The following is a 71,427-nucleotide window of genomic DNA, read 5'->3' as shown; positions in this document are numbered from 1 at the left end:
TCATTTTAGTTAGTAATAGAATTTTTCCAATTCGATTTACCACGCTTAAATACTTAAACATTTCTTGTTATTGAGCAGTGAAACTTCTGCATAATTTACTTAACCTCATTAAAGCTTAAATCCACAAAACCTGGGTTAGGGTTAAACTGCCTAATAGTCTTTAAGATAGAGTGTACGGGTTCCATCTCAACTAACAACAGCAAAGACTATGTAAGCATTATTGAATCAGGAATATGTATCCAAACGTCATCTATAACAGCATAGCAGAGCTAATAATTGTTATTCATTTTGTGTGCAGACTTGTGATGGTATTTTGTTAGGTTTTGGTATTTACTTAAATAAAGACTTCATCAAAATTGAAGTTGATATTAGGAATAATAGTTGGAGTAACACTGTGATGCGCACTCACAGATCACTTTATCCAGAGATGTCAGTGAAGTGCACAACAGCTCCGCCTGAAATCTGACTTTTACATCTCTCTCATGTATTTTGTGTTCTGTACACTAACAACAACAAGAGGAGCATCTTTCTCAGCATTTAACAATGACAATGTTCAATGCTGGTAAAAGTATAAGTCACAGCAGAGGTGTACTAAATACTTGTAATAAACAGAACAAATACCACATAGCAACAGTAACCAGTTTTGTAACAGAAAGACAGGTCCTTGTATGTTGTCCTGTGACAATAATACTCATGTGTGATTGGTTGATTTACTCCTTATGAGTTGGAAGATTTGAGCAGTTATATTTTTATGATTACCAGAAAGACAGACAAGCTGTTCATAAGTATAAAAGTCTGTTTACTCATTGTCAGACAGCAATTAAATTATTTTGCATTATGAGCCCCAAGCAATGAAGTGAATAATTACAATTTTTAAATAACAGCTTTTTGCAAGAACAATAAAGAGCGCAGCCAAAACAAAAACAAACTGCTGTGCTCTTCTGCCTGAGCTCTCCCTTAGTGAGTTCAGGGCTCTGTGATTTTACCTTCATGGCCCCGCAGGGAGTTAGGTACGAAGTCTTGGCTTTGCCTGTTGATTGCACTTTGACCGATCATTTCCTTGAAGTGCTCCAGAATGTCACATACAAAAAGCATTCTTCATTCAGTGCAGGGAAGCCAACGTCCACTGAGATCAAAGAGACATGAATGTATCTGGCACTCTCCCACAGAACCATAAGTCCTGAGTGTTTAGATTTCAGTGTCTATAACTATATTTGGCTGCATGTGTCAGAGAAAACACACAAGCTCTCTCAAACTAATGTTTTCTTTGTGAAGGAAAAAAAAATGTATAAAGTTTATTTCCCAAAATACAGCAAAAAATAAAATAAAATCTTTGAAGCTTTTTTACCTTTTGAAAACATGTTTGACATTTCACACAATGGTAAGGAACAACAGCTAAAATCAGCAGAGATTTAGCGCAGTGCACCCGAGTCAAGAACAAAAAGAGAACCTGATGTATCCTGCCCGAGGAGAAAATCAGACCCAGAGCTGTGTTTGCGAGGATTAAGATGTTTGACGACCAGGGCCCCCTGACCGAGGCGGTTTCTGACCACAAATAAACATCAGCCTCGGCGGGTCCCCGTGCTCTGGCCTCTGCACGGTCAGCAACAGGAGCGCATCAATCACAGCTGGAGTGGGGGCTCCCCAAGGCGGGTGCATTGAAAAAAAGCCTCAGCCAGCTGCCGCCCCAACCCTTCACTCATACAGTCATGCACACGCAAACACACAGAAGCTTATTCTCCCAGCACAACACAAGTGTGATAGACACCCCATAGTGTGGCTGGAGCACACGCGAGGCTGAACAAAAAATGAAAAGAAAGAACAGAACTGTGATGTTTTTATTTAATAAAATACTTCATCTCTTTTGTTTACTTAAACTATCCAATAATTAAATGCAATTAAATTCATACTTTTCTGGTATTTAGCAAACAGTTTATTAAAAGTTGCTTTTAAATAGGTTTAAAAGCAATGGTAGTGGAAGTCCCATATTAAAAATCTTACTACTTTATGTGAAAAGCACAGTACTAACAGCTAAACAGGCTTAATGAATCAAAGCATAGGCTTAAATGTTATATACTATTGGGATATTATTGTCAATGCTTTAGAACTTAGATGACATTTAATATCTAAGTTCAGTCTTTATTTGGATTATTCAAAGTGTAAGAGACAACAGCACAGTCCAAATTCTGAAGAGGCAGAAAAATACACATATACATAACAAATGCATTTACATCTAATTGAATATATTTAAAGTCACATTTAATCATGTCTGAACTAGAGGACATGATATGGTGCTATGAATGATCTACTAAAAATGCTCCATATTAAATAATTGCTGTGTTGTAAGATAAAATCTACTTTGCAAACTCTCGGTTATAGCAACGTTACATTGAATTTAGCAATTTTAATTTAAATTGAAAGAAAATGCCTCAATATTGCACTGAAGTCCCTCTAATTGGTTACTGTTCTCAGTTACACTGTTGAGAGACAAAAGTGAACTCGGCAACATATCAGTAAGTTATTTCTATGTCAGCAGCCTGTATTATGTCCTTCATCTGCAGGTAATTATGTGGAATGATTTTGAATTTCTGCTGCTAACAATTCTGAATAACTGCACAACACTTTCACCAAGGTGAAAATACATTATGCAGTGGTAATAATCCACTGCTCATGTGGAAGCAGAACGAAATTATGCAGCTTGTAGTATTTACATGTGTATGTGATGTGTGTACCTGTGCGTGTGTTTGTGCGTATTAGTGCATTGTATTTAAAACAAATCCTCAAGCTAGCGACTAAATGTGTAATAAAGCTGGTTTGTGTGAAACATCAGTGTGTTTATCTGATATCAAAGTGCCTCTTGTGAATCAGGCGTTCGTTTATTTTGTGCGTTTTACAAAAAGGGATCTCATCATTTCGAGCAGCCGTTGCTCTTCTGCAGCAGCTGTACAATTGAGTTGGATTTCCAACAACATTTTATCACATTAGGTTGAACACTTCCGCATGTTGGGATCAGGGAGCCGGTGTGTTTGTAGGCCATCAGCTCAGAAGATCATACTTAATCTGTTTCTTTTCCTGGAAAACAGTTGATATGATATGCTTTGATTTTGTCTCCCAGTTTTGTTTTTCAGTAACAAATCTTCACCTTAATTTCAGTCAGCGTTGGCTTGTCCTCCCTCCTTGGTTAACATTGCCCCCTGCTGGAAGACAGCAGACTGAGCTTTAATTTTTAGCAAACTGAGCTGCAACTCAACATATCAACATATTTTTTTTTTTCTGACAGATGTTCAAAGTCCAGAAAATGTAAGAAAATCACCAGTCACTATTCTTCAAAGCTGAATGTGACATATTAAGTTGTCTCAGGTTTTTAAGCGTTGCATAGAAAAGAAAAGGAAGAAATTCATACACTAAAGAACCTGGGAGATTTGTCTTTCTTTCTTTCTTTTTGGCTGTAAGAATGAACAGTTAACTGATAACATATAGATAATAAAGCCATTGTCAAAAACACTAAGGAAAGAAAACATTTTACAAGCAACAATGACATTTTTCTTTCTTTCTTTCTTTCTTTCTTTCTTTCTTTCTTTCTTTCTTTCTTTCTTTCTTTCTTTCTTTCTTTCTTTCTTTCTTTCTTTCTTTCTTTCTTTCTTTCTTCAAATTTCCAAAATAGGAAAAACCATTGAACAGAATAAGAACATTGGTAATATTTAAACATTAAAGACACAATATTGTGTGTGTTGTGTTTGTGAGGGAGTACTTGCACAGTTATTTACAATTCAGAAATGGCAGGGAAAGGAAAACAACAACAACAACAACAAAACCCCCGGAACGTATACAAGAGAAACAGGGAAAGTACTTGGAATCACTCACACTATTTAAAAAAATAGAATTAAGTGTCCACAAAAGGGCCCATATAGCATAACAGCAGGGTGAGGTTGGCCAGTCCTGTTTCATCATGTCCTAACCAAGTCCTAATTTACGATGATTGATGTTATTTAGTTGTTATTTTCTTCATTTCAGAAATGTTTTCTTACATCAATGCTGTGGTCTTATGCATTATAGTAAAGACTCCTAATTGTATTAATAGCTTTGCTTTTTTCTACATCAAAGTAATACCACATGTAAAAATTTCTGAATTCAACATCCCTGCAAAGGATTATTAGCAAAGTGTCAAAAGTAAAAGCACTCGTGCAGAAAAACGGCTGCTTAAAAGACTGAGGTCACTGTGACCTCAGAATTGTATGCCACGGAACAAAGCCCAATGTTAGGAAATATGTTTAATAGGTAAAATATAAGGAATTATGTGTTTGGATTGTTATTTCTGCTGTTTAGCTGAAGCTGAGCCACCAACCTTGACCTCTTTGTTTTTGTGTTTATTGAAAGTGCAAGACTAGGTCTTAACAGAAAGACAAAGGAGAATGCAAAGATAAAAGGGAGATAACAAGCTTAAGTTAAGGACAGAAGGTGTCTGGCTGAAAGAGCATAATTATGTATCTTACATTGCATGAAGGTCAGTGCGAAGCTTTGTGTAATGATAAAGGGGGAAAAGAAAGTCAGGTCACCAGCGTTTGAGTCTGAGCGCAAATGAGGAAGTTGGTCCTGCTTTTGTTTTAAGATAAATGGGATTAATTAAAATGACAAAATGTGGCGTGAAATGTAACACATAATGAAGTAAAGTTCCTTCTTTGGATACTCAGGTATATAATTTAGATTTGTTGCCAGGGCCACAAGTCAGTCTTTAGATTAGCAATGAATGTTACATTTTATTACTGGACTATTTCTTACCCATAAGATTTTAACTTGTTAGTGATCATGCACCTCCTCGATTTGTTGCACCAAACTGAATATGAACCAGGGCACTGGTGGAAAAAGCAAACCGATGTGGGTAAACAAGGAAAATGTATGCGAGGCATCACTAAATATTCATATTTTCTGCTTTTTAAAAAAAATGTTCTCAGCACAACTTTTTCCTGTTACGGCCTGCATATTATAAAAACGCCGAGGGAAAAAAAAAAGAGCAGTGGTGCCAGCAAATTAATGTGTGCTTCAATGTGCATAAACAGCAAAGCTCTATCATCGAAGTGCTGAATATTCATTTCCCAGGACGCAGCGTGAGCAAATTAAAACAGCTGACCTCATCTGTTGGATTGATTGATATCTGTCAAAAGTGGAAAAGCAGCCAGACGGAGCAAAGATTCACCTGACAGTGTTCAAAGCACCACTCGAGTCTTACAAGTACACACGGTACTGTAACTTTAAACGATAAATTTCAATAAAACTGTGCTGGATGTTGGCTTTGGTTTGGAAAAGACAAATTTTCTGTACTAAAACTCCACATTGAACAAAGGCTCAGAATCCTGACCTACATGTGTGTTAGTGCATGATTTGTGTTATAATTGAAAGCTGGTTAGGGATGCATTAATTAGTCAAGGGTTCTCTCCTCCTCTGCCATTTGCAGCCATTATGAACACTGCCTTCACAAAGCTCTCCATGTAATTGATATTGTGAACAAAGATCATAAAATCTACCTAAATCAAATAAAAAATAGTTAATTGGTCGACATATTACATTCCAGAGTCCATTATGAAGAATTATATTATATTCCTTTTCTCTGGGAGGTAATTGAATTTCTAATAGAACATTTAGTTTTTGAAATGACCTTTTTCAATTAAGCCTCTTTTAATTGAAACTATATCTTTTTCAATCACTGGATGTCATTTAATTAAACTATATCAGAAATATATAGGACATGCTGGTTCTCAAATTGTTTCAATTTTTTTGACACTTAACTCTTTCTGGATTTTTGTGCCTTTGGCAAACTGCCATCTGATAAAATAATATTCACATCATCTTGTCATTAATATTAATTGCAGTAAAATGGGGATGTTACATTAAATCTCTAGTTACATTATAATATATTTATACTGTGATACAACTGTAGACTTATTACAATTTTAGACCAAAACGGTTAAAGGTGAAAAGAACAGATTGGACAAAGAAAGAGATTATACTAATGTAATAACAGGGTTATTAAATAAATAAGAGAAAGACAAATCTAGAGCAGCAAGTATTTAAACACAAAAAGTGAATTTCTAAAGAAATTACTTAAAGTACAACCATCAACTGGAAGATCCGCATTAGCACACGCATCAATACCTTCTTGTCAAATGGTGTCAAATACAGTCAAACCTGAATGTGTCTAAAATGGGTATGAATGGGTGAATGCTGCATGTAGCAAAAACACTTTGAGTGCTCAGTTAGAGAAGAAAAGTGCTGTATAAGCACCGGTCCATTCATTCCATTACACTGGATAGACAACAATGTTGTTATTGCACAGTAACTGTGATACAATAGTATATCATCAGCATACACGTGAAATTTTATAGAATTGTTTATAAAATGTGGTCCAGAAGCAGCCAAGGCAGATCTCATATCCTGAAGGCCCAATGGCTGAAATATTTTACTAAGAAACAAGTTGCAGTTTCATTATTTCCACAGATACCAGCATACCATCCCATTCGCTTAGTGCTGTAAAGCTTAGCTTATTAAGCAAAGTAACTGGCAGCACATTCCTTAATTGATATCTCTCAAGCAAAAACACAAAAGCATTGATTTACCAGCTTCTTAAATATGAATATTTGTTTGTTTCTCAGGTCTCTCTGAGGGTATGCTCATTATCTGGATTCCTTAGAGTCCAAAAGCACTGGTGGTCAAGGTTTTGAAATAAAAATCCAATATATTATGCCGCATTATTGTAGATAAGGCTACACAACAGTACATAAGTAATATCTGTGCTTGAGCACTTGAGCCTAGAAATAGTGCCCAATCTACATTTCTGCTATATTTATTTCAACAACCCTGCAAACTCTGGGCATCTTGCATGGTTGTCCTTTGTCATCTTTCGTGTCCCTCAAGTATCAGCTTTGGGTGCTCTTTTATTCTAACTTTATTCACTATAATGGGCTCTGGAGACAGACAAGTCCCAGGTTTCCCCTTAACATCTTGGTCTGTTTAATTAAAACAATACAATAAAACAACTGAACTAACACTTCTAACAGCTAAATTTTCACTTTTGCACATAAAAAAATCTAAAATCCAATATCAGGTCTTAAATCCTGTGGGTTGACTGACAGAAAACTCTTCTGTCAAAATCTACTTTTAATACCTCAGTTGTTTGGTCTTAAGTTGTTAAGTTCTCTGATCATAAAAACAAAAAATATATATATTATTTGAATAATTTTTTCTTTATCAGTTAATTAATACTAAACAGACCTTTGACAAGATAATGTTACTTCACCAATGAAAGCAGCAAACAACAAATTTTCATTTTGATCTGTGAATTATTCGTTAATTTATTGGTAACTTTTATTGTTTAATGTATAAAACTAAAATAGGAATCTATCCATCTACATCTTATGCCAACACCTTAAAAAGGACAAACATTTATACATTTTTCTTAATATTGTTTAACTATTCAATAGTTAACCTTTAAGCTGCTTTTTAGTTTTCTAGATGAGCAGTGAGCGGCAAGCTTTCCACTTTGTTGAATCTGTGAGGGGAGCACATATATTTAATGAAGTGTGTATTTTTTTTCTTCTTTAAAAGAGAAAAACAAGACAGCACAATGAGAAATCCATCAGCCATAATAAGATTTGACAAACAATGTGCACACCTTGCCCATTGCTGTTGTTGCCCTGGAATATTTTTGTCTTTTACTCTCACCTTTCGGCGTTGCATCGTAATGCTCCACTGCTGTCTGCTTGCTTTCTTGCAGCAGCTGTCGTTGTCCCCCGCGCACCCACCTCCCTCCTCCCTTTTTCCCCCAACCCCCTCAAAATCACCTTTTCTTTTCGAATCAAATTCAACATCTGGAGGAGAAAAAAGTCCCCCGAACCGCTTTTGTTCTCTGCGTCAGAACAGATTTCAGGCTAGCTGAGGCACAATGTAGGACCGCTGTAATGATTTGTCCTAAATATGTTATATTTTAGCAGCAATGACCAACTAAGGAGAATTTTTTTTAACACCTTCTGTTTTTATTTACATGTTTAAAACAGAATTTATTTTTAAATAAATCACATTCAGTCTGCAAACAGAATCTTCATCATCTTGTTAAACATTTTCATCCACATTCTCCTGACAGACGAGAAAATTTGAATATATATAAAATCTGTAATGATATCAGCATAAATACTTTGGTGTTTTCAGGCTCTGTTCAATAAAGGGACCAAACATTACAGTCGACACTGGATTATGTCAACTTGAGGCCAAACCTCAACTGCAAGCGGTGCAGATCTGTGACAGTATCTGACCAAAAGGGACTAATAAGTAGGGGAAAGAGACAAACATCAGGGCTGCACAGCCGAGCGGCGGTTGTTTGTTTCCAGGGTGTATCACCCCTCAGAACATGGGATGCCTTTACATCCAATGTGACAAGACTTCCTCTATTCTTGACTTCTGCTTCTGTGGCTGCTGGGTTGGAGGAGAGCAGGGTTAGGGTGTGTGGGGGGATTGGAGGGATAGAGTCGGTGGGCTCCTGGCAGTGGCCTTACAGAGGATTGTCTGACACAGCTTCCGCCTCTTCGCTCCACGAATGTGTGCCTGCAAGACAGCACGCAGCCATCTGCTGGATCCCCCACCATCACAACCATTGCCACCACCACACCCCAGACCCTCCATTCACCCACCCCCCGCCATCCGGATGCTGCTATAACCACTGACAACGCAACAAGCTAATTAGGAGATTTACTGCGCTAATTACACATGCACAGAAGTGTTGCTGGAGATTTCTATTTGGGGCTCAGCTCTGCGCACGATTTCCCCTCAATTAAAGGCAAATGTAGCATGTAAAACTGTGTGATTGTCTTTTACACCCCTGCGTGATGCTGATTCACAATGACACTCGACAGACAGCTGGAATGGCTGAGGGCCACCTGACTTCTGAGGGCTGTAAGAAAGAGATGCGCTCCAAGCCCCTGCAACCAAAGTGAGAAATGAGTTGTGCAGTGTGCCGAGGGAATGCCAGACTGGAGATAACACCCACAATCCATAACATTGTGGTCTACTTTCTCTGTCAATTAAGAGACAAGCAACAAGATGACTACAAAGGCAACAACAAGCCTACAGAATGGAACAGCAGCCCAACGCACCCAGCAGTTTCCTTTGATATCAAAGTCAGGTTTACTGCAAAGCTTTTCAAAAGTTGCATTGAGCCCCAAAGGAGGAAAAGAACAGTTATCAAATTTATTCTCTGTAACTGAAAAGGCAATGTTATTTTGAGCAATCCTCCCCAGAAAAACTATGAAAAATATTTCACCCAAATACTAAATAAAGTTTTTTATATTGCTATATTCCACCGTGAACTTGCTCAAGGTAAAGCGATCCTCTTAAAATATCCTCCGATAAGCAGAGAATGTCATGTACGGTTGCTACATCTGCAGAGTTGTCTCGAAACTTGTTATCAGAGAGGTGCCTATTAGCACTCTCAGCAGATAGAGAGCCTTATTAGCATTCAGTCAGAGCTGCGTCTGTCCTGATTAATTTAAGACTAATTTTCACTCTCAAAATTAAAGTTTTCTTGCTGAGAGATAGATTAAAAGATTAAAATATTCTTAAACTCTCTCACATCTGTTTATTTAGTATGGAGCTCAAGAAAGTTAGCTTAGCTTAGCACAAATACTGAAAGCAGGGATAAAATGCAAAAATCCCCCTGTCAGCAACAATAACTGTAACTGACACATTCAATATTTTGTTAATGCTGGACCAAAAACAAATGTATTCTACTAGTGTTTTTGCATGTTGGATATGTATCTTATACACTGATTCCAGGAAATATGCATGCATTGTTAAGTCTCATGTCAAAAGCAATTGTCTTACTGATCCTTTTTTAATAATGTACAGCCACAGAAATGAAAGTGTACACAGCTGTGTTTCAAATTTTGTCAGGTACAAAGTTTAGTTTGCTTTAGGCAGTTTGGGCTCGCTGCCTGACACTTTCTGTTGATACAAAACGTCTGTCTGTATATGCCAAAGACTACAGTAGAGATAATAAGCATTCTAGAGCCAACCAGATTTGTTTTACCAGTCATACTGCATATATGTTATATGTGCTACATGTAGACTTTGCTCATTCAGTTTATTATTACTTTTGCAACTTTTTGCTTGCATTTTAATTTTAAAATTTTTGGCTCAAAGTTTCGTTTGGTTTATTTTTAAAATTATTACACATCCATAGCATCAGCACAAATATCACTTGCATTAATTTTTTACCTATTAAAGCCATTTTTTACAGCAATTTGTAGAGGCCCAAATAATTGGACAAACCAACAGCGTTTTAATATATGGATAGTTTGATGAAGATCATCTATCTATCTATCTATCTATCTATCTATCTATCTATCTATCTATCTATCTATCTATCTATCTATCTATCTATCTATCTATCTATCTATCTATCTATCTATCTATCTATCTATCTATCTATCTATCTATCTATCTATCTAGCCAGTAGACCTATAAATGGTGTATGGTGTCCTATAAATGCCCTTAAAAGCACCAAGATGATGAACACATTCAAGAAGTCCAGTTCAGTGACTCAGATTTGCAAAAATGAAGCCTAGGTGACACTGATGGGCATCCCATAATTTCAGTATTTACATGGATGAGTTATATCAAAGGTTTTGGATCCTGTTAAATGGCCACTAGAGGAAATGTCTTTAAAAAAATCTGTACAACACATTTTCACCTGTGTTCACAGTGTGCAAACAACTATCATAGTTATGATGTTTGTTTATTCCTTAATCTCCACGTAACCTGATTACGGTCTTATTCTGATTTTCAAGAGTCCATCCTGTCCTCTCTGGAGTACTCCAGTAAAATCCAGGATATTGAGACATATGATCATCTGATTCAGGTTTCTGGACATTTAGTCTGCTGCTAAAAAAAAAACCCCAGACTGGTTTACTTGACGGTTTACAAAATGAAACACAAATGGCAGGCAGCACGATGATACAGCGGTTAGCAAAAACATTTCTGTTTTGAGCCTTTCTGTGTGTGAAATGTGAATTTCTCTCTGTGCCTGTGCTGATCTCCTCTGGGTAGTCTAGCTTTGTCCAGCAGGTACAAGTCTATGGAAGATGGAACTTGTTACCAATACAGATGACAGAGAACCCAGTAAAACTGAATTAAAACAACTTTTAAAACAATATTTATTTGGTCTGGTTTTTGAGCATGGTTAGAAATTCCAACATGAATTTGAAATTTTGTGTGTGTGCTGTAGTAATGATTGTAAATCAAATGTTATGTTATGTTATGTTATGTTATGTTATGTTATCGTATCGTATCGTATCTTATCTTATCTTATCTTATCTTATCTTATCTTATCTTATCTTATCTTATCTTATCTTATCTTATCTTATCTTATCTTATCTTATCTTATCTTATCTTATCTTATCTTATCTTATCTTATCTTATCTTATCTTATCTTATCTTATCTTATCTTATCTTATCTTATCTTATCTTATCTTACCCTGATATGATGCCAGATTTGTGACCCCAGGAAGTATGCTTAGTTGCTGTAAAAAAACCTAAAGGTCACAGACATGCATGTTAGATTAACAGTTGATTCTAAATAAGCCATGGATGTGAAGAAGAGGAAATGTGTGTTCAACAAAATGAAGTATGAATAAACTTGTATTGTCACGTGTTTTCAGTTGATTTTAAAATGTTATTGTTTACTTATAAAATCCTAAATAATATGGCACCTGATTACTTAGCTGATCTCCTCTGTCTGTAAGAGAGCACTAAGATCATCAGGCCAGCCGCTCTTAGTGCAACCTAGGTCTCGGCTTAAGACCAGAGGAGACCGTGCCTTTGCACCCAAATTATGGAATAATCTTCCTCTTGATAGTCGCGCATCAGATTCTATTCAATCTTTTAAATCACGTCTAAAAACGTACTTGTTTAACCTGGCATTCAAGGCTAATTAGGGTAATTTATATCTGGCTCTGCATTTAGATTATGCAATTATTTTATATTTTATATCTGTAATTTATATTTTATATTGTGATTTTGATTGATGATTGTGATATTGTGATCTGTATCATGGTTTTACTGGAAAGCACTTTGGTGTACTTCGGTCTTTAAATGTGCTATATAAATAAATTTGATTTGATTTGGTCAGTACAACTAGAAATGCACATGATGAGATACCTAAACATCGCAGGCAGCAATGAATAGAGTCCATTTTCAGGTAAAAGCTCAAAGATGGTGCCAGGATGAAACTCTGGGAGATCCTGTCTCTTATAATAAATGCCAGTTTCAAAACCTTTCCAGAAATCCTGAATTGGTTATTGAGAAAAAATCCACAAATCATGTTGTGATAAGTTTTGTGTAGAAACTATTTTGTCGTTTGCTGAACAGACGGATGATGAGGGGACCATGCTCATAAGGCTATGACAGTATGCAAACATTAAAGGTGTCCCCCTAAGCCGAACTGTAATTTCAGCTAGCTGTGTGCTGCATTCAGTTGGATGTAGACAGTGGAAATAAAGTAGTTTCAACATGACAAATGTTCACGACAAGTTCTATGAAATCTGAGTAACCAGGTCATGATTTATGGAAGTTTGGGATTTTTTTGTTTTGTTTTGCTTTGCTTTATTTTGATTTTTTGGAGTGAAACCAGACAGGTACCATCTTCCTTCGTTATACTCAGGAGAAGGCAGACATCTCTGCAGCTTATATCTCCTAAACGGTGCAATCAAATCAACTGAGGCCAAATGAGTAATTTGTGAACTCAGTTTTGGGGTGAATTGTCTCTTTAATGTCAGTGCTACCGATTTCCTCTTTTAACTGTTGGACAAAAAATAAATAACAAAGCAAATAACGCTAATCACAGTAGTCCAGACTATACTTGTGTCATCATGTAGTAATTTCACCTCTAACCAGGCCTGGTTAGAGAGTGGTCATTTAAACAATGCTGTACAAACATGCTGCCTGCACTTTTCCACCTTACTGAAGGCCAAGCAGAGCAGCAGATAATGCCTGGGAGCCCACAGGCTCTCTAAATATTAATGAACCTCTGTCTCACACGGGAATAGCAGGAGCATCTTTTCTTTTTCCTCTCCTTTAGTGTGCTTGTTTGTTTAATTAAAAGAGTGTGTTTTAGGGAAATGAGCTGCTGTCAACCACCTCTGGGGTGGTTCTCACCAGGAAGTGCATTGCTGGCATTTCGATGGAGTAGCCCGACACTGTCGTGAGACCTGGTGGAAAATTACTTTGTTTTTAGCCACGTCTCGCTATTATTTGTCTTATTTAACAATCTAATCATTTAAATATGTAAATGTAGGTAATAAAGATAGTTATTTGTAACGAAATAATCCTAAATAATAAAAAGTAACCAATAAAATCATGCACTTTTTTAACAATGTGCTATAAAACAGCCGGAGAATGTGTGGCTGATGTGTGGATGTGGCCTGGCTGCATAAAAACATGGCCTGAGGCAGCTTTTAAATTCAAGCTGCACAGTCCTTCATCATTAATAAGAGTGAGGTATCAGATAGGCTCATCTCTTCCATAACAATAACACGAGTAAACAGGACCTCCTTTGGCAAGAATGATCCAGGGCTCTGTTAGAGCTTCCAATTTCTCCATACTTTATCCTTTCAGAATCCAATTCACTCAAAAAGACGACATAAATGAGGCTGAGCTATAGTTTGAACAGATAGCAGACAGAGAGCTTTTTTTTTTTTTTGGATTTCCAGTATAACAGTGACAGGTTTGCAGAGAATACGACCACACTCGAATCCCTGTTTTAATTGCTTTTCAACTGTGGTAACAAAGGAGTAATTTAGACCACATACAATAGCATTCTCAGCTGGCCTGCCCCAGTTATTCCAGAAAGAAACTTTTAATTCAAAGTGCTGTGTAGATTAATTTTCTGATATGTTAAACATTGTTCTGCATACTAATTGACACCGTTTTTTATTGTGCAAAGTAAGTCTTTTCATGGAGGCGTAATTAAAAGGGCTGCTGAGGCTTTTATAGCACACGTTAGAACGGAAATTAGCCAATTACCATTTCTGTTTGAGGGGTGAAATGACCATCACACTGCCTGGCACTCTTTTATGTGTCCCACTTAATGGTTTTCACCCCCCTCACACTCACATCTCTCCACCCAAATATTTAGTATTCCAAGCCAAAAGAGAGATTGGAGAGCAAATTACCCAGCCAATATATCACTCCCTGGACTGCAATCACTTTGAAACACAACACACTGGAACGGAACATGCGCTAATTTCCAAAATAAGTATGTTTTAAATTATGAGTGATGATTTATAATCCTTTTGATTTCCATCCCATAATGAGTGAGTCTCTAATTTTCACACGTGCTATAGGGTGTATTGTTACTCAAAAATGCCTCTGCATGTTTATAGTCGCAACAGGGATGCAAAAGTAATCTTCAGATTAAAATGCTCTTTGCCTTTGACCTTAAACTGTGTTATATAGAGTAATGCAAAAAGTGACGCTTTCAGGTTCCAGTCGTGGTTAAGAGTGAAAATAGAGTATGTGGAGTTATTGCGCCACCCTGTGGTTAAAGCAAGTGTAGAATATATAGACACCAAATGCAGTGGTTCCATGTGAGACCGGACTCACCACATCACTCGCCACATCAGGGGCAGTCATCATGTCAAGGCAGATTTACTGATAAAGTGCAATATCACAAACTGATGGGCTTCACAATCTGGACTACAGATAATCTACTGTTCTTTAATCACAGGTAGGCATGCAATACATGTTGTGTATATAAAATAGAAGATTTACAGCAGAGGTGTTAAACTCCAGGCCTCGAGGGCCGATGTCCTTCAGGTTTTAGATCTCACCCTGGGTCAACACACCTGAATCAAATGATTAGTTCATTACCAGGCTTCTGGAGAACTTCAAGACATGTTGAGGAGGTAATTTAGCCATTTAAATCAGCTGTGTTGGATCAAGGACACATTTAAAAACCTGCAGGACACCTGGCCTTGAGGCCTGGAGTTCGACACCTGTGATTTACAGTATGGAAAGAGTATAGCGTATGATCCATGAGGACTTTAAGCAATCATGCACATCAACGATGAGAAGCCAAGCGCAGTATAGACCATATGTCAGGGACTGGCAACTGTTACTACCAAAAAAGCAGTTTTTGAATCCATTTTTAACCAACCAGCCTTATAATGAAGGTAACGCAGCCTGTTAAATGTGGTGATTTGTAATTATATATGTGCACTACTTTGCTGTAGTGCAGCCTATTTATGATTATTCAGTACTTTAACTTGACATTTTCATTGCAATGATAACACTACATAAATGAAACTGCAGTGAAAGCAATGAAAGCAGTTTATGCATATTACAGTATGTAAGAGGGTTAGGGTAACAGCTGCATGCGACTCTGGAGGTGCAGGTCATGAAATCAGCCTTAATCTGTTCAATATCTGGTATATACAGTGGAGTCCAAAGAGCTTGCATTAGATTTGAAAATAATGGATTGGTTTTGAAGCCAAATTGTTTGTTGCATAATATTTCTTATTTCTCTCACTCGCCTCTCATTTCATGTCAGCTGTGGTTTCTGAAACACCAAGAATGTCCAGACGTATGTAAACAGCTATTTAAAAAATCCCTGAAAATTACTTTTATGGTAAAGTGTAAACGATCCAAAATTCACATTAAGAAACACAAAATGTTTCTATGTGTAAAATCAATGAATGGTGGTAAACTTCCATTAAAGCAATGTTCAGGTGACACTTTAATTGACTCACTACAGGCTTGTTCAAGTTGCAGCCATTGTTCACCTGCCATGAATATAACTGTGTGTCAAGCGTTGAATGATTGCTCTGATTATTCAACACAATGAGCACGCTGATGGTGGAAAACAGGACGTCAAACTTTTATTCTCAGTGTCAGTTCATGGCTAAATTTTCCAGGTGGTGGGTCATGACTCGTTCTCTAAAATACCTTGGAGAACGAGAATCAGTTTCTATGCAAAGCATTGGGGAGAACTAAATTTACCACAGCTAGGTCGATTAACATATTCAAGTTTCTTTATTAAGAGACAGAAAATCTGCTTCATCGCAGAACACAAAACTCCAGTCAGCACATATAACGCTGTCTAAGAGGGTTGTAGTGCAGCCAAATAACTCTGGACATATGAATAAATAATAATAATAATAATGATAATAATGATAATAATAATAATCAACTGACTGAATTTGTTCAAAACTATTTTAACTGTTTGGCCTTCACAATGACATGACCTCCATCTCACTGTCATTAAAATAAAATATCTTTTAAAATGTAAAATCTAATTTTAAGTCCAGTTGAACTAAGATGCTCATTAATGCGAGTTTTGGTGGGCATCAATTTATTCCTCTGCAGTAAGTTTAATTGAAGCTGTGATTACGTTTTATTATTATTTATTAACATGCGGAGGGTTCATGACAACGCTGGGTAAACTTGGGTAAAACACGAACAATTTCAGATAGATCTGTAGATGTTTTTGGAGAGACTGCACAATTCATACAAGTGTTGTTCTGCATATGTACCACCAGATGTCGCAGTCTGACCACATCTAATGGTGCTCTTAAACTTGTTTACTTGCACGCATTATTTTTAAAATCAGTCATTTTGTCGCTTCCTTTTGACTGTAGCCCATCTTAGCTGTAAGAAAATAAGTCAAACTGCTTTAGCGTTCAGTTTTTGGACTCCAGCTTTATTCCACATACAGCAAACTGTTTTTCCTTGAGCTCTCTGGCACTACAAAGACCTCAACCTCTTATCTGGGCCTTAATCAATTACATCAGCTTTTTTTTTTAAGAGGGGCAAATATTTATCTATATTTTATTTAAAATATTTTGTACTAAAATTTTTTTTTGTTACATCAAATACCCATTTAGATGTATATTTTAATTAGCAACCCTACCGGTATAAAGAGCTCTGGAGTTTTCAATAAATGGAAACACTTTTCATTCACCATAGTCTGCGAAAAAAAATGACAGTGAAAGAATGAAAGAAAGAAAGGGAGGGAGGGAGAGAGAGCGACTTGGCAAGAAAAATAGGCTAAGCTGTACTTTTGCTTGTACTGGCAGACCTTCTGCTAGCCTTCATGATTAGTTTTTAGTAGTTCTGAATGCAAAGCTATAAGTAGAAATAAGGTTTTGGTCTCACTGTAGTACTGTAGTATATGCTTTTATTTTGAAGGTATACCGTTGCTGGGGAACATTGTATGGCATTACATACATTGTGCATTCAAGTAGTTAACTGATGAAAAATTCATGTTTTAAGATATTCTTTTGCCAAGACACACAAATTGTGATTCACATCTTAATTTTGGGACTGCAGAGAGTTGTTTTGCATGATTCACAGTATAAATTAATCCTCATTTCTCTAATATTGGACCTTGGTGGAACCCCTAACTTCAAAGCAAGCTATTCTAGTGCCTCTCCTTATAAGGCTGTCATCCATTAAGGCCATTGTTCTTCTGACTGACTGCAGAAACAGAAAGTTAGGCTGGGAAAGGTGGGTTGGTTTGCTCTGCTCACAGACAGAGCTCTGTGCCTGAGACTGGAAGATTAGGAATATCCCCTTAAGGACTTTTTCTTTTTAAAAAGTTAATATTTAAAGCTGGTGACACGGTGATGCAGTGGTTCACACTGTTACCTCACAGCAAGAAGGTTCTCGATTTGAACTTGCCAACTACCTGTAGACTTTCTGTGTAGAGTATGGACAGAAGGAACTCCAACTCCACAGCCCAAAGACAAGAATGTTAGGTTAACTAAGAGTCTCTTTGTGTTGGCTCGTTAATAGAAAGATTGTCTGTCCATGGTGTACTCACCTGCAGTTAAGCCAAATGGATGAATGAAACACTATGTTTCGGAGGGTGTCACCCCATCACCTCCTGTGGTTTTGTTTGCTTGTTTTCCTTGCTTAATATGGGCTTAATATGATACTTTGTAACAATGTGGCAAAACAATTGGAAATAATAATATGTCAGCTCTAAAGTTTACACTGATTCTTGTTTGTTTGTTTTTTTATTATTATTTTTTTACAATTTTAGTAAACAAATTCTAAAAAGAGGCACTGAAACCTCTTGAAATGACCTAAAACTTTTAAAGAAAGCAGTTTAAACCACAATAGTTTTGATGGTCTTTGAAGTTTTTCAGTTGTGTTTCCATTGTCACAGAAAGAATTAGTTCTATTTTGTAGTTTCTTTGGCTCGACTGACTTCTGTCCCCAGCTTTATCTAAGACAACTCTGATTTCAACACGACACACTGCTCTGAGCATGTGAGCTCAAACCTCAGGAGCCCGTTCTCACTCCCGAGACGTAACATCCCGACGTTTTGTCACGTCCCGCGGCGTTCCCGAGGAACGCGAAAGGTGACCCTAACCCAAACGGTTCTCATATGTCCTCAGTTTTCCGATGTCGTCACGTAAGAACGTGTTAGTTGCCCGAAAATGTAATATGTTGACGATTTGTCACCTAGCGTAAAATAGGCTGCCTCACCATTTCAGGGTCTGCAGCCTTTTTTTTTTTTTAAATATTAAACTTTATTAAGAAACAGTATACAGAACATGTATACAATCAGAATAAAATTAACATAAGCCAGGGGGTGTAATACAAAGAATTACAAACATTCAAATAATTTGTAATTACTACAAATAGTAGTTTTCATAGCCTTTTTATTAAGTGATCCACTAATCAATTTTATGTAACATAAAACATCATTATAGTAATGTTTAAAATTAGGTTTTTTGTTTCTGTATTTGCATTTTTGAAAATAAAATTTAGCTAAGATAACTAACAAGTTTATTATAAAGTAAACATCTTCTTTTTTTGCCTTCGAAAGAAACAAAATACAACATTTTCCCATTTCACAGTAAAGTCTTTATAGAGATGTCCAGCAATGAATCTACCGAAGTCTTTCCAAAATGTTCTAGCGTATGAACAGATCCAGAAGAGGTGTTGCACAGTCTCAGGATGGCTTCCACAAAATTCTATTCGAAATATGAGAGGCAAGAATTTGGGTGCAAAGTAAAAAAAGATAAGGGCTAATCGGGCAACCTTGGCGTACACCTCGATTAAGACTAAAACGAGAAGTGGTGCCATTTTTCATTCTAATAGAACTATTAGCATTGGAATACAGAGTTTTGATAGCTCTGCAGCCTTAAAGTACGCATTTCAAGGCCGATTACGTCACAGCGGCGCGCCGAAGGCTGTCCCAATTCAAAGGCTGCTCGAAATGCGGCCCTGAAATGCGTCCTTCATTTCCCTGAATTTTAAGGCTGTGGCAGTGTAGACTTCGTGGTCCCATATATCCCACAATTCATAGCGCGGCAGTCGGTGTGGAGAAAGCGGAGTGGCCGAAGAGTAAACTGAAAAGTAAGTACTGAATATTATGTCACTTATTTATGTGCAAATGTTTAATAACGAAGAACATTAAACATTACTGTTGGCCACATGTCGGCAAAGTTATGTGGCATTAGTGACGTTTGTACTAACTTGGTTTTAAAGCCTTTACTTTAAAATACACGCCGTTCAATAGCTGAGCTTAATCCTACATGATCAAAGCTCATGTAGAAACAAACAAACAAATGAACAAAAGATTTTCTCCTTCATTTCTATCAAACAAAGCTATGACACGTTTCCAGTGGTTAGTATCATGGTTGCTAGACAACCTGGGCAGCGCAACCTGGGCTTTTTTTTTTTTAACTTTATTGACAAACAACAGTATAAGCGCAACGGAGGCTAGACCGTCCCATTTCACAAGCCTCGCACTTCCGGCCTTAGCGGTCTTTGAGTACGCGGCCCTTGAGGATCGTTGAGGCTGCGTACTTTAATAAGGCTGCAGACCCTGAATTGGGAGACAGCCATAGGCTTTGGGAGTGAGAACGTGTTGACCTCAGACCTGCTCTGCCTAGATGACTTTTAACAACAGATAAGGCCTTTTGTTTTTGACAGGTAAACATGTAAAAACATATCTGAAACGTCATATAATGTGTCTTCCCAATCCCTGTTTTTATGCACAGTGACAGGTCTAGATGCGTTTTACTGGTGACGTGTATTCAAATTAGATGTTCGTGCTGTAATTGTTGTTGAAACAGCTCCAATTGGAAAAACTTTTTTTCTGCTTGCTGGAGCACTCTGACCTCAGACCTGTTTTCTTCACTAACCTTAGTTGTAATCAGGGGGGATTCTAGGATCAGAGCTTTGGGGGTGCTGAGCACCCAGAGAGCTGCCCAGCCAGGCAACATAAACTTTACTCATCACAATGAGACTTCTTCCCTGAATCTGTCGGTCCCTGCATCCTTAAATGTCTCCAGTTGTCCTGAGTTCTCTCTGACTGTCTCCTTGGTGCTTGGTGCTGACTGTCTTTCCTTTTCTTCTTGTTTCAATGTCAGCCTGCTATATTTTTATATGCTTTCCTCTCTCCCTCTTTGGACTGACAATCATACACATATAGATTGTATTCAATTAGATGAAAGAAATACATTAATATGAAAAAAAATACTATTAATCACTAATAAAAAAGACCTCTCTCAGTGTACTTTGAACCAAAAGGCAAATAACCAAACCACATGTACATAAAACATATAAATATTGAAACACTGATGCAACATTATTCTTGATTGACGGATCATTTGATCTTACACTTTTACCTATGTGGCTCCTTTTTTTGAAAAAACGTCCTTATATCCATTATGAACCTGGCTGTCTCTCTGTACACACACACACACACACACACACACACACACACACACACACACACACACACACACACACACACACACACACTCAGTTAGCTAGTTACTACTTTGGGTTTAATATCGGCACATGTACATATGACAAAATAACCAGTGGTAACAAGTTTTCGATTTTAAATAGGCTATATAAATTTCAATGGGAGCAACAGGACGGTCAAATGTCGCTGAATTTACTACAGAGCAGGACGGATTGTAGGGTAGCAAACATAGTCAGAAAACACGTTTTCAACACAGCAGGTTACCTGGGTGTAATGTTTTTCAGCTAAAAAGAAACATGGTCCGACTCCTACCTATGTAAAGAGTAACTGAAGGTTAAATGCAGCTAACATGTCCTGTTTTAAGCCAGGCACTTACACCTCTGCTCCGCTGCATCTCAGCCACCACCGCTCTGGCAGAAAGGGGCTAGAGCCAGAATAGGGGAGAGGTGAGCTGGAACAACAACAAAAAAAGTAAGAAATATTTGGGGGTGCTTTGAAATGGGCTAAAAACGCCCCTGGTTGTAATCTTTTTTTTTTTCTTTTTTTTTGTAAATCTTCAATACAACTGCTCAAATGCCCCACATGTGCCAGTTTCTACTGAAGTTATTTGTTGTGCAGCAAAAGTCACACTGAAGTATGGAGAATTTTCTTTGATAATTGATTGATTAATGTATACAGTTCTAAAAAAAAAAAAAAGAAGAAGAAGAAAACTGCATATTACATTGTGCATATTATGTTCATATGTACAACATTTTTATATTCTTGTGCTCTACTTCGCATGACTCACAGTTCAAAATAATCTTTATCTTATACTGGGCCTAGTTGTGGTATCTCAGTTCATCCACTTTCGAAAGCAAACCGTTTTTGCTGTTTAACTCTACTAATGTGGATTTGCATGATTCACATTTTGAATTAATCATCATTTTATACTCCTTGGTCCAGCCCTTTAAATCATCCTCGGTCTGAAACAAGTCATTTTAGCTCCTGTCCCTTTGAAGGTAGTCCCTCCACCATCACTGCCAGCTATATTTCCTCTGACTGGTTGCCCCTCATAAGCAGAAGATGGGTGGGTCTCTTAGAGCCAGAGTTTTTGTGTCTGAGATGACCATCATAACAGATCCACTGTAACTTTGAGAGGATTTGTTTTTCTATGTAAGAGTAACAGAAAATTTGGAAACCAGCATATGTTCACTACTGAGAAGACGCTATCAGATTATCAAATGTTCCTAATTAATTTTTGTCAGTTAATTATTATTTTGATTAAGCATTTATTTCAGCTCTTCATTCGGGTACCTGGTTGCCTGGGGAAATTATGAACTTGACATTTTGCTCCAGGGCACATTATGAGGTTAATCTAGCCGTGCTCCAGTACAGAATCGTATCATTTGCATCTGTGGGACAATCCTAGCTGCAATGATCAACAGAAAACCCGTCTCCAAAAAATGAGAGGAAGAAATTATGTGTTTTTGTAACAGGCCGTTTGTAGCAAAGTGCACCTTTGAGAATTGGTTCTTTGCTAAGCTGACTGACTGTTATATGTAGACACATAACTAGTTGTTGAGGTAGAGGCCTTTGAATGATTCATAGGTCAAGTACAGGTCTTAAGCTGCTTAACATACAAAAAGTTTCATCTGAAAATGGTCAGGTAGAAGAACTGGAATGAAAATGAGTGTAAAAAGCAGCCAATATTCATAAGGAACACTTTGAAAGACCTTCAGAAAGCCTGGACATGTATTTCTCAAGACCATTTTGAAAACGACAAGAAAGTCTGACTCCTTGGAAGCAAAATATAAAGAAAGGAGGGGTGTATCAAGACTTCTGGATAGTACTGTATATGCCTGCAGGGACTTTCTCAGCAACAAACATGCTGTCTTTTTAAATTTAGACCTCAGACTTTCTGTTTTTTGTTAAAAAAATAGCCAACTTATACATTTGATACATTAGATGCCTATCTTCTTAAATACATCTTTCCAACAGTCAGCATGACATACAACTTTGGGATCTGCACTTGATTTTTTAAGTGGTCTGAACCAGTGGTTAGCAGACCACAATATGGACCCTTGCTAGCATTTTCTTTCAACCACAAAATAAATAAATAAATCGTATGATAATATAAGACTGTAGACAACACAATCCACCTTCTGGATTCATAGTTTATGTTAGGAATTTAAAAAGAAGATTCACAGTTATTGACCTCATTTATTGATAAAATGGGAGCTGTAGCTTCCCGTATATTGCACGAGAGTCCCATATTAGGCTTGAAATAATGAAAAATGACTGAAATTATATTCACTCACAAAACAAACTATAATAAATATTTTTTAGTTTTCACTTTCTAAAGGGCTATTTGGAGGTAATGTAACCATGACTGGTTCACGCGTAGTTAAGGAAGACACTCTGTTACCTCACTTAGCAGGAGTATGCATTTCCCTGTTATTTTTGGCCATCATATTACAAAATGTGTTTAAGGTTTAATAACCTAAACCAATTTATATTGGTTGTCAGCCCCAAACGTCTTTTATTGGTGCCAGAATTATCCATATGTGTGGAAAAACATGGAAGAAATGTTGTGACATATGCATAACCGGATTTCAAATTTTAGAAATAGTTAAACTAACAGGGCAACTATTAAATTAAATCTAAACATGTTTGAATAAAACTCTGAAACAACAGTGACACAAGCAACTGTCTCTAGAACTAGCTTGGATTAAAATTCACTGAAAAGAAAAACTGAAAACAAACGTTTAAAAAGTTGATAAAACTGTACAGCTTTGACTCGAGAACAAAAAAGAGAAAAAAGAAGTTCATGGTCGACCTAGGCACCGATGACTGCAATCTGCCTAGGCTGCAAAATGAGCCCAAATCATCACCCCTCCAGATGCTTTACAGTTGATATGAGGTTTTTGTTCTAAAATGCTGTTGTTGGTTTTCTATAAACATGGTGCTGTGCATTATGGCAAAATATCATAATAATTCATCAAGTACTTCTTGTTACTACTTATCCTTATCCTTACTTATCCTCTTACTTCTGATGGAAGCAGGAAAGGTAGGCTTTATTTTTCCACACATGTTATCTAATTTTAAGTCATAGTAGGGACCAGCTGATTTTTATTAAGTCCAGATATATAAAACCCAAGCAGGTAGATATAAATCCCACAATATTAATTTCAATAGTACTGTACTATATTTACATGTGTAGCACGTAGGTGTGGTAAAGCATTGCAGCACAGCATGTAAGACAGTGTCAAACAACAGAACTGCTCAGTGTTGCTAAATCTTTTAACCTCCCATAAAAACAGCAGTGTTTGCAACACCGCAATCAGCTTTTCTAGGGCGTCACTACAAGGTCCAAACCTTGTGAGATATTTCACATCATTAAATGACAAAATGCATAACATGAAACGATTTTCATGGGTTTGCAAATGCGAATTTCATCGGATTTATAGGTCACGTGTGGTAAATGGTCCCTATATGTTACCTTGCTTTAAATGATTCCCAAACATGTGAACCTTTGGGAACAGCCTGATCTTTTCAGTACACCGAGCAGTCGATGGAGGGCGCAATGCTGTTTATCGCTTCTCCAAGGCCAGCCGACACTCATTGTGGATGAAAACTGTCGTTTTACCCACTTTGCGTGTTACAGTTTAAGCCGGTTTGTTTTGTTTAACCACGGGAGTGCCTTCACGCGCTCATGTGAGAAACATGAACAAGTAGTGATTTTTTTTCTCCTTTTGTTATCTGCTGCCACAGCCACAGAGAACAAACACACTCGCTCACACGTCTCCTCCGCGTCACGGGCTGATCACGTTTTCCTTCCACCAATCAGGTGGTTCGAGCAGGACTATAAATCCAACAGGGGACGTGGTGAGGGGCAGCAGGAATGAACAACAATAGAAACCTACACAGGAAACACACATCCATAGACTCTGTACATCTTTTAATATTTTCTTACACTTAACATTAGGTAAGTCGTTTTTTTAATTGAATCGAATCGTTTTTAAAATGCTTTTAGAATTTGTGCGTGCGAGGAAAAACAATGATAGTAGTGTTAACTTGCATCTAACGTCCATTTGCGCTTGTGTTGTATTTTTCCACTTGCGCGAGCTCCTAGTAAACAGCTGTTTGTGTGAGAGCAATAGTCGATCAGGCCGGTTGATCACAGATGAACCTGTTGTATAATCAGTCGTGATGGAGATTTCAGTTGCATTTAGGTACTTAGGTGTACTTACCTGTGTTCTGTGTATATTTTTGACATCCTGCCTGCTGTTTTACACATGCCTTCATACACATTGATCTGAATTGAAGCTCATCATGCGTCCCATTTATCTCTGTAGGTTTTCAGGGTCAAGAAAATGGCCACCTCAGCGAGTTCAAAACTGAACAAAGCAGTTAAACAGCAGTACATGAGCCTCCCTCAGGGGGAGAAGGTACAAGCCATGTACATTTGGATAGATGGATCTGGAGAGGGACTGAGATGTAAGACCAGAACTCTGGATTCTGAACCCAAGACAATAGAAGGTAAGATGTAGTTCCAGTATGATCAATATGATTCAGGAAAATAAAAAAGCACGGATGGCGACATGTTTTAAGAAGGTTTTTGAACAGGGTTGTTGTTGTTTTTTGCCAGATCTCCCTGAGTGGAACTTTGACGGCTCCAGCACCTACCAGTCAGAGGGTTCCAACAGTGACATGTACCTAATTCCTGCTGCCATGTTCAGGGACCCATTCAGAAAAGACCCTAATAAGCTGGTGCTCTGTGAAGTGCTCAAGTACAACCGCAAACCAGCAGGTGAGTGGAAGTTTACAAACCGGGGCGTCATGAGATTTTAAGCAGTCTTAAGTTTTAGCTAATTTCTGACTCTGTTCCAACAGAGACCAACCTCCGATACACCTGTAAGAAGATTATGAACATGGTGGAAAACAACCACTCATGGTTCGGTATGGAACAAGAGTATACTATCCTGGGCACAGATGGACATCCCTTTGGTTGGCCTTCCAACGGCTTCCCCGGTCCACAAGGTGAATGTTGGCCTCTAACTTGGCTCATTTTGTTGAATTATAATACATCAGTAATCACAGCTGAGTGTTAATGTTTAGTCTCTTTCCACTTAATCAGGGCCTTATTACTGTGGAGTCGGGGCAGATAAGGCGTACGGACGAGACATAGTGGAGGCGCACTATAGAGCTTGTCTGTATGCTGGGGTTCAGATCTATGGAAGTAATGCTGAAGTCATGCCGGCACAGGTAATTTTCCATCATGACAAAGGCAGTGTGTAAAAACCGGTAATTATTAGTGTAACTGTTAATAATGCCGCCTTTGTTGTGTTTTAGTGGGAGTTCCAGATTGGGCCTTGCGAAGGTATCGACATGGGAGACCACCTGTGGGTTGCTCGCTTCATCCTTCACAGAGTCTGTGAAGATTTTGGTGTTGTGGTGTCCTTTGACCCCAAGCCTATCCCAGGGAACTGGAATGGAGCTGGCTGCCATACCAACTTCAGCACAAAGGAGATGAGAGAGGATGGCGGGCTTAAGTAAGGATGAATTCAAAGTCAGTTAAGTTTAATAAATGAAATGTGGGTTTTTGGTGTGTTTCTAACTCTAACTCTCATCTTCAGAGTCATCGAGGAATCCATTGAAAAGTTGGCAAAAAGACACAGGTATCACATCCGGGCCTACGATCCCAAGGGTGGGCTCGACAACGCCAGACGTCTCACTGGTCGTCACGAAACCTCGAGCATTGATGAGTTCTCAGCCGGCGTGGCCAACCGTGGGGCCAGCATCCGCATTCCTCGCTCAGTGGGGCAAGACAAGAAAGGTTACTTCGAGGACCGTCGCCCATCCGCTAACTGCGATCCTTACGCTGTCACAGAGGCACTGGTGCGCACATGTTTGCTCAAAGAAGAGGGTGAAGAGCCCGCAAATTACAGCAAGTGAACGGTTTAAAACAAAAGTATCATTAGCAGTACTGTATTTAGCTCTGTGTCTGTTTCAAGACTCGACAAACCAATCTTTATTTTTTGAAATTTCTACTTGAAACATGAAATAATGATTTAAGTATTCCTGCATTCTTTGTGAATTCAACTGACACAAACACTGCCACATTTTGTCTTGGTGTCACAGTAGCTGATTGTTTGTATAGATGCACACTAACACAATGTGTTTAACTTGTACTAAAGGAAATTTAAGTACAGCAGAGTTTTCCTGGAGCTCATGTTACATTTCCCCAAAGGACAAAAACCCAAAGGCGTTTGAATGTTTAAGCAATCTTGGCCTCTGTCTCGATAGTGGTTGTGGATGGGTAAGGTTACTATGTAAGCCAGTTTACTTTTGTAGGTTTTATAAAACGATGCATGTCTGTTTTTATCTCTTCTTACAATTGTAATTGTTGCGCTCTTTAATAAACTGCTAACATTTTTATGTATGCCTTGTTTGCAGCTTAATCCCACACACTTCATTTTATCTGGAGTTCTATTCCAACAGGAACAAGTTCGCATGACACAGGACTGTCAGCTGACACGAATCCCTGAAATGTGACTGTTATTAAGGGAAAATGCACTGTAATGTTTAACAAACTGTGATTAATTTAGACAAATTACAGCCACACTCCCCTTCTCAGTTTAAAAACTCAAGCACAAGATTACGCTGAACCTTTAGAGTGGTTTTGGTAGGTTTATCATTTCATGTTAAAGCTTGAACACACTGATTGTGCTAAGGACATCACAGTAGATTTCACTCTAGCACAGGCCTGTCCAAAAATAGTGTGTGATTGTCTTTCTGGTCTGTTTTAATCACAAGCTTTGATAAGCTAGAGGCTTAAAGTAGGTTGAGAAAGTAAAGACAGGATGGCAGCCTTTGTACTAAAGTCTGTCTAAAGACCAGCAATTCAATGGAAAAGGGAAGGCGCTTCATTTCGAGAAGTTGTACAATACTATTTAGCTATCATAATAAAAAAGAAATGGCTCAAATTGTGTCACCATTACACAACTTGAACTAATAAGCAAGGCTGACTACTAATCTCCATTGCTCCATTAAAAAGCACATACATACTGTACTAAGGATTCAAATTCAATTAAAACCTCCACAATGTAGACCCACATATGGTGCCTCTCATTTTGTAATAAACCTGAGCTGATGAGAGTGAGTTATTCCCTACACGCACGTGCCAAACGTGTTTACTTGCCAAAATAAGAGTGCTCGATGCTCAGTGTGGATTTGATGCCAAACTTTTAGTCCTGACATGACAGCTCCTCAGGTCATCCTCTCCCCATCTTGTTCATGGTTTACACAAATCACTTTCAGTTCTGCTTTGCACGACTGCTTATCGTTTTCTCAAAGCATGCAGAAGTGTATTAAATTTTTCTGTCGGGCAGCCGCTAGTCTGTTTATGTTACTCCCCCATGAAAATCAATTTGCAAAGATTTGAAACATGCATGGCTTTGGATAGAGTCCTCCCTCCTTTCGTTGTTCATAAGGCCCTATTGTTGCAGTGACAGGAGATTCAAAGCAAATATGAAGCATTGATAATGTGTCACACAGCAATTGTTATGAACAACACACATATTATTACTGGATGCATTAAAATGCTTGACTTGAATTAATCATGGTAAATGTTTATCAAGTCAAAAGCGTGAGGAATCCTCATGTATCAGCTATGGAGCGTGTATTAGTGGAAAGTTAGACGGGGTGAAACACATCTGAACCTTCCTAGTGACCAACAGGGTCTGAAAGGGTAAATACTTTTTATTTACATGTGGACGATATTTTCCAAATGTACAGAACTGGAGTGACGTATTTACCATCTGATGTATCATACTTTGATGAATTACTCTTGTTGTCTCCTAAAAGTTGGAACAACTCCCCAGAAACTGTTCAGATTGTGGTTTGTAGTATGGTGTTATTTAACTTTAACTGGGAAGCAATCATAATAACGATAATATCCAACTTTTGTACTTTCGCTCCTGTAGTTTGTTTTTGTCCTGTTTGCTGATCATGATCTTTCCATGCTCCTCCCCCCACCTCCAACCAGTACTCCCAGTATTCTCTAAGTCTGATTCTGTTGGTGATCTCTTTTTGTTAAAAGGGAGTTTTTCCTCTCCACTGAGGCCAAGTGTTTGCTTTTTGTGGCTTTTCTCATCTTTGGTGTTCTCTCTTCACCTCACAATATAAAGCACCCTGAGATGTTTATTTATCCGGTATTGTTGACAACATTATTTGAAAGTTAGACCATGTTGGGTATGAGTTTTAAGCACAATAGCACTTTTTTTTTTTTTTAAAGGACACCGTCAGAAAAACAAACTTTTTGTCACTTCTGTACAAGTAAACCTTCAGGTGCTCAAATTTTATTAACCAATTTTAAAATAGCCAGTTTATAGCCTACCATTCACCACTTTATTGTAAAAAACTGCAAAACTTCAGCTGAGATTTCATGACACATTCATGATCGTGCTAAAAAAAAGAACATGTGGATGCCACATTTGTAACTAGAATCGTTTCCACCATTTATCCTTTGCTCATGAATCTGTTGCATACATTACTTTTGACGAGTAATGGATTGTGAAAATGTAATGATAAGGGCCTTTACTGAGAGACACATAGTATTCCTCTTCTGTCTGGAAACACTGGAACAAATGACCTTATGTACTTATGGTGTTCTGGCATTTATGAAGTGCTTTTCTAGTTTTACTGACCACTTAAAGTTTTTTACTAACTCTATTCACATTATCAACCCTGTAAACATGTCTGGCCAATTAATAATCATTAGTTGACCTAACACGTGTGTCTTTGCTGCAGGAGACTGCATACACAGGGTGAAAACGCAAACCAAGCACGCCAGGAGATTCAAGCCCAGAACTTTCCTGGTGATAACTTATTATAAAACATACAGACAACAACATTATATCATTGTTGCCATTATGTTGTTGGAGTTCGTTTTTACTGTTTTAATATTTTAGATGGATTTTGACTTGTGTGTCTAAAATGACTAGGACAGAACTAAATTGAAACATAGTTTAGTTTAGCTTTGAGGGGCTATATCATAAACACGGGTGGCCTGGGAAGTTCGTTTCATGCCATGCTTCACTTGCTGAAAATTAAACCATGACCAAGAGCTGGTCTGGAAGAGTGCTCTGGTCTGCTAAACCTGCTGTAAAACATACTTTCTCCAAGGTTCATGGGGTGAACACCTGGGGCATAAAAGGTAAAACATGTTAACTACCTGCTTCATTCAGTGAGGATGCTTTTTTCAGAACAGATGGCCAGAACAGTAGCGGTTTTCACAGTTTCTTAGACACAGTTTTCCCCTTAAAATAATGGCTCTTTACATTTTGCATCGAAGTGGTCAGATTTTCTTGTAATTTTTTTCCAAGTTTTTCTGGACATCGGCTGCTTTTTCACTCATGTTCAGTCCACTCCTTGCACCATAAAACAAATTAGCAAAAAACTCAGTTTAAACTGTATGCTTAGGCATTTTGTTACCAGCAGCCTGTCACAAAAACATGTGATTTGTTCCAATTTCTTTAACTGAATCTATTAAAAAATGCCAAAGATTATACAGTTTCACAAGAATAAAACAGAATGGTGCACCAACAATGTGTTTCATAAAGACCTATCAGCTGAAAACTTTGTATATCTCAGTATGGTGTGCAATGCGTCCTTAAAAACATGTAGAAAACTGGACAAGCGGAAGACAGAAGAAGTGGCAAGTGGGAAAAAAAGCTATCTACAGCAGACAAACAGTGTCTGAAAGTTATGTCCTTAAGAAACAGGAAAAAAAAATCCAGCAAAGACCTGACACATGACTGGAGAGATGCATCTGGCTCTTCAGTCAATCTATCTACTGTCAAATCTAATGGAATTATGAACACATCAAAATATCATCAAATTCTGATCCACGATGCAATACCATCTGGAAATTAGAAATGGCTTTATTTTTCAGTGTAATCTCAAACTCACTGCGAATGCATTGAATGCCTACCTGGATTTGAGGCAGCCAAAATCTAAAGAAGAGCTTTGAATGCCCTTCAGTTAGCCTGGAGAAATAGTGTAGAAGACTATTTAAAGAAATTACAAGCTGTTTATCTCTCTGTATAAGCCCTGAGATGGACTTGTGCCATGTTCGGGGTGTGCCCCACCTCTCTACCTGTGACAGCTGGGATAGCCACACAACAATGGATGGATAAGCAGTTAACGTATATGGATTCAACTGTCAGTTTCTATTCAGCTCAATATGGTGTTCTGAGCTCAGATGCCTTTAAGAAAAGTGGAGCCAAAGTGCATGTAGCTTACAGTAATACACGTGATAGGAGTTTTAGAACCCACCAAACTCAATTTAGTTAAGAGCTTACTGCCAAACAAGAACTTCAAATCACACGCATTGGCCTCCTTAAATCATGCTCAGCAACCAAGCTCAGGAAATGTTCCAGCACTTGTAGAGAGGCATTTTAAGTTACTGCCTTACAGCATATTTTGTCTTTTTTTATATAGTTTTTGTTTTAGTTAAATATAGTGGAGGAAAAACCAAAAAATCTGTTTCCACAAACAAGCCTTACAGCTCGAGACCATCAGCACATACTCAAGCTTCCTTGTACGTGCATATTTATTCTGCTGCATATATACTGTTTCATAACCTATTGAATTGTCCTATTGTATTACAAGCACAGCCACTCCTTATGTTATTTAACCCCGGTGGACTGTCTGTAGAAAGGTGTGTAATTTTGTCAGTTTTCCTTCAACAACATGACGATATTTGAGATAAACTGGTCAGAAGGAAGGTCTCGTGAAGAGAAAGATAACGCCTTCGGCTTTGTTTCCATGGCAGCCACAGTGTAAGCTCAAGCAATCTGGTGTGTGTAAGAGAGGTGGGGGCTGGGTTTCCATACCAGGCAATTACATAACAGCGGCAGTTGAGGAATATGTATAGTACACAAAACAAAGAACAGAGTTTACAAACCTAGACTGCAGCTTTTTTGCTTTTTTTTTTAAAAATCTGGTGTATTACAACAGAGAATCAGCACACTATGTAATCCCACTTCTTTCTATGGAAAGAGGTACACTATGTAATCCCACTTCTTTCCATAGAAAGAAGTGGGATTACACTATTATTTGCAATTCAGCCAGAGGTTCACAGTTTAATCAGATATCTGTAGTCCAGACAGCAAATGAAGCACCATGCTTGTCCGTGCTAGGTCTAATCTCATCACATGAATGCAATCTCCTGTTCTATGGAGGCCCTTCAAGCCTAGCTATCAGCACTGTCATTGGTGACAGCACACTGGTTGTGACTGCCGCCCCCCCCCAAACTCACGTGGTGGTGAGTTTTGGGGACAAATCGTTGCAATGTGGTTGGTCTGATGGTTGGAAAGTTGTGCAGCTGTGAAAGCAGAGCAGCACAGTGAGACAGAGAGGTTAGAGAACCCTGGGAGAAGGAGCACGGACGAAGCCTGGACCACCACCAATTGTGACAAACGTCACTGCCATTTTAAACAAACAATCAGCAGTTGCACAAAGAGAACCGGCTTCACCACCAGGATTAAATGTGACCTTAAAGCGATGCATCTTCTTCCACCAGACAGTTACTAAGGTACATTCTCCAGCTGGATAATGGGAAACAACATGGCTCAGTTCAAGATATATCCAAACTCTGCACAAAAAAGTCAGTTATGGTTGGACAAGGAGGTGCTTTGTGTTTTTGTATGTGTGCCCTAATCAGTTTTGCTCTTTTGCTGTACATCCACCACAGCTGACCTGCTGATAGGAGACATGGAAAAGCATAAAAGTGACAGTCCCAAGTATAAGCTGAATACATTGAAATGTAAAAAAATAAATAAATCAGTTAGTGTTAGTTGTTTCACAGAATGGTACATGCGATTGGAAACTTTTCTCAATTTAAAACTGATACACCTGAAGCCTGACTTGACACTTTCTGCAAGACTGGTACCTGATGAAATATGTATAAACAGCTAGGGGGGATTTTGTCTGGTTTAGCATAGACATTTGGAGAAGCAGCTGCTAGGTGTTTACCAGCTTGACTGTGAAAAGACTGAAAGAAATAGTTCAGAATATAACCAGCATTACAAAATGACTCAGTTTAAAACTTTTTTTTGTGATTTACACTAAGTAAAAATATGTAAAATGTTTATAATTTTACAGTGGGGTGCCCAACTGGGTCCCTCTGTGTGGGATCCACATGTGTCCCATATCATCCCACAAAAGATTTATGTCTCCTTCAAAGCTCAAACCAGGGAACTTTTGCTTGATAGTCGAACTTTCATGGTCCCTGGGACTTGAATTTGGATTCCATGGCTTAGTCTCTCACTCTCAGTCTCATACTTCTGACAGAATAACTACATTATGTGGTTTCCTCTTCTCCACAGTTCCCATTTCCCTACATGGTGTTTACACATTATAAATAATGTACCAGCAAACATGCCGGTGCAGGCCCATAGTGGGTAGGTGGGTGAACTGTAGTGTTGTGTGTGCAGTGCAAATTCACACTTATTCTGCATGGGTCGCAACTGGGTGTGCCTATACACCCACTATAGGTATAGCTGACAGCAATTTTGCTGTTTGGGGTCCCTATATGGGTTTTCTGTGAGCAACACCACTAAAGCTTGCCCACAGAAAACTGTCATGGGGCCCAGAGGGGTAACCCACGGGGGCAATGAGTGAGTCCCTCTTGGGGACCCAATAGTACACAACTGCTATGGGCTCCACATGGGTTAGCCCATATGGGTATTTTGTGAGCAAGTCCGTAGTGGATTTGCCAAAAGAAAATCCATATAGGAGTCCAAAAGAGCAAAACTGGTCTGTGTTTGTTCACCCTTTTTAGCCATACCCACTTGGGGCCAATGTGAGATAAGTGTGGTGTTTCCCTGCACACACAGCCCCACAATTCACCCACATCCACCTTTGGAGAATGCAATGGTCTCATGTTGTTAGTATGCCACTGAGACACAGTGTTCTGTCTAAGTGTGTGTGTGTGTGTATGTACGCATGTGTCTATGCTTTTGTGGTCTTTGGAAAAATGTAAAAAAAACCCTGATTAGATCAATTTTCTGTGCTTACTTCAAACAACAGATTAGTCTTTGCCCTGACAAGGACAATCAGCAATAAATTCATCCTTGGCTATATTTGTTTTTGTCACTGTCTATCCAAATGTAGTTAAAAAGTGTCAATCAATGAATTAATCACTGCTAACAAATGGGATGGATAAGTTTGAAACAAAAGCAGCTAACTGAGTTGTGAGTTGTTTTCAAAATGGATTCCCTTACTCTGATTGGCTTTCTGGACTCTGTGGTTCTCACAGTGCAAATTCTCCCCTCTCCCCCTAAAATCTCATCCTGCCATTGACAATGCCCCATTCCAAGACCTACAAGAAGTACAACACCACCCCCACCCCAGAGTTAAAGGCTGTGGAATTTTACAAAGGTCACACAAGTGAGAGGAGGGTTAGCACGCAATCAGATAGAGCCTGTAAGCCTGAGGCAAGTAGAATAACATGAAAGCACTAAACAAAGCAGTTTTGTCACTATTACAGTAGTAAAAATTATTTTCTGGCCTTCTTAGAGACGTACATTTTTATACACATTTTGTAGGATTTGATGGATTTTGTGGCCATTTTTGGAATTCAAATGTCCCCTGGCACTCAAGGTCTTTACCCTGTTAATGATCATGACATGTTCTTGAACCAGTGTTCTCAAAGTGCAACCCTCAATGTGCAAACCTTGGAGAAAAAACATTTCTAGTGCACATTTCATTCATACATAGTTCATTGTATACTTTGATAAAGAAGTGCAGAGCAAGATTTTTAAAAAGCATGATCCTTTTTTAAATTCAAACAGAGCCAGGAAAGTAATCCTTTTTCAATAATGAGTAAAACTGGTATCAAGTACTGTAACAGCTGCCTAATTATACAGCTGTAAATGTCAATAAATCATCATCCTCTGACATATAATAAACACTAACTTAAAGTGTTTTTATTATATGTCAGAGGCTACCTAAATACCTCAGTAATTAAGATATTTGAGACTTATTTGTCTGCACAGTAAGCTCAATAGATATCATTCTATCCTGTCCTAAGACAAAAGAATCTTGTGACAAAAGTTCAATCTTGCTGTTTGCCTTAACTCATCCTGTCTTCAGTTGACCTTGTCCTTTAATATTTCCTTTGGTTTTGATAACCTTTGTCATTTCTTGTTGTTATGTTAAAAATCTTTGTTCATATAAGTCATGTTATATAAGTGATTGAAAATAATAAAATATTGGCGGCCACAAAATAAAATCTAGATGACAGCAATAATCCGATTGTTTATGTCCCTGTAAAACATTATAATCAGATAACATTTTGGGAACCATCTTCTTACAAATAAGAGCTGCTTAGTTTTGCTTAGCTTATCTTAGCTTAAGTTAATGACAATTTACCAAACTACAAGCTACATATAAAGCTCATTAATATAAAGTCAAAGTATCCAGGCTACACATAGCATGGTATGCATCAAGCCTTAGTTGCTGGTAGATGTAGCTGTTTTCCTACTGGTAATTGTCTTCCGTTGGCTTGTTGAAAGGTCTTTGAAGCACATATTGCAGGATGACGACAGTTTTATGGCAATTTTGTGTCATTACTGCTCATTCTCTTTTCTGGGCTGTGAAATGCTGGACTCGCTTATTTGGGCATAATGTTTCCTTTGGCAGTTGTGCCTTGATTCACTGGGATACACATTGCAGAGGACAATGGTGTCACTCCTCACTCATCAATCAATTCTAAAGTCGCTGAAAAGACGTTTTTTTTCCTAACTTTTCATATGCAGTGTTACGCCATCACTAGTATTTTAACAACTTGGTTTGGGCTTGGTTAGAAGTGACAGGGTGGTCACTTTCAACTCGTCATTTCTCAGCAGGCAGCAGATGTGGTAACTGGGCAAAAAACAAATGGGAAATAGAATCGTACATGGAAATGCAGTATATAGGGGAAAAACGATTCTAACAAACTTGAAAATCTAGATTTGGTATGATTAGCCTGAACTCTTTGAAGCAAGTGTTGTTGTTGTTTTAACATAGTCCTCAGGAGTAGTTCTGCAGGATTACTGAAGGACATTCAAAGCTCTTCTTTGGATGGTGGCTGCCTTTTGTTCCCTTCTTTGGTAAAATGATCCCACACTGTTTCAATAATGTTCAGGTCTGAGCTCTGGGCAGGCCAATCCATGACTGGTGGAGTTACCTTGACTCTATCAACACACTGGTAAAAGTAAAATTTGTCTTCATCACCCCATCAGAGGTCCAATTTTGTTTACCACAACTTTTCTCCCTGTTTCCATTTTTTAAGAAAATGAGGCTTGAGTGAGTCAGTAGATTGATTCACTTGAATGGTCAGCTGATGTCCTTTTTCCAGTGTAGTACACAGCAGGAGATATTCTCTGACTGACTCCATCAGTGTCATGGTCCTGGGTCAAGCGACCCAGTGTTTGAGTTTTATGTATCTTTTGTATTTATTTGTGCCTTAGCTTAGTTCACCTAGTTAATTTCTAGATTGCTGTTTAGTCTTGTTGTCTCCCCCTGTACTAAGTCTCCCTGGTTCATGCATCATGTCTGCGTGGTTATGTTTAGTTCATGTCATGTCTAATCTCCATGTTTCCTGTTTTACTTTGAAAGTCTGTATTCAATGTCAGTGTATTTAGTTTCTCCTGTCCTGTCGTTAGGTTCATGTGTGTCAGCTGTGCTCCCATGTGTGGCCACTTCCCCTGATCATCCCTCATGTGTATTTAGTCTCTGTGTTTCATGTAGTCTGTGTCGCGTCGTCTGTGTTTCCACCCTCCATGTTGTCACAGCCAGTCTTAGTATTCATAGTTATGGTTTCCTGTGTCTTCTTAGTTTTTCCTAGTTTTACTTTCCCAGTTTAGTCATAGTTTAGTTTGTCACTGCGTTTCTGCCTTGTCTGCACTCCTTGTCACCAGCCACAATAAAGGCTCGCTTTCAGTTAAGTTTACTCCAGTCTACTCTCGTGTGTTCGCACCTGGGTCCACCACACACACCACCACACGGTCTGCCTCCTCAGATCGTGACAATCAGATTGTTTTCACTTTTGGAAATACACAGTTTAAGTTAGGTGAGAGCACCGAGATGCAGACAGTGCAGGGGACTAGATACATTAAACCCGCTCGCTTGTTGGAAATTCATTGGACTGTTCTCACATGTGACTAACTTGTTTTTTGGAAACTGGCTGAAGAAGTGAATGCCAAAATCAAAGTGCCTCAGACAATTGTGTTCTCCCATGCACATCTGTTACATAACATCTAGAAGAGGTAAGGGCTGGGGTGCTTGTGGGAAAACAGATTAGCAGTATGGTGAATCAACAGAAGTGGCTCCTTCCAAATAACAACTAACAAAGTCCATCTTCCAGCACCTCCAGCTCATCTGTTCTTATCTCACTCTTGCATGCAAATAAATAAAGGTTCCCAAATTGTTGCTGTAAAGTTGGAGCCCTAAATTTTAGCCACTTCCAGAAATAAAAATTTCCCCAGACTCAAATGTTGTAAGCGTGTGTACTTTAAAAACAGTCAAGACAGAGTGGAATTAGGAGTACTGTTGATAACTTTGTACACAAAGGAGATGTTTACAAAATAATCCATGTCACAAAACAAAACAAAAAAATAATAATTCACTAACACTACATAAAAGCATAATCTAAGTTTTAGTATGGGCAGCCTAACAAACAACAAAAATAAAAATATACCAAAATATACCATGAGCTGGAACTTGCTTTAAGTGGATTAGTTGTATGGGCTTTGTATGCGCTTTAAGCCTTTAATTATACTTATTCAACAGTACCTGTCAAATGCAATTGCTGATGGCAAACTATAATCACATACTAAGGTAAATTGGACTCATACAAGTCCACTTCTTAATAGACTCTAATTTAAATTTTCTCAATTGCAGAGAAATAATAGAATGAAAATCCTTGTAAACTGAGAAACTGCAGGTGTGAGCTTGAAGAACAACCAAATTCACTTAAAAAAAACTACTAAGGACAAAGAGGGCAGCTTTTAGTCTCCCAATACTGTAATATTCACCCTAATGAATGGTATAAGTTTAGGGTCCCATCTTTCTGTGACCTTATGTCCACAGATAGTAAATAAGATTAGGAAGGATACTTACCAGCAACAGGTTAGTAAACACTTTCATAATAAGCTAGTACCCCTTTCAACACTAAAGTCATTCTAACAGGATGTTTTTCGACAGTGCATTGGTACAACTGTTCCTTACTATATTTAGAAGCACACTGAAGTTATGAATCCTGCATGCCAACGATGGTGCCAAGCTTGTCAGCGCCGTCCAAGATGCAAACATACTGAACCACTAATTGTGCACATGAGAAGTAAGCCTGCAGCTTATGTGACTACATTCAAATAACCAGTGATCAAATCAGGTTTGAATTAAATACATTACAGTTTGTTATCATTTACAGTGTTCAGCATCATAAAGAATCTTAATTCAGCTCTGTCGGGTTACTGTTGTGCTTTGCATTGCACTCTATTGTAAGCTGTTTTCATTTTGTTCTCCCCCTGTACCTCATCACCCCATGCACGAACCAATTTGGCACAAAAAGAAAATCTACATGGAAAAACTTTACTGAAAAGTGAAACCACACCAAATTTATATTGAGTGGTACAATATGTCCTTTAAGGTAGAACTTATGTAAGTGGATGAATAGTGAAAAAAACCAACAATTTCCACAGCCACAGAGTGAAGGTCTGTGGAAAATTCCCCATTTGGGTATGTTCTCAATTAAGGCAGTTTACTCTCCAGCATGAAATTGAAGAACCACCTCCAGGATGACTCTGCACTTTTTCAGTGCACTTGAATGAGTTGCATGGAAATCAATAAAATGTTTATTCAAGTGTAACTTCCAAGGAAAAGCAGGTCAGTCAGAGCGAGTAGAACTAAAATTTGCATTTGGAGGAAGAGTCGCTCTCTTTCCATTACTTGCTTTGAAGGAATCACAAGGGGATTATAACACTTTCTTTACTGGGGGTCTGGAAAAAACACAAACACAAAGTAAACTAACACAATCTTTTTACTCCCAACAGAGACTTCCTGGGTGATGCTCTTCATGCTGATTGTTAGTACAGCTTCGGCATCCGGGTTCACGTCACTGCAACCCACTTATGCAACATCCACCAAAGCTTTGTTATGACAGCTTCAAGTTGATACATATACAAAGAAAAAGAGTAATTACCAGTTTAACTCCTGATCTGATTTTAACATTATGTAGAGTTAGAGTTACTTTTTCAAACTTGGAACTTGATGAATAAACTTGAAATAAACTAAAAATGATGGTTTTCACAAAACTAAATGTTGGACAACACATAAATATGCACAACTCCAGAGATTATTTTCATTGTTCTTTTTGTTTTTTCTTTTAATTGTGATATCTATGAAATTGTCCTAAATTGGTGTATCAAATCATCCATTTGTACCTACTGTTCAACAAAGGGGGCAATATCCCTGAAAGCTTACGTGAGAAGACATGTACAGGTATTCTTGTGGTGGATATGTGTGGGAAACTGAAGCCAAAACTTTGTGTTGAGGTACAAACGAATGGAAAATGCAGCCTTGTAAAGGTGATTTGTTAAGGATCTGATTTCAATCTGTTCTCCTGGGAAAGTGCTCTGAGTGCAGACTACAACTGTCAATTTAATTAAGATTTAAGTTACTTAACACATGCAGGTTTAAATCCTGTCAGTCCCTATAGTGTAAAAAACAAAAACAAAAAAAACCACCATTAATCTGACAGGGAAAAATAGGAAAGCTCTGGAGGATTTTATCAGGGAGGGGAAAAACACGAGTTCTCAAAAATAATAAAGACATGTCCTACTATTGAGTATGAAAGAAATATTATTATATTTTGATTACAGGACAAGTGGATTCCCTTATTTCCTTTTCCATGATGACTCTGTTTACTGAATGGATATTTCGAGGCCATCTACTGGCAAAAAACTGGACTGCAACTTATTTATCACAAAAGCTGTACACAGTGTTCTCTAAACAAGGGGGGGCACTAAGTTGAAGCCATTCTCCCATGTTGATTTTGTTAAGCATACCTCGGGCACATATAAGTATCCTTCAGAACTTCTGTTGTTTCGAAATCAACAAGATTCATCTGTTGATATATCCATAGATATTTTTTTTCATTCAGAGACTGAGCTGAAAACATCGTGTTTTTTTCTAAAGCAACACAGATGTCTACAATAAGATGCATTCTAAAATTCACCCTTTTTTCTCTTTTTCGTAGAGCTGGTGATTTTCCACAGTTTTGGCTTCTGACTTGGCAAAATATCAGGTGAACAGTGACATCTTGTGGTCGTTACCCCAAAATGCTCATGGACTTAAAATAGAGGTGAAAATAACTTTGCTGTGATCTGAAACACCGTCATCAATGTGATACTTTATAGACTTTTGGACAGTACGGTGCTCACTCTTAGATTATTACTAACGGTTAGAGTTTAACGGGGAATGAAAATATACTTGAATATTAGCTGTGCTGAAACGGTTAGTGTTGGTCAAATGTTTTCAGCTCAGTGTAATTATTTAACAAGCAAATGGTTTAAATTTCTGTCCGTCTCCACCTGACCTCATAATGCATTTAATTAAAATATCAATGCACTAGTCGCATACTTACAAATACGACCATTATTTTATACCCGTTCAAAAACAAAATATGTCACTCACTAATAGCAAGGGCGAGTAAACTTAAACTGAGCAAAAATGTTTCCAGGTCTGTGATATGTAATTTAAGTAGAGTGTTGCATTTTGTTTCTTCCTTGGCTTAAAGGTAATTTGAACGTTTTATTAACGCCCTCCTGAGAGCGTAACCTAAATATCAATGCGCGGACGGCGGCACTAACTCACACATTATCAAAAACATTTTATTTTCTTCTTTTTTTGTTGTTGTTGTTTTTATTTCTATTTTTTAAAGCTGTTAAAACAAATTAATAAAAAGAAAAGAAAAAGAGTCAAAAAGAGTGTTGGTAAACTAAAAGTTAATTAAAAGTTAGTCTTTCCAGTTCAAGGATCCAACTTAAGCGAGTAAACTGTTAAAGTTTCCGACTTTCTACCGTCCAACGTAATCTGAAAGTCTCCGTCTGATGCAATTACTCAACAAGTCGTATGTAAAACGGGTGGCAAGTTCAGTGAGCGGAGGGTAAATTGAGCCCGGCTGTGAAGATATAATTGCTGCTGCTGACTTGCAGGATAGATGCTGACCTACAGAGGCTTGCTGCCAAACTCCGCCCGTTAACGCAACCGGACATCTCTCATAGAGTTATACTAGTACCCGGGCTAGTATATCTCCCTGGCATCTCCGGGATCTGACCTGCTCGCGTGGAGACTCCAGGGTAAGCTACTCTATAAAACGATTTAATGTGTGAAATTACAAAATAATGAGTTGTTTTTATTTTTATAGTAATATAACGCTGCGGGAACACATAGTAAAGTTCTGGTGTCATATGACGAGCATGGTGTCAGAGCATGTGTGGGATATTTACATGATACTGGTGCATGCAGCAACAGCAGACTTGCTGCAGAAAGTCTGTGTGGCATCAGTTATGAGTAAAAAATAAATAAATAAATAATTCAAAACACATTTCTGACAAAATCAGTGTCATTCTGCAGATGTCTACTGGGACAGATGTTGACAAAAAAAGGAAAAGGAAAAGGAAGGGAAGTGTCACTCATTTTCCCCTGGATGGATACATCTTGAGTAACACTCACAGTGTGAATATAGAGTCTTCATTTGGCAGTAATGGTGTAAGAATGGAGCCATTCCCAGAGAGTAATGAGATTGGAATCCTTTATCTGAATCCTCAAACACCAAACTTCTCTCTTGTGGAGAGGTTTGCAGGGCTTTCACCAGGAGAAGAAACACCAATCCAGGATGAGCAAGAACACAAAGGGGCATCGCTACGATGCACTACATACACTAAGACCAATGAAATATGTAAACCAAATGACGTGCTCCAGGATGCTGTGACACAGAATGAAAGCATGTTCTTGAAACAATCCAAGAGCCAAAGTGATGTCTCAGACCAACAGAGGACATCTAAGCTAGAGTTAAGTAGTGAGGAATCTTCTCCAAGCGAAGGTGAGAATAAGACCAAACATCTGAATGTAAATAGTCCTTCACTTATGAAATTGCTTAAAAAGTGTAAAGACGACAAAATCCCTCGACTTTTGGTAGCAATGAAAAAACGCAATGGAGTTGACACTGACACAGAGGAACGTCCATTCAAATGCACGCACTGCCAATGGGCTTTCAAGAAGCTGTGCAACCTGCAGAGTCACTTACAAACACACACAGGCCTCAAGCCGCATGTATGTGATATATGTGGCAAGGCTTACTCTCATCAAGGCACGCTGCAGCAACACAAGCGTCTGCACACGGGTGAAAGACCGTATCACTGCCCCTTCTGTGTCAAAACCTATATCTGGTCCTCAGATTACCGTAAGCATATCCGTACACACACTGGTGAAAAGCCATACATCTGTGACACCTGCGGCAAGGATTTCATCCGCTCTTCAGACCTGCGGAAGCATGAGCGGAACATGCACACCAATGACAAGCCCTTCCCATGCACGCACTGCGGCAAGACCTTCAATAAACCCCTAGCTCTGAAGCGCCACGAGCGTAAGCACCTGGGAGAAAGACCCTTCTCCTGCCCCGACTGTGGGAAGAGGTTTGCCCTGGCTAGCCGCATGGCAGAGCACCAGAAAATCCACAGAGGAGTGCGTCCTTTTGTCTGTTCTGTGTGCTCCAAGTGTTTCACAAAGTCCTCCAACCTGACCGAGCATGAAGCCATTCACAGCGGAGTGCGGCCCCATAAGTGCACAGAATGTGGCGTGGCATTTGCCATGGCTTCCCGTCTTGTTCGTCACCAGTTCATACATAGTAAAGAGAAACCCCACAACTGCGTGGGCTGCAGCAAGAATTTTAGCCACCCAGCAAAACTGAAGCTTCATCAGGAGCAAAACTGTGCAGGGAGGATTTTTGTTTGCACAGAATGTGACAAATCTTTCCAGTGTTCCACAAAACTTGCACAGCATGTGCAGAAACATGGGGACAAAAGTGTCGCAGCCTGTTAAAGACAAGAACTGTACATATCCATTACTGTGCTACAGCTGTTTCATTTCAGTTATTAAGGTCAAGAAACATTGGACAAAAGGTTATAGGGCACCACTTTACATATGCTAATGAGCAATATTTATTTAGAGTGCCATGAGCTGTAAAATCTTCACTCTGTTTCCCCAGGGTGCTGGGTTCCCACGAGAATGTCTTGGGATAAAAATTACCGCCAGCACAGCACTGACACTGGAGCTGACAGTTTAATGGTGTGATATGAAACTCATTAAAAGAGCACTGAACCCTTTTTTAAAACTGTGAATGCACTGTAAATGTAATTAATGTTACCCACAATATAGCAGTTTTGCATTTAGGCATTTAGGCATTTTATCATACGACTTCTTCAATCATGCACTACAGCCATGAACTTTACAACACATTTCCCAAAGGAAGTGTGGAAATACATAAATGCACCACCACTCTGTAGCAACAGTGGCAGAAGCCAAACATACACTAGACATACCAGCTTCAAATGATAGGCAGCTTATTGTTCTTAACCCTTGCGAAGAATAATACAAATACAATTACAATATTTAAGTACTGCTCTTGAGTAGATAAGATTTTGCATCACTGATACTAAAAACATTACTGTGACAACATTAATAGACCAGTGCATTTGTAATCATTCAGGGAAGCTGGATTGCCAGTCAGTTACTGCTTACTCTTTTTGCTGATTTTGACTTTTTGGATGTGAATTTCACGTACTAGTACTTTGTATTCATAGTGCGCTTTATTTATTCAACTACAGCATTTGTCATGCTTACTTTTGTAGTTTAATTTCTATTTTACCAACAGAAATACACATAGTGAGAAAAATTGAGTTTGCCCGGATACAGAGTGTGATATTTTCTAAACACAGTAATAGCATTTATGATATTGTACTAGATGTCAGATTCCTATACGTTAGGTTTAAATGTATTTTAATCATGCATGCTGCCATCTTCTGAGTTTTGGTTCTTTGTAATCATATTGCTACATGTACAAGAAGCGTAGCATGTTTGGAGTTTATCAGTGAGTAAAAGTGAACTAGCATTTTACTGTGAATCCGAATCTCAATAAAGATTTTGTATAAGATGTCTGCCTGTTGAGGAGGTTTTTTTATTTGTTTATTTTCCAATTATCAAAATATGTAACTTTGTTCGAAATATATTAGGTTCTAGTATAGTCTCATCTGGATGCCATTTTAAGCAGTCTTTCATAAATCCACTCTGATAATTTGTATAGTGACACTTTATTGGCAGGACGTATGCCGTAGTTCACATGCTGCTCATCTGCATGTGTGTGTTTGTTTGTGCGTGTGTTGAATTCAAGGCCAGCGTGTGCCACTCATTCTTGGCTACTGCAGACTAATCGTAAAAGGAGACGGCACCTGCCGTGTTGTCACTTGCTCTACATTAATTGAGAGGAATTGCAGCTATTTCTTGGCAAGATGTAATTATTCAATATGTGACTATTAACATGACTGCAGATACAGCTTTTAATAATACTTTCCTCTGCTGCGAGAATCTGCTGAAAAGCTAGAGAATAAACACATTTCATGTGGTCGTATAGAGGTACAAAAACACAATACATTGAAACTTAAAGTCAAATGACTTAACAACATCCCAGTTACATCCAAACATGTTTACACGGTGACACAGAAATAAAAAAGGTCAATCTAAAATCAATTACAAGAGTATATATTACTGTTTTTTATATACAATTTAAAGAGCAGTGTGTAAAATCAACCTTTTATATGCTGAGCTCCATTTCATTACAAATAAGTCATCAGCACATAAACAGTTTGGTCCTGGAAGCGTCTGCTCTCTGGTGGGTGTAGAGGCTGTAAGAGGGTACTGGGTATTTGGCTGGTAGAGGTCTTCCCTGAGCTATCCTCCCCTCTCTCGCCATGTGGTATCATCAATCTTGGCAGTATGACAACATGAGAAGACACTATTCCAATTTTATTTTCAGCATTTATTTTCTGTCCCGTGTGCAATTTAAAATACAACTGTTGCACTTTTCAGATGACAGAAAAGAATCAAGTACTGCCCATGATGTGGTACAGCTCTGCAAAGCTGGGCTACAAATTATGCTTAAAAAGCTTCTGTGACCACAGCATTTATTAGTGTGCGTCTTATTTCTGTTTTAAAACAGTGGTTGGAGCATAGATAATATAACTGCAGTGGTATATGTGTGTATATCTTTAAATATTTTCCACGCTTATATTTAGCTGGATATTTAATTGCAGCATATAGCACAGATGATCGTGGCATAGTGATCACAGTTACACCAACATTTTTTGCCACAGTAGAACTTCAGCCCCAGTGTTGCTGGCGTGATTGCTCTGAGTTAAGCTATCCCTTTCCCAAGATATGTACTGCGTCTGCTGGTAATTTCCCCTAAGTCAGCTTTTAGAACACACCTCAGCTGTTTTTGTCACTGCAATATGAGTTGATATCCAAGTCGATGCAGAGTATTCCTGTAACTAACAAGGAACATCATGGTTTGCAAGCTCTAGGATTTTAAAGGGCATTACTAAAAAAGAACTAGTGAGCGGTATGCATCTTACAGTACACGACATGTGGTGTGACATTGTGATATCCTCACTTTTGGTGCAAGACGCATGACCCTGCAAACAGAACATGTTTAGTTAATGTGAATCCGTAAAGAATTATAAAGAATCAATATGCTTATCTTTAACCTCCTAAGACCCGAACTCTTCCACGACATGCATTTTTAATTTCTCTTTGATATTTGGGCATATTGGGGCCAGATGAATGTAAAAACAAAGAATTACCTGATTTTTTTTTAACCTTATTTTCGTTTTTAAGAAAATTAAGAGCCACATCTGAGGATATTCATTTAAAATTTTGATAGAACAGTAGCAGTATAATGCCCTCGTAAGTGGATATCAGGCCCATGTAGAGCAAAATTGAGTATTTTAGTCTAAATAACCCAAAATGTGATGTCCACATATGTGGACGGCAGGTCCTAGGAGCTTAAGTAACGTCATTTACCTGTGACAGAGGTGAGTCTCACGGTTTCTAACCCAGCTGCTGGCCTATAGAGAAGACATGGGTATTTAAAGAAAATGCTCACATTTGTAGAGTTAAATGGAGGTAAAATGTCCTCAGTAACAGCCGAAACACTTGCAATGTTTTAAGTTTCTGCACTAAAAAAAAACCAAGCGGTGTCCATCATGACTGTAATATATGAAACTGGACACGCTAGCTAAGACACTCATTGACCTCAGAACATACCATAAGAATGTGGAAGCTGACAACATGTTTATGTTGAAATCTATTATTAAAATAGTGATAAGTGACTAACACTGACACAGAGCCAGAATATTATGTAACTGATCACGTGACCCACCTGCTTTCCGTGAGAATGGATTAATCCCAGCAGTGGAAGACTGTGGTGGAAACGTGCCAGGAGGGATACTGGCAGGCGGTGGAGGAGGACAGACGTCAGCAGATGGCGAAAAGTCCTGTAACATACACAGCGATTAGTATCATTAAATGAAAACTGAGATCACATCTGAGCTCATAGTATGCTTGATACTTACTGTGTGAGCTGGGCCTCCCTGCTCTGAAGCCTCTTTTTGGACCACTTTAGGTTTTGACTTGAACCAGCCACTGAACCATCCTTTCTTTGTGTTCTGCTTTTAACACAGAACAAAGTGTGATGCATGTAAACTAATTCTAATGTCACTGAAAGCTGTGTGACATATGATAGGCAGCCCACCCACCTGTTTAGGAGGCTCAGTGGTGTCCTCAGAAGCTTTCAATCCTTGAGGGACAATCTGCTCGACTTGTCCCGGCTGACCGAAGTTCGTCTCAATCATCTGACCGTGCATCTTCAAAGGCAAATAAAGGCAAACATTTTAACTTATAAGCAGCACTAATCAATGCACAGCACAATACATTTGAATGTAATCTTTAAAATTATGCTTATGCGATAAATAAATCAAAGCGAAAAGTTGCCAGTGGAATATTAAAATGCATTTCTCACCATCCCTGCTCCAGAGGATGCTCCGGCCCCTGTAAAAGCAATAAAAAGAAAATGTCACACTGACTCACCGCGGGCCATAGTAAATACCCGAACAGAGAAGGGAATGATTGCTGTCTAACATTAGAGTCTCACCCTCTGCTATTGCTGGCAGATTATTTGGAGGACAATGTTGTGAGGCACTTTTGACTTCACCACTATCTGTGTTATGATAACTGAAGTTCTGGCTTGGAGCCACTGTGGGCACTGAGGGAGTATAGGCCACTGTTACTGGTGTAGCCGGGCAGTGGGCCTGTGGCCTAGACAAAGAGGCAGAGAGAGATCAGTGACATAATAGACTCTGTCAGGACTCAGTTACACATATCAAGTAAGAGTGTTGTCTGTGTGAAAGAAAAAGTAAATGAGGCACACCAGTCCTGAGCTGCTCCCATGCCCCATGACCTCACTGCCATTTCCTCAGTGTCTCCTCCATCTTCATGCAATATGCTTTCTTGGTCCTCATGTCCTCTATAATAAAGGAGTTCAGGCTCAGGACTCTGAATGCCGTGGCTCAAATCATCTAAATCTGATTCTGCATAGGGAAAAAAAGCATTTTATTAAGGTATACTTCTGCTCTACAGTGTGAAAAAAGCTACACAATGCAAAGTTACCTGAGGGCATTTCATGTGACATAACAGTATTCCCAGGAGCTGGCTGGTATGCTTCAGTAGAGTCGACAGTTCCAGTCTAATAAAGATAACACCATATTAGTTACAGAGTTTAAGTTCCATTACAGCTATGTTAGCAGTGTGAGTTTGTACCGTGTACACTCCACAGATGCTAATATTTCCCAAGTACAACATTTACCATGTGATGAAATTAATTTGACAGTCATTTTGTTATAAAGCCAAAATGACAATAGTTAAAAAGAAGTGAAATATTGGTGGTGCTAGACGAAAGGAGCTAGAGCTGTCTTTGCAAAATTCAGAAGCAACCATTCAATATGTTCATCTTATGTCAAACTTGTCATCATAGGCTACAGTGCCTGGGATCCCTGCATGTCTGTACCAAATTTCATGGTAATCCATCCAATAGCTGCTGAGATATTTTAGTTCGCTCTACAGTAGAGGAGCAACCACCAGATGGGATAACATTACCAACTCTACTGACACAGTAACATGACTAAAAAAGCTTTGCTACACAACTGGCATAACCAATATTCAATACATTTTATAATGATTAATAATTATTATTTTTAGTAGCATAATCAGCCCTGAATGTTTACATAAATATGGAAACTGAAGCAATTTAAGGGACCATTTTTATTCCTTTAAAATCTATTAAAGTAGTTTTTTTTCTTATTAATGAGTAAGTAAAGGGATTTGAAATGTAGAGAAAGATATAATGAAAATATTTAGCGGTCTATCATAAATGGCTGTGAGGCAGGATATGAACCCAATACGCTGGATTCAGGAAATGGAACATGAACTCAAAAAACAGCTCTAATGGTGAAGTCTTCAATTCACAGCTGTAACCAGGAATCAAAAACCTACGAATCTAGGGTAAAATTCAGAACAATGGAGCACATAACCGAGAGTAAAGCAGGAACCGCAGGAACCACAGAAAGCATGGAGCAGAGGAGCACATAACACTGAGAAAGGACAAAAAAGGGCAAGAGGAGACTTGAGTTATAAATACACACAAGGTACTTAGATAGATGGGAAACACCAGGGAACACAGCTGGAACTAATCAGGGAAATTAGACTCAGGAAAGTAAAACTGAACACTAAACACGTAGGGCAAAGGTTAACAAAATGAACCAGGAAATAACTAAGGGAGGCAGGAATACACAGAGACCCTAACCAAACCTAAACATGAAAAAACTAGATGTGAAATCAGAATTTTGAAATAAAATAAAAAGAAACCAAGAAACACTTTAATTTAAAAAAAAGGTATCCCAGACCCAGGGACCATGACACAACCATCAGAACAATGATGATTTGCGAGCCTAATTCATGAAACAACTTCCTACTACTTATTTTTATATCACAGGAACGCAACAGTAACTTATGTGTGCAAATAATACCACTGATATCTGAAAAAATATGCCTCACTTACCGTTTTGATTAGGTACCTCGTATCACTCCTGTTCAAGGTGTGATGAGGGAAAAATGTGCACAATAAAATCACAAGTCACTTGTGAGCAGTTGTGATTGCTGACAGTGCTGAACTGATGCTAAGCTAAATTAGAAACCCTCATATATCATACATTTCCTCCACGATTTAATTCTTCCTTGTACAGCAGTGACAACGGAGACATTTCCTCTCACACACAGGTAAACATAGTATGATGTGAAAAGACTGAAGAACCTGATCACCTGTAAACTGTGGTGCCTAGCACGTAGGTGCTTCAGCCAGTCAGGTTCTTGCCCGTCTCTATGGAGCCCTGCTTCACTGAACTGACCCTCTGAGTATCTCAGTCTGTCTGACAGCTGCAAGAAAAACATACATACAGTATAACCATTGTGTCGTAATTGAACAGATCACTGATAGTTAGTCAGATGTGTAAGACAACCTGTAGGTTTACCTTGACGACTTCACCAGTCAGCACAAAGAAAGGCTCCTGATGCCTGAGGATCGCCTGTCCGACCACCTCACAATAATCAAAGGCCTGAGATGAAAGCCCACAGTCCAACAGACGATTGGCGTACAGGAACTTATACACCTGACCAAAATACAACAATAACCACAGTCATGCATTTATTGCAGATTTAATGGTAATGATTCCAAATATTTAAGTCTTTGCTAAGGGTTGTTTGATCTAATGCAGTGAGTCTAAAATAGTGTCCAGAGATACAAAAGATGGGCAAAGTTTTGCCGGCAATCTTTATCCTTCAAGATCAGGTCCTCTACCAGAGGTCTAGGACTTGAGGGTCCCAAGCAGTATCTTTGCTGTTCCTAGGACTGCGATCTTCTGGACAGAGATCTTGGAAGTTGTTCCTGGGATTTGCTGGAGCCTCTCAACTAGCTTGGGGGTCACTGCACCAAGTGCTCCAATTACCACTGTTACCTTCACCTTCCAGATGTTCTCAAGGACCATACATTGCAACAAAAAGATATTCTGATTCTGAATGAAATGTTAATGTATTATCTTCCTGTATTGAATCCAAACTAGAAACCTTTTGTTAAACTGTGTAAAAGTGTCTAATAAATTGATGGGGGGAAATGTATTCTATGTGCTAGTGGAGCTGTGTTATAATGGAAAAATGTTAGATGTTAGATGACACAGAGAATATTCGGTGCCTTTAAATTTGATATTTCCATTTGGTACACCATTAACACAAAAAATATAAGTAGCACCCACTTGAAAGGAGGGTATTGAAAAGCTTTTGTTCCCAAGAGTCTGGCAATACTCATATAGTTCAGTGCACTGGATGGCAGTGTTTGTGGCAAAGCACTCAAACAATTTCCTAGAGGAAATAAAAACAGACAAATTCAAAGCAAAGAGCTGACAGAAATTAAGATCAAAATAAGACATGCACGTGTTTCAGCAGAAAATTAAGCTTGTGCTGTCAGTATAACCAGATGAACAGCACTTGGACTGATGAATGGCAGCAAGTCTGAATCACAGCTCACCTGTGGCTGCTGCCTAGAAGTGCCAGTCTCTCAGCCTTCTGTGTAAACACCCCGAAGGGAACACTGGCTGTCAAGTAGCACACATGGGCAGCATGTATGAGGCCTCTGGAGGCTGCACAGGGAAAAGCAACACACATCAGTTTGTATGTGTGTGCATGACAACCTGTCAGTCAGTCGGTGTATCAGTACCGAGTGTATCTCCCATGGTGACGATGGCCTTCTGTTGGATGGCTGGATCTCCTGTCTCATTGGAGAGCATAACAGCCAGATGGGGCCTCCAGTCTCCCCATTTTTCATTTCCACAGCACTGAGCACAGAAAATCACTATTAAACCTTAGTAATAAGATACAGGCTGTAGCATAAGCTTGTCTTCATATAAGAGTTTTGTTAGGTTCTGGATATTTTACCGTGGCTGCAGCAGGAATTCTCCCAGAACGCAGCTGGAAGAGAGTCTGGAGGGGATCACTGGGCGTTAGCTGGCCTGTGAACCTGCCAACAGAGCAGCCTGTGTCACTGCACGTCTTAAGCAAGGCTTTACAAAAACAGGAACTATCCCATTTAAAGTGCATCTGTTCTGCTAGTATGCACACAAGTGAAACACCACACTGATAGCTCAGATTCTGCCCCTCTTGTCAATTACAAATCAAAATCAGTCTGCCTATCTGCCAGCCTTCTCCCCAGACATTCCTCTACTGACAACCTGCTGCTGGGCTGCTGAGACATACCACTTAGTCTGTACAAATAGTCTGTAAAAACTAGACTGGGTTACATGATAAATAGCTCACGGGAGTTTAATGAGAATATCTGTATTATAATGATTTCTGTTTATTACTGTTAATGAAAACTAAACAAAAAAGAAAACTAGAAATAAATGATTTTAATTACGAGGCTTTGGTACCGATTTTTAGTGTATGAGGGAAAGCCAACTGTTCTTCTCTAATACGTTTGGTGAACTTTTCAAACGTTTCCACTGACAAACAGCACCTATATTGTCATTAATTAGTTAGTAAATAAAAATGACAGTGAAACTAAAAAAACAACAAAAAAACTAAACATTTTGAAAACAATTAAAACCAACCAGCGCGGTTAGACACACACACTCTGAAACTCTGAAAAATAGCTGACGCTCAAATTAATTGAAACAAAAATATAAAACAAAAAAATTAATGCAATATGGTGCAAAAGCCAAACGGAGTATTTATGGCAAACTGAGTTTGTACAATTATAATGATCTTCAAAGTTAATATCAGGCATGAATATCTTTATTTTTCAAAACAACCTAAACCCCCTTAAGCAGCTTTCTCATAATTTCTTTAGGTAGTCTTCAGGAATACTTCTCCAGGCTTTTTGAGGGACACTCAAAGCTCTTCTTTGGAAGGTTGATGGCTTCTGCTTCATGACAGAACCTCCACTGTGTTTTCAGAATGGTGGTAGATACTCACTACAAGACTTGTTGCCACTGATTGTCAGTCCATGTTTTGATTAATTTAGCATAGTGGAATGGCTCATCCAGTGGGATCAATTCTAGGGAAGCTTCAGTAGATAGATCAAATGAAGTGACAGATGTAATTCTGAGGTACACTTTCAGCTCTTTGCTGGATTTCTCCCCCTATTTCTAAAGGATATTGCTTTCAGATGCTGCTTCATCTGCTGTAGATTTTAGGGCTGCTACACCTTATTTTATCCCCCCTTTGTCAAGTTTCCCGTTTTCATTTTTTAGGATATGTGCCAGGTTTTTGATTAAATGCTCTATAGGAATCACCTTGCTGGGACAAAAATATATTATATGCCTGTGAAACTGTGTTTTCTTCAGTGTCCTTTATAGATTCAACTACATAAATGGGAATAATTTAAACCTTTGCGACAGGCTGCTGGTGACAAAGTGATTAAAGAAATCATTTAAGATTGGTTATTTGCTAAGTTTTCTGCTATGTGTAGACACAAGACTGGTTCATCTCTTGAGTTCGGTGCCTTGTTATGTTTGAATGAGTCATAGGTCAGTGTTCAGGACCACGACTGGACTGAACTGGACTGAAAATGAGTGAAAAGCAGTCAATGTCCAACGAAAAAACTTTGAAAGACCTTCAGAAAGCCTGGAGAACTATTGCTCAAGACCACTCCAAGTCTAGTTTCCTGTTCTGGAAGCAGAATATGTAACCTCTACTTTTAAAAAGTAACCTTCTCATCACTACTCCTAATCTTAGCTGTCCTTGCGCCTAAAGGCAGGAAAGTCTGGGTACTCACTGTGATTGCTTTCAGCAAAAACAATCAGATCTCATTTTAAAATATTTCTATCTAGCATATCAGATCACTAAGGTACTGTTGGACAAATGAAAAACCTCTTGGGAGTGCTAGAGGAAGTTACTGGAACATCAAAGTTTCTATTTTTCATCCTCTGAGGATTTGAAAGTCCACATTTTGTGGAAATATATCAAATAATTTGAGTCTGGACCAAAATGGACCGACAGGAACATTTCTCACACTTCCTAGTAGTGCTAACGCAAGTGTGAAGGAAGCCATAAATATCTAAGTTTAGCAATTCTTGACAAATTACCACATAGAGCTGTGTGCTGATTTCTCTCAGCTGTCACGTCTCAGAGGCCATGAGTTTTCTCACCTGTTCAGTACAGTCATATAGGACCTGTTGTCCATTTTGCTGGCCAGAAAAAGTGCATGTCCCCACAGGCCGCTGGTCATAGCCGACTCCAGGGCCTCCTGAAAACCACATATGAAAGATAGAGACTGAGCTACAGTACACAGTACAGACTGATTAATATTTGATTATTTTATCCTGACTAAATGTGACTGACTAAATTCTTGCATATATACACATGAATTTAACTTGATTAGTTTCATTTTATGCTAATTTATATATTTACTCCAGAGCATCCCAGAGGAAACATTGTAAATTTGCATTCATTATACAATATCATATTACCTGTTGCTCTAAAGAGGTCTCTATAATGTTTCACGCAAAATCAAACATTAGAGAAAAGTGCAGAGGATTAAAACTAAAATCATGTCTCATGGTCACATTAATTTATCTTGGCTCTGTGCAGTGGGCCTGACGTCTTTTGAAGCCACTAGAGTTAAATGCTAGACTTGTCAGCAGCTGTTAAAAAGCTAATTCAAGGTGAATGTGGAGACCTTCTTTCTTCCAGCCAGCAGTAGTTGAGTGTAGGTCTGCAGGCCCTTCTCAGAGTTCTCTGAGCTAAAGCTGCTCCGGTTTCCTGTGAGCAGGTCGTCTCCTTTGCAAGGTGGTGCTTCAGCAGTTGTATCCTCATTGAAGTCAATAAGCGTGGGGGCATCTGATGGGCAGCTTCCATCTGAATGTGAGTCCTGCATCAGCAACTCTGCGATATCTGACCCGACTATTTGCTGAAATACCAAAATACAGTGACAACTGTATCAAAAATAATCACAATAATTGCCCTGATGTCTCTCTGATGGCAATGTGATCCCTCTACATACTGTGTAATGCCAACACATAATCCACTTACTCCATTCTGTCTGCAGAGCAATATCAGAATATTCCACAAAAGGGCAGCAGAGCTTTTATCTTGCAGTTTGTTGTCCCTCGTGCAGGCGCCTGCCATCTGGTGGGCAAACTCTATAGCATCCACTTTGTGCAAATCCTCCCTTCAGTAAAATATACATAACATTCAAACATGGAAGTCTCACAAGTCTAATAATAATCCTAGATCTGGCATACAGCTGAATGCAGTTTGTTATTGTCAGAATTACAAAACCAAAGACTATTACCTGGTTAAAGGCCCTGGGAAGCTTCTCATTTCATGCTGCTCCTGTGTCTCACTTAGAATAACCTATGTACATTTAAAGACAAAAATAATGTCTTGAAACCTTACTGGAAACATTACTGCTAATGTTTTATTGTAAGGGCCAATTTACTCTCCTGTAGCTGTAAATTATAAAGGTATTTCTAAAACAAAAATAAAATAAAAGCCCATTTCTGCAAGATTTACTATTTAGTACAGAAAACTGGATAGTATTAACTACTGTAGTTACTAACGTACCTAGTGGTTATAAGATTACCTAAGATACCTAAGATTATAAGGTGTCAGTCTGCTGAACCAGAACCCCAATACAGGAAGTCTGGATCAGCCCTCTGTGTTAAAAAAAAAAGAAAGAAAAAAAGTCCAGCCTCTGACCCCGAGTATTACCCAGCAGGCTAAATTTCATGGGGAAGCGTTTAACTGTTTGTAGACTCATATCCACTGTTTTACTATAACTTTTAGTAAAAATAAAAATAAAAATTAAAAATTAAAAATTAAAACACTAGAGGTACATTTGAAGAGAAAAATCCTCCATCAAGACTTATTCTCCCATGTGCAGTTTCAAAACATGGATTTATACTGATACTGACAGCAGACAAAACAGAACTAAAACCATGGTGGACAAAATGTGCCACATCGAGTAGAAATATAAAACATATATTTGTAGCTACTGAGTAGTGGAAAACTTAAAACCAATGTGCAGGAAAGACCTCAACAAATCAATATTCACCAATTAATAACCCTAACTACTCTGTGACATAAATATTTTCAAACTCAAAGAGTTTTTAGGTTTCCAAGAAACCATTATACATGCTGTGTTACACGTTTCAGGGGAATACAAAGCAACAACAGAAAAAATAATGTATTCTGTATTAGGGCTGTGCAATATGACCAAAATATCATATCCTTATATTAAGACATCTACCGTCCGATAACGATATAAATCACAAAAATGTAACATTTTCTGTAAATTCTGTGAATCTGGGCAGCTCGACTTGCGTTAAGTGTTTCCAGCTAGGCGTCGTGTACCTGGAGTCGAGTGTTTTAAGAAACTACACATTTTTAGACATAAGTTGTAACGGCCGCCGTTTTCTTTGTGAGTATTTATTACACAGCGTGCTGCGGGGAAAAGCCTGTTCTAACGTTTGAGTCTAAGGTTTATTTTTTAGCACCTGACGGCTCTTTTTTTGCTTCTCATCCGTAAAAACTCTGCATCCTTCACGTGATTCAGTTTATTTTGAAAAGTCTCAACAGGATCTTGAGCTTTATTGTGAAAGGCTTATGTGGACCAAGCGGACACGCGATGGTGTTACCGTCGTTGTTGCTAACGACAAGGCATAAAAACAAACGCTTGTCTGTCTGTAGTGTGGTTATATTAAATGTAAGAGAAAGAGAGAACTTTAAGAAATTAATATAGCCACTACAGTGACCATCAAAACGATGAAAAAAATATTGCCATAAACAGTTTATTTTGCGACACCACGAAACAAACAGTAGCGTAAAATGAAACATAGACATTTTTATATCGTCATCCGATATATATCGGTATATCGAACAGCCCTATTCTGTATGTATTTATTTATTTTATTTGTTATGGACCCATGTGTTTCTTTAATAAAGGGAAATTAAATTAAACAAATGACAATGCATGAAATATTAATGTTAATGGCTTAATTATCACTGACATGAGCAAAATAATTGTGGATTTGTGAAATCCTTTCCAACAGACCCAAATCAATCCTATTAGTCTGACTATAGTATACCTTTAGGACCCTTAAGGTCCATGAGAGTGCTATAATTTTCATCTGGTAAAAGATTAGTAGTATCCTCCATGAAAATCGGTTGCTTTTTTTAAACAACTTGACTGAACCTACCTCCAGACTGTGGATTTCCAGGTGGCTGACATTCTCCTGTGCTGACAAGCCTGTAGTGACCCGAATCAGTTGACCCGCAGGCCCAAAACTGATAACAGCATGAGGGATCGAGTACTTCAGAGGAGCTGACATCTGATGCACATGTGCTTGGTCTGAGAAAATACAAAGCTTTAAAAAAAGAGGCATAAGCAGAGACAATGTGGACGTGAGAGGAACTGCGTGCTCACCTCCATAGGGTTGAGGGGCAGCATCACTGTGTTCGGCTCCATTCATGTACTGACTCAGCTCATAGCTGCTGGAAGATAACCCTGAGTTTTTGGAGCTTTCTAATGTCCCAAGGTAAAAAGAGGAAATCTCTTCATTGTCTCTGGAGGGATTGTCCTCAAAGTCATTGAGGTAATGCTGAGAGCTGTCTCTCACCTGGTTGTACCTGAAAGAAATGCATTTTCATGTGCATTGCTTTCTTCTTCACTGCGAGAACACATAGCAGTTAAGTCTATGCTGTATTCGTGTGACTTTCTTATTTATTTTTACCAGTGAAACCAATATAACATCTCCACATTCACAAATATACATTTCTGACATTCAAAAACAAAACAAAAACAAATCAGCGACCAATATAGCCACCTTTCTTTGCAAGGACACTCAAAAGCCTGCCATCCATGGATTCTGTCAGTGTTTTGATCTGTTCACCATCAACATTGCGTGCAGCAGCAACCACAGCCTCCCAGACACTGTTCAGAGAGGTGTACTGTTTTCCCTCCTTGTAAATCTGACATTTGATGATGGACCACAGGTTCTCAATGGGGTTCAGATCAGGTGAACAAGGAGGCCATGTCATTAGTTTTTCTTCTTTTATACCCTTTCTTGCCAGCCAGGCTGTGGAGTACTTGGACGCGTGTGATGGAGCATTGTCCTGCATGAAAATCACGTTTTTCTTGAAGGATGCAGACTTCTTCCTGTACCACTGCTTGAAGAAGGTGTCTTCCAGAAACTGGCAGTAGGACTGGGAGTTGAGCTTGACTCCATCCTCAACCCGAAAAGGCCCCACAAGCTCATCTTTGATGATACCAGCCCAAACCAGTACTCCACCTCCACCTTGCTGGCGTCTGAGTCGGACTGGAGCTCTCTGCCCTTTACCAATCCAGCCACGGGCCCATCCATCTGGCCCATCAAGACTCACTCTCATTTCATCAGTCCATAAAACCTTAGAAAAACCAGTCTTGAGATATTTCTTGGCCCAGTCTTGACGTTTCAGCTTGTGTGTCTTGTTCAGTGGTGGTCGTCTTTCAGCCTTTCTTACCTTGGCCATGTCTCTGAGTATTGCACACCTTGTGCTTTTGGGCACTCCAGTGATGTTGCAGCTCTGAAATATGGCCAAACTGGTGGCAAGTGGCATCTTGGCAGCTGCACGCTTGACTTTTCTCAGTTCATGGGCAGTTATTTTGCGCCTTGGTTTTTCCACACGCTTCTTGCGACCCTGTTGACTATTTTGAATGAAACGCTTGATTGTTTGATGATCACGCTTCAGAAGCTCTGCAATTTTGAGACTGCTGCATCCCTCTGCAAGATATCTCACTATTTTTGACTTTTCTGAGCCTGTCAAGTCCTTCTTTTGACCCATTTTGCCAAAGGAAAGGACGTTGCCTAATAATTATGCAATCCTGATATAGGGTGTTGATGTCATTAGACCACACCCCTTCTCATTACAGAGATGCACATCACCTAATATGCTTAATTGGTAGTAGGCTTTCGAGCCTATACAGCTTGGAGTAAGACAACATGCATGAAGAGGATGATGTGGACAAAATACTCATTTGCCTAATAATTCTGCACTCCCTGTACTTGCCTGTTTGTTGATTTCTTGTGTACACATTCTCCTCTAGCTTATTTCTACACTCACTCTTGATCAAGAGTGACCATCTATCACCACAACATATTATACTGAAACCCCAACATTATAGGTTTTCTTTTACTTTTTATTGTTTCTTCTTTTTTGTTTTTATTAAACCCTCCATACAAACTTTGTAGTGCTAGAGAACCGTTTAACCTGTCAACATTTCTGGATGTACCTCTCTCTTTTGTGCAGGTATCATTTTCACAGTATCATCAGATAGCAAAGGCACTGGCTTTGATAGAAGTAGAGTGCACTGACCCACCTGTACTCCTGAGCATTCACGCTTCCTAGTTGTTCTTGGTTGTGTGCCCTGTCATGGTACCGATCTGCTCTCCATGGTTCTTGAGGACCCCACTGGCCACCATCTTAAAAAACAGCGTTACACATCATCCATCTCTCTTATACAGAGAGTAGAAGATAACTTTAAAAAAAAAAAGCTTGGCTGTTTTGTATCACTACACCTTGTCGTCCATGCTGCCCTCTGTAGTCATAACAACCATAGCTGTCTCTGTAGTCCCAGTGGCTGTAAGGTGGATAGTCATAACCATGCCTGAAAATAAAGGAGAATCTTAATGAAGTCATTACATTTCCATCATCTGTGATGCACTGCATATCCCAGCATGCACTGTTAGCAAGGACAGAAAGCTACACTAAGCTCAGTGTTGGAACCAGGCTTCTTTTACCAACTGTTGTGCAACTTTTATCCTACATTGCATTCACAAACACACTAATAATACCCAAATAATAACTCCAGCTTAGTAGCCAGTTGGGGTCACTTGTAACTGTACAAACCTGGACAGAGGTCTTTGGTGCTCAGGTCCATACCCATACTGATACTGCTGACTGTTGTATGGATAAAAGTCAGGTGTAGGCAGAGGGAAATGAACATTGTAACGGGCATCAGGATGGCCCCAGTGCTTGTCCCTCTCTCTGAGGTCCGGAGGTGGATAGAGCTGGTCCCTTTCCTGCTGAGAGTGGCTGGTGTATCCCTCTCTGTCTTTTGTTCTGTGGGAATGACGGCCTGAGTCCGGCCAGTAGTGACCTCTGTGATCCATGATGACCCTTTAACACCTGCGGTAAAAAATGGGAAATGTCTGCAATCATTAATTCGCAGGAAGAAAGTTGCAAACGTTTGTTATACTTACAGCTCACACATCCCAGCCACAGTCAAAGTACATCCACAAATGCCACATCACTCCATGGGAAACTCACAACATGAGCTGATAACAAATCGGTATGATAACAAGAGGATAAAGTTCACAAAATACTGTGACCCATAAAAAATGTCGTCTCGGTGCTCTGGAGGTGAAATCAGAGTAAATCCAAGTGCGAGGAATATATATATATATATGTATGTATATATATATATTACCATAGTATAGTTACATATTAAACAGATTAAAAAGCACACATAAGCGGCGCACATTCCTTGATCGCCGTTGTGTTTGCATTGTGTATCTCAGTGATCTGAAGGTAAACAGTGGAGCACGCCCTGAAGAGTTTGACAGCTGCTGTTCCAGGGGGCTGTAAAAGAGGAAATCAGGCTCATCCTCGGGATAATCACAATAAAAACTAAACTGACCTTCTGGTCTACGTCAGCACAACATGACAAACCGTGCCTTCGACTGTAGGTTGCATGTGCAGAAAAAAGCGCAACTTGCCACGTTGCCGGTAGGCAGGATGCAGATGACGGTCAGCTGGTCTCCGATCAGATTTAGTTTTCGAGACAGCGAAAGCGTCAGAGCCCAACGTTTTTTCACAGTTTAAAAAAAAAGTACACATTACTTACCAGCAGAGGCGCTATATCCCACATTTCCTTTCATTCAAGTCATATATTTACATCTTCCATCACATGGTGCTGCAGATGTGTAGGCTGCACATCCATGACGCGAATCTCGCGCTCTATCACACCCCGTTTGATTGCGATCTGGTGACTGTGGTGGTCATTAAAGTGCAGTGAACTTACTGTCATGTTCAAGAAACCATTGTAAAATTATTAGACATTTTTATATTGAAGCCAGAAACTACTTTGCACCGTAAAACGAAATCACTAAAGGTTAATGTTTTAAATCTGTATTTGTAAAAACACATGAATGCATTTGGGGTCTATTTGTTAAAATGAATATTTACTGGGGATTTTTTTTTTTTTTTGCAAATGTTCATAGAAGCTATGACATGTTACTTTGTTTCACCGTGTGGAAGTGAAATAAAATGTTTGGTTAGTTGCTGTAATTCTGAAAATGCCTCGTGATTACTGACGAATTGGTTTTACTATATTTCCAGAAACTAGTTCTGATTATTCTCATATTAGTCATTGTCCTGTTAGGCCACGGGATGTCGCTTTCTTCTAAGCACAGGTTCAATGTGAATCACGTGACCAGTCATCCACAACTGGGTAGGCTTTATGCAAATGAGTTCTGCGTACACAGGATTTTTACTACTGGAACCCGGACTCTCCGAGCACAGCGAGAGTCTCACTAGACAACAGAGGACGCACAGATTCCGCTCTGGACATTATACCAAGACCCGGTTGGATGTGCAATATGACTTTTGAAGATACCAGTGGAGATAATTCAACAGAAAGGTTAGCTTTGCGTTGAACTCTGCATTTTCCTTTAATTTAATTCTGTTTTTAATACGAATTTAGAAACTTTTTGTTAGAATTATTGGTTTGCAGATATAATTGCACACTGCCCTTTGTGACCGACATTCAGCCCTATTATATTGAGCCGTCCCCCGGTTCTTGCATTTGTATCACACATGCAACGTTACATCACGAGCTGGCATTCACATGTCACGTGAACGGCGTTAGATGGAAAATTGGGGCATCAAATCTTAAACTAACAGCCTCTCTGATCATGCGCGTTCTGTTAAACTTTTGTTTCTTTAGAATGGACTCGGTGGCTACAGCGTTAGAGGAGGTCCTGAGCTCTGCATTGCCTCAGGGTTGCATCACTGTCGGAGTTTATGAAGCAGCAAAGTCACTCAATGTGTAAGTTGATAGTAAGCTCGCTACTGCCGCACTATGAAAAACTAGCTGGGATGAGCATGAAGTAGTAATGTTTGCTTTATCTTTTTCCTCATTGCTTTTAGGGATCCAGACAATGTGGTGTTGTGTCTACTGGCCACAGATGATGAGGAGGATGTGGCTCTGCAGATTCACTTTACCTTGATACAGGCATTCTGCTGCGAGAATGACATCAACATCCTGCGTGTGAGCAACATGAGGCGTCTGGCAGAGATACTCGGCGGAGTGAAGCCTGGAGGAGAGCCAATGGACTTACACTGTGTTCTAGTTACTGTAAGTACTGTTACTCACGTCCGTGTAGTTTAAACCTTGGGAATATTGCTCATTTCCTTTTGAGCAATCAAATGTACCTGGGGTTTATTGCTTCTCGTTTCTGCTGTCAGCACTTGGGAGTTGGCATCAGTTATGCAATCTGAATTATTATTTGCACGTTTCATAAAAGAACAGATGGTAACCGCTTTGCTCTTTCCTGTGCAGAATCCGCAGTCATCCCCGTGGAAGGACCCTGCACTGAGCAAGTTGAACAGATTCTGCAGAGACTGCCGGTGTTTGGATCAGTGGGTGCCTGTTATCAACCTTCCTGACCGATGAAGCTGCTTGGAATATAAATGTATTGTGTGCAATGGGGAAAAAGTAACTGCCTAAGGCCTGTGTTAATGTCTGTGTTGGACTTGATTGGAAAGCGCCCCAGAGAGAGAGAAGTGGAGAGGGAGCGACGGGAGAGTTAGGAGAAGGAAGGGGGGAAAAAAAGAGCACAAGCGTTCCAACAAATTTACCAGGTCAGGGTGAACTTGTGGGCCAAGGAAGAGTGACTCAGCTGTCTGGGTTCCCGGATTTTAACGTATGACTGCGCCTTTCTCTGCCGAGAAAGAATAATTTTCGAGGAAACTGAATCATGTGAGCATGGAGCACACGTGGTGCCGAGCACAGGCGCATGGACTGGGGGAAAAGCCGACAGAGTGTCTCAGCTGACAAGACTCCAGGAACTGGACCACAACAGAGTGGATCAGTCAGCTGTCAGCTTGAAAAACTCCTCATGAAAATTTGACCAAATTGACTCAGCATTTCTTCAAGAGAACATTTACTTAATCTTATTTAAAAACTTGTCACTTTGATAACTCTGATAACTCAAAAGGGAAAGTTTTCACAGTTTATTATTATTATTATTATTATGGACAATACAATGTTTGTCCGGTAACTTGTTATGTTATTAATTTAATAAGTTATATTTATTGTGCATAGTTGAAAAGATTGTGCCTTGAAAATTTGAATAAAATAACATTTAAAAACAGTTCTCAGATGGGTTTTGCTTTACCTTTTCAGCAACTACTCCATCCGTGCACTTTTAGAAAATCATGCATGAATTTCCTGACATTTGGAGTTTGTTGTTACATGTCACAAGGGAAGTGACTCGTTTATTTATTTACTTGACATATGCTTTCGCTTTTCTTTTCTTTTGCATTTCAGCATAAAGCCAACCTGTTTAGGAGGGTGTACAACAAAGACAGAAGTGGAGTAGCTAACGTGTTTTCGGTAATCCACATGGTCTGAGAAGGAACTAGAGTTGTGCACCTCATCTGGGCTTTGTTTCCCAGCTTGAGGGGGGGAAAAAAAAATCTAGCCTGTGGCAGAAAAATGGACAACTACAAGTCTTTTCAGACCAGATTAGCTGGCTTTGAAATGTGCTGCAGGCATTAGGTTTCTTGAAATAAAGTTTACTCCTGCATGGGAACCCTAGTAAACGTTGACCTTTTGCACATCTTGGAGATCTTATTACACAGAGGGGTGGAGAATTCCCATTGTAGTCAAATCTAAGTGGGATGGGGCTCATTGTGACAGCTCCTTCTTCACACCCCTCTGCATTCACGCAATCAGTGCTAAATTTACTGCTGAGAGAATTAAAAATAGCAGTGAGGCATGAAAAAAAAATGTTGAAGACCCCTTTCAGGCTGTAAAAAGAGAAAACCAGAACTTATGGTGCTTGCACAGAGTTAGAAAGGACAAAGGTTTCCACACAGAGCGTCACGAGACAAAGGATGCATGAGTCAGGGCTATTCAGCTCTATTGCTAGAGCTGTACAGTACTTTAGCTTTATGCCTAAAAATAGCCACATGAATAGAGGCATACCCTCTGACCACTGGCAATAATAGTTCTTGTAATTAACATGCAGTGTACGCACAGAGACTGACCCACTGAAGAGATGTCAGTTTGCAGGCAGGGATATCACAAAGACAACATTCCTGTCAAGCGGAGGGCTAACAGATGGGGAGGGGAAACTGGGTCAAAAAGGGACTGGAAGACTGAGGAGGATTGTGGGGTATGACAGAAGCTACACGGTCTGTGGTTGTCTTAAACTGACCGCAATAAACAAGAAAATTTTGCAAATCTGATAAACTGTATAGAAGTCTGTACATGTAAATAACGTTAACCTTGATAGAATTTTTAGATCTGAAGAGGTTTTTTAGGTTGTTAAACAATATCAGAAATAGTAGAGTCTGATCTGTATGACATGACACCTCCTGAAAATCAGTTTGATCACTGAAAGGCCTTCCTGACACTGAGGGAGGAGCTTCTAAAAGTAGGTGAGATAATGGAGATAGTGGATTATTGGCTTATCCCAGGGCTTCTTCATTACCAGGTAACACTATCACTGCAAATGATGCTGCTACAAAAGCCAGCCATGTAAGTCATCTGACTCGAGTGGGGATTTACATGAATGTGGGCCAACAAATATGGCCTGACCTGATTGTGGATGTAACATCGCACCTGAGAAGACTGAGACAGGAGATAAAAGGGTGCTCACAGAAGTAGGGATTATTGCATAACATGGTACTCATGGCTTACGGGCATGTAAACAACTTTGCTGAGAAATTAGAACAATCAAAAATGTTTGGGTCTTTGACCTGATTCACTCATCCACTTGTCTAAACATTGTGACTTGTGATTCAGACAAAGGAGTAATATTCATGTTGTTACAATAAGACATTTTCTATATAATTACAGTGGTGGGCGTGCATATAAAACATGCTCAAACTCTCAATTAATGAGGTCAGCAACCCCTCATAGCCAAAAGCTCAAGCTCCAAATTGCTTTAGATGCTCGATATCAGGACATTTTTCTGCTCTCGGCTCTACATAATGTCAGTGAGAGTGGATATCCCTACTATGAATTTCTTAATGTCAGGAACACAGCTACAGCTACAACCACAGCTGTTCAAACCCTGCTGTTTACAAGGGGCAGCCAATCAGCAGATAGCTTGCTTAAAAGGTAGTTCAGTTTGTTTTAGATGTTGGATTCACTTAAGATCTGCACCAATGCTCAGTCTAAGACAAATAAGGATCATCATGAACTTTAAATGATGAAAACCTACTATTGTAAAGTCCAATATCAAACATATGGAGCCGAAAAATGAACACTGTAGACCCTCCATTTGATTATATAAATGATGATTCATGCAATGAAAATGTCTAAAACAGGCTTATGTAAATTTAGTTGAATAATTTAACTTGTTTTCCATATTTATTTGCATTGAATATATGCAACAACAGGCAAAGGTTTGAATATGACAGTAAGCTGTTATTGACACCACGTGTGAGAAACCACAGACTTATCAACAAAAACATAAATCCATACAGACTGATCAAAATCAACCAGATGTATCGTTAACACAGCAACACGTAACACGTTTTAATCCCAAACATTGAAATCATGAAACAAAATAGAAAGTCAAATGTTAAGGTTTGACTGAAACCTGAAAAGAACATTTACAAGCAAGCACATACTCTGGTACATGGGCACAGTGTTACAAGCCTTTAGTAAGATATACCCCATATATCTCTTAATTCACCTAAAGAATCTTATAATTCACAGTTTTAGACAACAGCACTTATGTGACTTAAAGGTAGTCAAGAGGTTAAAGTAGGATTAACTTCATTATTAAGGCCCTGGCTGGTAAAATTACAAAAGTAGTTGCTCATGTTTTAGCAAGAGTATAGCTCACAAATGACATAAAGTTGCAGCTATGTCAACATGATATAATCAAAGGAAGTTTGAGCTGTAAACATGAAATGTTTCAAACTCATAACAGTCATTTGGTGTTCATTAGTTTCACAGTGCCTGAAGTGTACAAGCAAGAAGCCTCAGGTCTGCAGACAGAAGCAGCGAAACTAGATCTGATGAGTCTGATTACTGTAAATATTTTTCTTCTACAGTAACGGCTTCGTGGCAAGGTTAAGGTTTACTCCATTTAAGAGTGTCATCCTCCAAGTACTTGCATCGTAAGACTTACAGATATCATGTTCGTGTTCTTTTATCGCTCCCCGCTGAATACAACCAAAGTTGCAAAAACAGCAAGCTTACAGCAAAATTAAGCATCAATTCATCCTGAAATATTGGCACTGCACTGTACAAGTGCACCACATCATTTTTTGAAATGTCTAAAAAAATCAAAATCTGAATTATATTTGAACAAACTCTTTGCATCTCTGGAAAGGTTATATAAGGTTAGATATAAGAGACACGTATGATCGAGTAATCCCTATGATCTAAAAGCTCAGCCTTCAGACCGCTCTAAGCACAGCTTCAGGCAGTCCCCCTCCCTCTTGGGCAATAAGGTATGGTGCAGAAGCCCCACCTACTTGTGAGAGGCAGCCAATCAGATTAAACGTGACATAAGAGGAGGGGAATAGGAAGTAAAGTAGAATGCACAAAAACTAAGGAATATTTTAAATTGTAAAATCATATAAAACTACTGTAGTAGAGTCTAAGGATAAAATGTGGAGCTGGAAATTATCATAATGGGTCTCCTTTGATGATTCTAGACCATTTCTTCTGAGTCAAAATGCGTGACAATAAAAAGTATATCAGTGGTTATGGACCTCCCTTTCTGTTTATCCCGGAAATGCAGGTCCATTAGAGTTTGGACAGTTAACTCATCTGACAGGATATCATTATCTTGTTAATTGTCTCATTCTGAACAGAATACAAACCGTTTCCTGATGAAAGCAAGAAGTGAAAACCCAAAGCCTAAATCTGATTAGACCAATGACTTGAAGGGGGCTTGTTTATACGTGCTGTCATAATTACAGTCATCAACTCTCCCAACTCTCAGCTCCTTTCAGGCTGAGGTCTGTGGCCTTCCAGATCCTGTCAGATTACAGTGCAGACAAACAAAAGCCACCACTTTTAATCATCTTTGTTAGAGCCGCAGCTTTGATCAGAGGCAACGGCTTCAGCCTTCTGCCCGTTCTTTGGTGTCACAGCTATTTGACTAAAAGGCAGAGAGGACTACATTCCTTATCAAACTCAAGCAGGCATGTGAAAAAGTTAAGGGGTATACTGGCCTTAAGGCAAGTTGTGAGCAGAGCTTTTACACATAGGATTTAGCATCAAAAGCAAGAGTTCAGGTGTTTCCCTACAAAACTGTGCAAGGCTTCTTGTCCTTGAAAGGGTTTTCTGAAGCAGGGATACCCATTAGCAGCGGGTCATTCTTGGCGTGCTCTCCACAGTAGCGCATCAGCTCCGATGAAGCCTTGGACACCTGCAAAGAAATCAGTAAATACACCAATCTCCTAAAAAAAAGAAAAAAAAAAGAAAAAAAAAAAAAGAAAGTGGAACAGTCATAGTGGTGTGAATGTGACTGCAGACATACCTTTATCCTCTCGATGCTGGCTTCTATCCTCAGCTGCTGCACCGTCCGTCTGGCCTGAACTATGCTACTGGAGCTCTGCATTTTTGATGACATTGCAGTTTTTAGACAGCTGTGCTTAAACCTGTGTAAGACAAAATATGATCCTTACTGAATGCACGTTAATTAGTGTAGAGATGCATCTGGTATTTAGATAAAGGAAACCAAATAAACCACAGTCTAATTAATTTGTTGATATCCTGACTGGCAACAAGATGTTCCTGCGGGAGATTAAAGAAGTGACACAAAGGCCAAGCTGCTGCTAAAAATACATGCGAGGCTATAACAGCAACAAAACAGAATCTAAGTTGATGAACATAGACTTGATGCTATTAGTATATAGAGACGAATGAGCTTAGCATCAAGTCAAATTGCAGTTATTTGGCTTAAAAGCTGTATTCGATACCTCCCATGTCCCAGCTGCACATTACCTTTCTGCTAAGGTTACAGCATTTAAATGCAATATTAAGTTACAAAATTAAATGTTGAAAAAAATATTGTTTTAAAATGATACCAATAAGAGGAAAGATGTGAAATAGAGCTATAAAAGTTGAAACGGAGCAAGAAGGAATCTGGCTCGGACTAAAACAAAAGAACACAAAAAAGTCTCTTCTGCCAAAAAATTAATGCTGATGTATTAAGTGGGAAGTGCAATTTTATTTCATGACCCAACGACAAATCATTGTGGCATGATTTGTCATACCTGACATCAATTGGCTTGATTTTCCTCCACCTGCCATAAGATTCTCCCAGGAAAGTAAAAATCCAATCAAATGACAGATCACTTATTGACACTACACGAGGTGGTTCTAGACAAAACATCAAGGACCAATGGCTTTAACCATCTTTGAGATACAGTCTATATCACTGTGTATGTCTGCATAAAAATGTTGCAACAATCTATGTAATACATGAAATATTTCAGTTATTGGCAAGCACTCACTAACAAAAAAGGGCTATAAGAAAAAATACAAAGCTGCATGTTTACGCATTAGAGGTTTTATGCATGATGTCCTTAGATATAAGAAATCAAGTTACTAAAATGTGGAAGCTGAAACAAACTCTATAACTGTGCAACTTCTCAGAAGTGGCAGTTGACCTAATCCTGAATTCATTCAATATGCGTAAAAGCTGTGACCCAACCCAGTTTCACAATTCCCACTTCCAGGATACATTGGTTTGCTTTTACCGACTCATTACGTCATTGCTCGTAGGGGAGGCGACACGCTGGCCATTTTTTACATTTAACTTTAGCCAACTGTCAGGCAGAATTCAAAGGGGAAGCAGTCTTTGAACAAAACCTCGTGTTTCCTTTCTGTTTTCTCCACTAAAAGCAATTTCCTTTAAAAACCAGAAACAGTCTCTAACGCAAGAGTAACACAATGTCTTGTATTCAAAGTTAGAGTAAAACACAGTAAATGCACTGTTGAGCAATTTTATTGAGAACTTAAACTGTGCATAGCAATTGTTCAGCTGATAATTTGCAGCTTTTGTTCCTGGAACACATTAAGAAAACACAGCAGAGAGCAGCTCTGTGGGACTGACAAAAATAACCTTTGGCATGTGGTGCAGTAAATGTTAGCTCTGTGCTCTGATGCAGGATATTACGGAGGAGGGGAACACGCTGAAACGGAAGGGAGATGAAACATGGGCAACTGCAGAACTGCCTACAGAAAAAAAGACAAGACCATACATCTCTCTAACCCCCCCCCCCTCACCCACCCACTCCTTTCCGCTTCCTCCACAGGAAGCAGTATCGCCTGTTACCCTCCAAAGTATAAATGATTAAATATGGGGTGGAGGTGCTAAAAATAGAAGCTACAGACATGGGATAATAACCTAGGATAGAGAAAGTGTAGCTGTTATTGCTGGAGTGCAAGGCTTTTGCAAGGCAGTTGTCAAGGTAGCTTTCCTGAAAACCTGCATGCTGACATTAAAACCAAAAGCACGATTGCACATATTTACTGTCAGGCTCGTGTACAACATTCTGGACCTGTGTACTCATTGTACAAAGGAAGTTACCACTTCATGTCATGCATCTCTCGTCAACACAGCTGTGCTGGCCAGGCAGGAGTGGACTCTGAAAAAGGTTAGAGCTGCGTCACAGCAGGGTTAGTAACTACCCACTAACGTCTGCACGGACACTGTGTGACGCTGGCTGTTACTATCAAGCCCTGAGACCAGAAACATAAAAGTGCTGGGTAACAGTGACTGTTTACACTGATCTAAACATTAGATTTTTGAGATGGAAGTGTAGAGACCTTTCATCTTGCAACACAAGTCACAGACTAAAAAACATCTAAGGTATTTAGGGCATCCATACCTATCCTGGTATGGCTGTGTAGGTTTACTTGCAGCTTGCATGTTTAATGTTAGTATAGCAAAGGGCACTATGCCCTAAAAAACTGTGACCCCCTGTTGCATATTATTCCCCATACAAACTGCCATAATAAGTACACTTTAGAGTCCAAAAAACTCTTTCCCAACTAAGCAGCTTATCCTTCTAAATATTGCAATCCTGCTTAGCACATTTTATGCCTAAATGAAAAGGAATGCTGCACAAACATGCTACAGCTAGCATGAGTAACCTGTTTGGAATTTCAAATATTATAGCAGATATACTGATCCAAAAGAAAACTTCTATAGGTGTACTACTTTGCTCATATAAAACTGGGTCAAGGGAATTAAAGAATTTAATAGATAAACAAATTCAGTAATGGAATTGCTGTCAATTAGACGCATAATTAAGAAGATCCACTTAAGATTGCACTAGTTGTATGACAGCTTTGAAAGTGAAGCAGATTGGTGGCTTTCAGATTGTTTAGGTGAAGCAACTTTTAGCTATTGTTCCCTCACTGGTTATGCCTTAAACCATTAGGCAAGAAAGCAAGTAAACCTGGCTATGCCTCACATTTCCAGCAGACCAGGTGTGTCTACCCTGGAGCCGAGTTCCTGAACTTAATCAAAACCCTGACCAAAAACAAGCCACACTCCATTCTTCAGAGAGATGCTCCACCCTGCATTTTTCTGGAGAATGATACATACTGCAGCAGGACAATGAATCCAAACACACCTCAAAGCTTTGAGGGCCTACTTGAACACCAAAGTAGACCAGGGAGTGTGGACTGCTACCTGACCTCAACCTCAAAGAGCATTTGTGGGGGCACTTCAAAGACAAGTATTCCTGGCATCTCAAGAAGTTCAGTGGAACACTGTCAGATCATGCCAGTTTGTGTCCATGATGTTATTAAAATACAAAGAGTGAAATAAAACCATTCTGAAATAAATGTGCTTTTTTTCTAGAGATTCAGCTTCTCACTTAAACTATTAGGCAAGAAAGAAAGCAGAACTTATTTATACAGCACATTTCATTCTAGGTGGATTCACAATGTGCTGCACAAAGCACGAGCTACCACAGAGGCTGCAGGCACAAACCTAGTCAGATAATATGAAACTAAGTCAACAGACTGACGTGAGCAAGTGAATAAATAAAATAACTAAGAATATACCCATAAGATCCATAACACTTCACCACTTTTGACTGATGTCCCAGAATAAGCAGGCAATGAAGAAGAAAAAAAGTATTAGGGGTTTAGTTCTAAAACAAGCAAAAGCCAATACAATGACCTCAGTACAGGTGCTATAGTGGTCATATTTCCTGTAGAGCTGAAATTAGGATGTTTACCTGATAATCCTTTGAGCTGCACATCCAGACAACTAAAAGTAAAAGCATGGACAATTCTTTCTGCACATTAAACAGATAAAAGGTTTAAAACCTTTGTGCTATTTCCCGATTTATCAAATTGCTTGATTTATTTTGGCTCTGCTGCTGATTTGTGAAAAGATTTATAACCTATACCACTTTCTATAGAAAGCTGTAAAAAGTTCATAAGAAAAACAAAGTGAAATTATTTGCAATAAAAAATAAGTTCCAGGTTACAAAAACAAAACAAAAAAAAAAAAAACTCATGAGAACAGCTAAAAAGTAGCTGCTGGGAGGTGATCGTCCACCAGTCACAGAGACGTGGAGACCGCAGAGACCAGATGTGGCATACTGTCTTCAGCAGCCAGACTGAAAGAGGTGAATGGGTTTACAGATCCTTCCAGCAGGATTGGTTCATCACACACAGACTCTGCTGTGCAACCTCGTTCAAAGGAACTGTCTGATACAGGGAGGTCCCTCTCCTGAAATGAGCTGGATTCCAAGTAATCCCTTATTATAAGTCAAGGCAGTGACTAGTGTTACAGTAACCCTGCTGCTTCTGAGGGATCAAAATTAACTAATTACTTCTAAATTTCATGCATGTCAATAATGTGACTTTTGTTGTAGGTTCTCCTTAAGATTCTGACCGTACTAAAGCTATTTGAATAAAATGAGTATTTTTATATTTCTTGAAGAAGAAAAAAAACTCCCATACTTTTCCCGTAATATGTATGTACTGTAGTGAGGCAAACCGGACTGGTTTATAGCATGCATACTCAAATACAAGAAACGTTTAACCTGGATTTGCCCCAAAGTCAAAAAACATAAACAAGCTCATTTGCCCCGAATGAGCTTGTTTATGTTTTATACTTCTTGAAAAACATGAAGTATTCCTGAGTTAA

General features: G+C 38.9%; 4 protein-coding genes across 7 annotated transcripts; 3 read left to right on the top strand and 1 right to left on the bottom strand.

Moving 5' to 3' along the window:
* The first annotated feature begins 21,140 nt into the window (after positions 1–21,140).
* Positions 21,141–27,184, top strand: glulb (glutamate-ammonia ligase (glutamine synthase) b). Of its 2 annotated transcripts, none has more exons than XM_080297956.1 (7): positions 21,141–21,238; positions 25,102–25,285; positions 25,395–25,556; positions 25,640–25,786; positions 25,884–26,011; positions 26,099–26,298; positions 26,383–27,184. In XM_080297956.1, the coding sequence occupies exons 2-7, from the start codon at positions 25,120–25,122 to the stop codon at positions 26,699–26,701; spliced, it is 1,122 nt and encodes a 373-aa protein (XP_080154082.1). In that variant the 5' UTR covers positions 21,141–21,238; positions 25,102–25,119; the 3' UTR covers positions 26,702–27,184. The 2 variants fall into 2 exon arrangements, with proteins under 2 accessions (XP_080154082.1, XP_026015469.1); XM_026159684.2 differs by lacking the exon at positions 21,141–21,238 and adding an exon at positions 24,593–24,731.
* Positions 27,185–41,017: 13,833 nt separating this feature from the next.
* On the top strand, positions 41,018–44,009 carry znf648 (zinc finger protein 648). The gene is made up of 2 exons (XM_026159098.2): positions 41,018–41,154; positions 41,432–44,009. Exon 2 carries the CDS (start codon positions 41,432–41,434, stop codon positions 42,896–42,898), a length of 1,467 nt encoding a protein of 488 aa, XP_026014883.1. The 5' UTR covers positions 41,018–41,154; the 3' UTR covers positions 42,899–44,009.
* A 385-nt stretch (positions 44,010–44,394) lies between these two features.
* Positions 44,395–59,818, bottom strand: sec16b (SEC16 homolog B, endoplasmic reticulum export factor). 3 transcript variants are annotated; one of them, XM_026159095.2, is made up of 25 exons: positions 59,691–59,818; positions 58,901–59,179; positions 58,570–58,658; positions 58,371–58,473; positions 56,439–56,641; positions 56,212–56,363; positions 54,306–54,367; positions 54,044–54,182; positions 53,691–53,921; positions 53,161–53,258; positions 50,951–51,032; positions 50,733–50,850; positions 50,544–50,655; positions 50,272–50,377; positions 49,495–49,632; positions 49,286–49,399; positions 47,579–47,654; positions 47,340–47,499; positions 47,064–47,227; positions 46,932–46,960; positions 46,669–46,776; positions 46,486–46,581; positions 46,293–46,407; positions 45,935–45,978; positions 44,395–45,546 (listed from the first exon to the last, which is right to left on the bottom strand). In XM_026159095.2, the coding sequence occupies exons 2-24, from the start codon at positions 59,161–59,163 to the stop codon at positions 45,962–45,964; spliced, it is 2,775 nt and encodes a 924-aa protein (XP_026014880.2). In that variant the 5' UTR covers positions 59,164–59,179; positions 59,691–59,818; the 3' UTR covers positions 44,395–45,546; positions 45,935–45,961. The 3 variants fall into 3 exon arrangements, with proteins under 3 accessions (XP_026014880.2, XP_026014879.2, XP_026014882.2); XM_026159094.2 differs by lacking the exon at positions 59,691–59,818 and adding an exon at positions 59,254–59,393; XM_026159097.2 differs by lacking the exon at positions 59,691–59,818 and adding an exon at positions 59,254–59,393 and having other exon boundaries at positions 46,486–46,578.
* A 714-nt stretch (positions 59,819–60,532) lies between these two features.
* Positions 60,533–62,427, top strand: gadd45ab (growth arrest and DNA-damage-inducible, alpha, b). The gene is made up of 4 exons (XM_026160053.2): positions 60,533–60,692; positions 60,999–61,100; positions 61,202–61,409; positions 61,614–62,427. The coding sequence occupies exons 1-4, from the start codon at positions 60,643–60,645 to the stop codon at positions 61,725–61,727; spliced, it is 474 nt and encodes a 157-aa protein (XP_026015838.1). The 5' UTR covers positions 60,533–60,642; the 3' UTR covers positions 61,728–62,427.
* The last annotated feature ends 9,000 nt before the right edge of the window (positions 62,428–71,427 follow it).

Source organism: Astatotilapia calliptera, chromosome 23 (genome assembly GCF_964374335.1).
Source record: "Astatotilapia calliptera chromosome 23, fAstCal68.1, whole genome shotgun sequence".
NCBI classification, from domain to species: Eukaryota; Metazoa; Chordata; class Actinopteri; order Cichliformes; family Cichlidae; genus Astatotilapia; species Astatotilapia calliptera.
This window is presented reverse-complemented; position numbering and strand designations above follow the sequence as displayed.

Excerpts from the sequence above, each read along its gene's own strand:
- glulb (XM_080297956.1), top strand. The coding sequence starts at position 25,120 with ATGGCCACCTCAGCGAGTTCAAAACTGAACAAAGCAGTTAAACAGCAG. Across the intron at positions 25,557-25,639 it reads GTACAACCGCAAACCAGCAG|AGACCAACCTCCGATACACC; the intron begins GTGAGTGGAAGT and ends CTGTTCCAACAG. Across the intron at positions 25,787-25,883 it reads CGGCTTCCCCGGTCCACAAG|GGCCTTATTACTGTGGAGTC; the intron begins GTGAATGTTGGC and ends CCACTTAATCAG.
- znf648 (XM_026159098.2), top strand. The coding sequence starts at position 41,432 with ATGTCTACTGGGACAGATGTTGACAAAAAAAGGAAAAGGAAAAGGAAG.
- sec16b (XM_026159095.2), bottom strand. The coding sequence starts at position 59,163 with ATGGATCACAGAGGTCACTACTGGCCGGACTCAGGCCGTCATTCCCAC. Across the intron at positions 53,259-53,690 it reads TGCTGGCTGGAAGAAAGAAG|GAGGCCCTGGAGTCGGCTAT; the intron begins GTCTCCACATTC and ends TGTGGTTTTCAG. Across the intron at positions 47,228-47,339 it reads ATGGGAGCAGCTCAGGACTG|GCCACAGGCCCACTGCCCGG; the intron begins GTGTGCCTCATT and ends CTCTTTGTCTAG.
- gadd45ab (XM_026160053.2), top strand. The coding sequence starts at position 60,643 with ATGTGCAATATGACTTTTGAAGATACCAGTGGAGATAATTCAACAGAA. Across the intron at positions 60,693-60,998 it reads GGAGATAATTCAACAGAAAG|AATGGACTCGGTGGCTACAG; the intron begins GTTAGCTTTGCG and ends TTGTTTCTTTAG. Across the intron at positions 61,410-61,613 it reads TACACTGTGTTCTAGTTACT|AATCCGCAGTCATCCCCGTG; the intron begins GTAAGTACTGTT and ends TTTCCTGTGCAG.